A 71237-nucleotide genomic window follows, 5' to 3' on the forward strand; every position below is an offset into this window, starting at 1 on the left:
TATATGTTTAAAGCACACACCCTACTTGGGAACCGTAGTCTGCTCTTCATAAAGCAGCAGCAGCAGCAGCAGCAGCAATTTATTATTTCTACCCTGCCCTTCTGGCTGGGTTTCCCCAGCCACTCTGGGCAGCTCCCAACAGAATTAAAAGTACAATAAAACATCAAACATTAAAAACCTCCCTAAACAGGGCTACCTTCAGACGTCTTCTAAAAGTCAGATAGTTGTTTATTTCCTTGACATACGATGGAAGGGCGTTCCACAGGGCGGGTGCCACTACCGAGAAGGCCCTCTGCCTGGTTCCCTGCAACCTCACTTCTCGCAGCGAGGGAACCGCCAGAAGGCCCTCGGCGCTGGACCTCAGTGTCCGGGCTGGATGATGGGGGTGGAGAGACGCTCCTTCAGGTATACTGAGCCGAGGCCATTTAGGGCTTTAAAGGTCCACACCAACACTTTGATTTGTGCTGAGAAACATACTGGGAGCCAATGTAGGTCTTTCAGGAACGGTGTTATATGGTCTTGGCAGCCACTCCCAGTCACCAATCTAGTTGCCGCATTCTGGATTAGCTACAGTTTCCAAGTCACTTTCAACGGTAGTCCCACGTAGAGCACAATGCAGTAGTCCAAGTGAGGGATAACTAGAGCATGCACCACTCTGGCAAGACAGTCCATGGGCACAATTCCCAGCACCCATATCAAACAACAGTTCCCAGGATTCCTTGTGGGGAGGGGACATATATTTTAAATGTTTGATAGGTACATAGCCCGAGTGTTTGTGGGGAACATTGGAAGCTGCCTGATACTGAGTCAGACCGTTGGTCCATCTAGCTCAGTGATGTCTACACTAACTGGCAGCAGCTTTCTGGGATTTCTGGCAGGAAAACTTTCCCAACTCTACCTGGAGATGGCAGGGATTGAACCTGGGAAGTTATGCATGCAAAGTGGACGCTCTCCCATTGAGCTATAGCCGGGGTTTTTGGATTGTGCTGGCAATGAAGCTCACATTAGCCTTCCATTCTTACTGTCATTTATATTGCTTTCCACAGCATGCTTTTCTTCCCAAAAGCCTTCCCAGAAGGATGGGCATGCAGTTCTTAGGCAGTCCTCCATGCAAACATTGGCAAGTCTGAACTCTACTTAGCTTCAGGGAGGATTTCGTTAAGTGGTTTGTGGGCATTTTCTGCACCTAATCTGCCATGCAGATGGATGGGCAATGGACCAGCAGGAGAGGAGCACCAAGTCCTGAGCACATCTGATCTTGAATGAAAGCCTTGTGCAGACTGCAAAGCCCTGTGAGGATATTCACTGTTTCCATGAAGGGGTGGATGTCACAGACCCTCCAAGTGTCTTTATTTTCCAGGGACAGTCCCAGATTTACAGAAGCCATCACAGTTTCTTATTTGAACCCAAAATGTCCCTTAAGATGTCCCTATTTTCATCGGAGAAATGTTGGAGGGTATGAAGTAATGCAATCCCCGAGTCAAGGAGATAACTAACTATACAGCCTTTAGAAGACATCTGAAGACAGTCCTGTATAAGGAAGTTTTTATGTTCAATGTTTTATTATGTTTTTATATATGATGGAAGCCACCCAGAGTGGCTGGGGCAACCCAATCAGATGGGCGGGGTATTATTATTATTATTAAATCCCTATTTTCATGGGAGAAATGGATAAATGTTGGGGGGGGGGGATGATGTTATGGCCTAAAAGGAAAAGAAGCAAGCAAGGAGGAAGACAAAGGGCTGAAGTCAAAGCTACAATTCCTCGGATTCTTTGGGGGAAGAAGCCACAACTGTTTAAAGTGGTGTAATACTGCTTTAAATGTATAGTGCAGATGGGCGCCTAAGAAGAAGGAAGCTGCTGATTGTACATAGAAGGAAGGAAGGAAGGAAGGAAGGAAGGAAGGAAGGAAGGAAGGAAGGAAGGAGGGAAGGAAGGAAGGAAGGTGAGGACAGACTGAAGCTGGTAGGACAGAGCCCATTTCACTCTCAAGGATCAGCCTTGGCTACTGCCCTGAGCTCTTTCCCTGCAGCCTGGGTGGAAATTACAATAAGGAATTGCATCCTCCTCTGGATGGCTTTTTGCTCAGCCTTGCTCTGTTCATCGGTTGTGGCTTTTTGGCTCTTCATTACTGCTCAGGCTTCTCCCTCCTCCAGATTTCACTCTTTCTCATCTCCTTTCCGCACAAAAAAGGAGACGTAAATCAAAACAAAGGAGTTATGAGCACAATTAGCAGAGCAAATGGAAGTGAGGGAGAAGAAAGCAAGAGAGCTGTGAAGTAGGGGGTGTCTCCCCCTTTCTCTCTCCGCTGGCAAGAGTGTTATTAAGCACTCACAAAGATTCCTTATTAAATGCCTTTTGACATCAAGTAGGAAATTATAGGACGTGTGCATTCATTCACTCACTCAGGTGACAATTGAGCCCCGGCTGCCACACTCGGGGGGGAGGGGAGGATAATAAAGGAGATACTGGAATAAAAGCAAAAGACAGCAGGTTTATAAATCATGTTTCCAAAGCTCCCCCCCCCCAATCGAGCAACAATACCTCTTAGATCCGAACCAAGAGATGGAAATGAGAAAAGCCAATAGTGGCTTAAGCACAACTTGCATCTCTGTATTTATTTAATCCTTTCCAACATAAAGTGCTACCTTATGCATGGGGCTGCCCTTGAAGACTGTTCAGAAATATCAGTTGGTTGGGCCTATTATCTGGGGCTACACCCACCCACACCCACACCATATATTCCAAGCACATGACTTCACGCAATCCTGGGCACTTTTGTTCACCCCATGCAGAGTTACAATTCCCAGCACTCTTCACAAAACAACAGTCCAAGATTCTTTGGGGGAAGTCATGTGCTTTAACTGCATGGGGCATAGGTGCCAACACCCTGGGGCCCTGGGTGCCCGAGCACCCACAAAATTCCCCATTAAGGGACCAGGCACCCACAAATTTTGGTGCCAGGGCCATTCACCTTGGGCACACACAGTTGTGGGGCCAAGTTGGCACCCCTGGTATGGGGTGTGCACAGCAAGAGACTTGCTGGCCCACTTCTATTTGGTCTGTGTCAAAGGAGCTTCACTGGCTTCCAGTGCATCTCTGGGAACTATCTGAGGTGTTTGTTATGATCTTAAAAACCCAAAGCCACAAGAGAGGGGCAACCATTTCCCCTTTCCATTTAAAAAGGTGATCGGGGATAGACACAATGCAAGAGAAAATCTACCTCCACCTGCCACCCAACTCCAGAAATGGAATGTTCTCTCCAGTGAGGCCTGCCTAACATCTTTTCAGCACCAGATTAATATCTTTCTTTTTTCCAAGGCATCTAGTGGATTGTGACAGTTTATCATGGCTCAGATTGTTTGACTGGTGCTACTGCTGTGATTCTGATGCTGTTGTTTGTTAGTATATTGTTAGTGTAGTGTAGGGTATTTCTTCTGCTATTTTCTGTAATGTTATTCTGTTTGTGAGCTGCCTATAGACTATTTTTGTAGTCTATAGTCTATTTTTGTTCCCCTACTGCTCCCAGAGTTAAACCAATTCGGAGAATGGAATCTCTGTGAGGGAGAACAGCAGCCTTAGCAAACTACACTTCCCAGGATTCCTTGGGGAGTGGGGAAGCCCTGACTTTTAAAGTGGTATGACACTGCATTAAATGTACAGTGCAGACGTGACCCGAATTAGTAAATATACCGGTACATGGTGTGTGTGTCTGTGTGTGAAAATTAGTGGGCTCCTGACGACGAAAGCACCGATTATGGGATGGAGGCAGGTAGATCTCCCAACAGCCCTCCCAGCCCCCCCCACTTACGTCACACTTCCCGTCCCTTGGCTCCGCCCACCTCTTGTCCCGTGCCTGAGACATTGAAAAGTGGAAGCTGGCTACTCACTCGCACGTGGGTAGCGGTGGGGCGCCCCGTTGTTGAACTCCGACGCCATGCCTGGTCCTGTACGGATGCCCTCTCCGGAAGAGGCTCTGCTAGGCAGATCTGAGGCAATCGTAGTGTCAGGTACGGGAAGAGGGAGACCCACGCGTGTCCCTGTATTTTCGTGGGATGGGTGCAGCCGAGGTGGGAGGGGGCTTAAGAAATACCCACCCACCATGATCAGTTATGCTTTCTGTCCTTTACCCGCCCAAATCTATCTCACAAGGCACAAGCTCCTCCCGGCAAAGGAAAAAGGGAACGCCAATTAAGGCAGGGAAGCTCCCCGTGGGGTTTGCTCCCGCGTAGACCTGCACAGGACCGGGCTGTTCGTGATCGTTGGCAGAGAAGAGCAAGGAGGAAGGCATCCAACACCGTGTAGCTCAAAAGGATCTTTAGATTCCAGGTCCTGAGTGCGGAGATTGCAGGAGGGATCCTGCGCGCACGCGCGCGCGCACTCCCGTGGCGCTCCGGAGGAAGTTTTGAGCCTCCGGGAGCGCTTGGAATGTGCGTTGTTTTGTGGTTTGCAAACTGGCTCTGACGCATGACGCTCCCGGGGCAGAAAAATCGGGAGTTGGGATTTGCACCCCAAAATAAGTTATGGGTGTGCAAGCTTCCCTTCGTTATCCAAGCTCCTCGCGTGTCTGTGTGGAATAAGGGGCTGGGTGCATGAGCTTAGCAAAGGGAGGGGCAGCTGCCCCACCCAATCAATAAAAATATATGACAAACGGAGGTTCTGCCCCTCCCCCACAACAAGAGTTCTGCCGCCCCCCCCCCCAACAAAAGGCCTGTGCCCCCTAACAAAAAGCTATGCCTGTGGCTGGGTGTTCAGAGTCTATGGTTCTTCCCAAATGGTGGATCTAGGGGAGAGTGTGGGGGACCCTCCTCCTTTTCCAGGAGGAGTTCCCAGTACTTTTAACAACCCAAAGGTTCCTGGGGTTCTTTAGGGGAAACCCAAGGCTATACACTACAGTGATGTGACCTCAGACTATGGCTGCAGAGCACCCAGGTCCAAATCCCCGTGTCCAGCCATGAAAAGCTCACTGGGTGACTTTGGGACAACTTACCTTACAGGGTTGTTGTGTTATTAACATGGAGAACCATGCATCCTGTGTTGACCTCTCTGGTGGAAGCGGGACAGCAATGTAAAGCAGTGTAATAAAGTGATTATTGACAGGAAAAGAGCAAAGGATGAAGTCCAAGGGAGACAGCATGCTTGACCTCATTTCTTCCTGAAGCTCACACAGTCTAAAGTTCTAGTTTGTGCATGCAGTAGATAAGATTGTAAAGCCTCCTTGTCTGTTCCATTTCTAATTAGCGCTAAGGAGCTGCCTGGTTAAATGTTTCCCCATTTGGTAAAGAAGGGATCGTACACATTCAAAACAGTATCAGGGAGAAGGCTAAGCTAGAACTCCTCACCCTGATTTCCAGTCTGGATCCCTCCCCCAGAGAAAAGTAATTCATCTCTGCCCCACCCCCCACTGCCATCTGAAGTGGTAGATTGCATCAAATGTTTATTACATGCTCTACGTGGGGCTACCTTTGAAGGTGACATGGAAACTACAACTAATGCAGAATGTGGCAGCTAGACTGGTGACTGGGAGCGGCCACCGAGACCACATAACACCGGTCTTGAAAGACCTACATTGGCTCCCAGTACGTTTCCGAGCACTATTCAAAGTGTTGGGGCTGACCTTTAATGCCCCAAACGGCTTTGGTCCTGTATACCTGAAGGAGCGTCTCCACCCCATATCGTTCAGCCTGGACACTGAGGTCCAGCGCTGAGGGACTTCTGGCGGTTCCCTCACTGCGAGAAGCGAAGTTACAGGGAACCAGACAGAGGGCCTTCTCAGTAGTGGCGCCCGCCCTGTGGAACGCCCTCCCATCAGATGTCAAGGAAATAAACAACTTTATAACATTTAGAAGACATCTGAAGGCAGCCCTGTTTAGGGAAGTTTTTACTGACTTGTGTTTTAATGTGTTTTTAATCTTTTGTTGGAAGCCACCCAGAGTGGCTGGGGAAACCCAGCCAGATGGGCGGGGTATAAGTAATTATTATTACAGTGGTACCTCGGGTTATAGACACCTCGGGTTACAGACACTTCAGGTTACAAACTCTGCTAACCTGGAAGTAGTACCTCGGGTTGAGAACTTTGCCCCAGGATGAGAACAGAAATCACGCAGCAGCGGCACAGCAGAAGCAGGAGGCCCCATTAGCAAAAGCGAACCTCAGGTTAAGAATGGTTTCAGGTTAAGAACGGACCTCCGGAACGAATTTAGATTGTAACCCGAGGTACCACTGTATTACTATTACTATTTTTAAAATCCCACCTTTTCCCCAAGGAACTGTAGATGGTGTATAGCAGGGATGTCCAACCAGTAGATCACGACCTACTGATAGATCCCTGGCTGGTACTGGTAGATCGTGGAATCCCTATCGTGTACAAAAAGTTACGGGGGGAAAGCCAAAAAACTGTGCAATCCTTCCCCCCAAAAGCTCAACAACTCTGGGCACTTCCCTCCTAAAAAGAACTCAACAACTCCGGGCAATCCACCCACCCCACGCATGCTCCTCCTCCCTCCAATGACAATTGGAGGGTTTTTTTTAATACTGGGAGTAGATCACAGTCTCTTGGGAGTTGGACATGCCTGGTGTATAGGACTGGGCAATACCTGGTTTTCAACATCGCGATATATCACCAGCTAAGCATCACAATATATCAATAGATCAGGATGTCAGAAATAAGGTTGGAGCTATGTAGAGGCATTGGCTGGCTTCACAGTTTCCCCTGCATTGTGATTTCTGCATAACACATACACACACTGTGATTCATGGTATATTGCTAGGTCAAAAATTATGAAACAGATATCAACATATAGACTTCATATGGACTGGTTTTGGACGAAATATTGCCCAGCCCTAATGGTGCACATGCCCCCTTCCCTTCTCATTTGCTCCTCATGGCAACACTGCAAGGTAGGTTAGGCTAAGAGATAGGATGGAAACTACCTCATGCAAAGTGCACATCTAGCTCATTGTTTACACTGGTGGTAGTAAACCTCTGGCCTCAGCTATGCTCACTGGACCTCCCTGTTTGGCCCATGAGGTCATTTTGGACAAGCCACGCCCACCTGCTACACACCTAGTGTTATGTGTGATGTCAGGGGCAGAGCTGGTAGAGCTTTGTAAGCCCAAATGATCCGCTGATTGTTGGGGATTTGAAGCGCTGCACAGGGCAGTATGCAAGCTCCGACCATCACCTGATAGTTGGGCTTAGGCCTGCACAGCTTAGGTGCACATCAGATGAGCGAAAACGGGTTGCTTGATGTTGCTCCGAAGTCAGGTGATTGGCAGGTGGGCAGCCTCGCAAGGGAGAGGGGAGATAAGGGTCTGGTCTGTCAGCTGAATCCAGTTCCTAACCCCTGGCCAAACCCTCTATACCAGGCATCCCCAAACTTCGGCCCTCCAGATGTTTTGGACTACAATTCCCATCATCCCTGACCACTGGCCCTGTTAGCTAGGGATCATGGGAGTTGTAGGCCCAAAACATCTAGAGGGCTGCAGTTTGGGGATGCCTGCTCTATACCAAGGATGGGGAACCTGTGGCCCTCTGGCTCCCACCAGCCCCAGTCAACATGAATGTTGGGGACAACGAAAGAGTCAAGCAACCTTTGAGGGACCAAAGGTTTCCTATCTCTGCTCTTCCTTGGCTGGTAGCTCTAAAACCTTAGAAGTCTTCCCTCGTCCTACTTAAGGGATCCTGGGGCAGTCTGCATACAAAGCATGTGATTTGCCACGCTTACTCTGAGATGGTGTAGCCACTGCACCACACTTCCTCTGTGCTTATAAGAGTTAGAACCAATTAGAAAGCAAAACTGGCCTTTCAGAGCTTGGCGCCCCAGTCTTCTCTTGTTTGTGCCTTTGTTTGGAATTTGGGTCTCTGCTTCCTTTTCGTTGAGGAAAGTGATGAAAAGAGAGTGGCTCCCCCCCCCTTTCTTTCCCACCCTGAAGGCTATCCTAAGAGCCCTGCTGGAGCCAGGCAAAGGTTTATCCAGCATTCTGTTTCTAGAGCGGGCAAACACTGGGTACTTGTGGGAAGCCCCCAGGCAGGACATGAATGTGAAAGCACTCTCCCACTGTTGTTCTCCAGCAACTGGTACTCGAGGGATATACCGCCTATGATATGTGATGAGCACCCACCGACACAGCCTTGTGGTCCATGAATTTGTCTAATCCTCTTTGGAAGCCTTCTAAGTTGGTGGACATCACTACATCTTGAGAGGGCAAATTCCATCATCGAACTACAGCGCTGTGCAAAAAAGTGCTTTCTTTTCTCTGTCCTGAATTTTCAGCTTCGTGGGATGGTCCTGAATTAGGAGAGGGGAGGGGGGAAACCACTCCCTTTCCACTTTCACCATATGCCTCGGCCATGCCCCTCTACATAACTAAACAAACATGCATTCACCCTTTTTCTAAGCTAAAAATCCCAAACCTTGTCACTCTTCCAATATGGTGAGCAGCACGGAGATTGAGGCACAACAGTGAACCCCCCCCCCCAATTCATGGTAATTTTTATCTGTATATTATTTTTGTATTCTAGATTATAATTCTATTAATTAAGTAAGGCAAGGGCCACAGCTCAGTGCTAGAGCACCTTCATCACTTGCAGAAGTCTCCAGGTTCAATCCCCAGCAGGACTGGGACTGCCCCCTGCGTGAAACCCTGGAGTGCTGGTGCCAGTCAGACATGGGCGTAGGCAGGGGGGGCAGGAGGGGGCAGCTGCCCCCCCTAGAAGCAAAAAAATAATGTATTTTACAGACCATAACCAGCACTTTTCCCCTCCAAAAACTGAAGTGGAAAGGGCTTTGCTTTAGCAAGAGCAGCTAAGTCTCCGCTTGCTGGGGGGGGGGGACACAGCAGTAACAAAAACACATCAAATAAATAAAGCAAAGTGGCTACCAGTAAAGGTAAAGGTAAAGGGACCCCTGACCATTAGGTCCAGTCGTGACCGACTCTGGGGTTGCGCGCTCATCTCGCATTATTGGCTGAGGGAGCCAGCGTATAGCTTCCAGGTCATGTGGCCAGCATGACAAAGCCGCTTCTGGCAAACCAGAGCAGCACATGGAAACGCCGTTTACCTTCCCGCTGTAGCGGTTCCTATTTATCTACTTGCATTTTGACGTGCTTTCGAAGTGGCTACCAGTAGTTAAGCAGTTAAGACAATGGAGCATATATCCCCAGGCAAGATTCGATAGCTGACCATTTCACCCTATTGTTCTTAAGTGGGAGTTGTTAATGAGCATTCAGGAGCATTAAGAGTTCTATTGGCGATTTAATGAGGGTGCAGACTCAGAGGATTCAATTTGACTAAGGTGGCTCTGCAAGGCTAAAAAGAAGTGAATAAGAAAGGGGGGAGGCTGTAGCTTTGACAGACACAGTGATGTTTATAAAAAGCATTGGTGTTCCAGTCTGCCCCTCCTCCTGCATCTGTATACTGTAAATCAGGGGTGGCCACCTCCCAAGAGACTCTGATCTACTCAGAGTTTAAAACTGGGGGTGATCTACCCCCTTTTGGGGGGTTCAGGTCAAAGCTGTTGAGTTTTTTTTTAAGGAAGGGAAGCCCTGTTTTTTGGGGTTTAGGTCAAACTTGTTGAGCTTCTTTTAGGAGGGAGGGAGGCCCATTTTTGTTTAGGGCTTCAGGTCATAGTTCAACCTTTTTGAGGGAGGAGGAAAATTTTGGGTGAGCTTTTTTTAGGGGTGCCAGTGACCTACCAGTGATCTACCACAGACATCCAGTGATCTACTGGTAGATCACAATCTACCTGTTGGACGTGCCTGCTGTAAATCAAGCAGAGAGAAAGCTGCTTACAAGGCTCCTGTACATGCAGAGTTCCAGCATCACAGCGTCACCCAGAGGCACCCACAAATATGAGTTATCCCTCTCTCTATTTCTTCCTTCCTTCCCTCCCTCTTCCATCCTTAATAAAATACGGGGGGGGGCAGATAAGCCCCACATAGAAAGCCCATCAACATGGGGGGATGACTCTTTCAAATACGGTATTTACCAGTAAATTGGGGGGGGGGCACCTAGGCCTCTAGGAGTTGGATGCTATGCCTAGGAGTAGGACAATTCAAGAAAGCAGAATGATGCATATGCTATGGTAATATATCAATAGAATCATAGAATTGTAGTCGGAAGGGACCACAAGGGTCATCTAGTCCAACCCCCTGAAATGCAGGATTTTTTTCCTAAGGTGGGGCTTGAACCATGGTTGAAATATTATGCTGATATGCAGCAATGCCTCGGAGCCGTCGTGGCTGCGGCCGTGTCTTGCCTCGCCCTCGCCCGCCACCCCCTCTCGCCTGCCCGACCCTCCCGTCCTCTCCAGCCAAGCAGGGTAGCCGCCAACGCTACCAGCCCCAGAAGCACAAGGTGGCCGCTGCTGCCACCGCCACGATGTCATCAGGCCCGCTGGCCCTTTAGCCCCGCCCACTTCGTGGCCCCTCCCCTTCCGTGCCTTGGCCCCGCCCCTGAACGACCATGGCTCCCCCCCCCTAGTTTTGATCCTGGGTACGCCCCTGCAGTCAGAGCAGACAATATGCAGCTAGATGGAACGGTGATCTGATTCTGTATGAGGCAGCTTCCAGCGCTCTTAATATTTTCATAGTGTTCATTAGCACCGTGACTGAGCAACATGCTCAAGAACTGTGTGTGAAAGTAATGCCATCATGAGCTGGACAGGGTGAGTTGGACATGTGCTCTCAGTAGAGGAAAAGCTCTGAGCTACATTCCTTCCGATCCTGAAGGTCCAACTGAGTTCTTCTTACAAGCAATAAAAGAAAATAATGGCTTGACCATCATTTGATGCACTTTGCATTTCAGATAAGCTTTATTGATCACCTGGATCATGGCGTGAGCATGTCTTATGCTCGCTCCATAACTTGTGTTATCTATTATTATTTGTGCTGGAATGAATGGGTGGATGGTTATATGCATTAGGGTGGGGGGAACTGCTTGCTGATTTCCCAGCTGCTCTTCCCAAGAGAGTGTCATCCTTGTTTACATTCTGAACATGTGCCAAGGGCCTGTGCTATGGAATGATACTGATTGGGGATGGGGTATACTGCACTCTCCATGGCAACAGATAAGTGTTGCTAGGAGACAGCGGAGGAATAAAAGGCTGGGAGGGATGCCCAGCAGCCTTCGTACCCCTCCTCCTCCTCCTCGTCTTCCACTCTCTCCCCAAAGTGTCTTTTGGAACAAGATTATTCCTGAAACGTGGCGACTGCAATTGCAACCATCCCATGGTAGCGCAAGGCGATGGAGGAGTTGGGAGCATTCTTCTTTTTTGCACATCTAACATGCAGTAATGTCAGTCGCCATTAACCCCTGTAGTCTTGCTTGGTACAAAGGCACTTGTATGACCTTCTGCCATGTCTGTAAGAAATGGCAGTGGTGGGGCATCTTGCTTAGGAACACAGGAAGCTACCTTCTGCTGAGTCCCATTGTCTACACAGGCTGGCAGTGACTTTCCAACATTTCAGGCCTAGAGTCTCTTCCATCACTACCCAAAGATGTTGGGGACTGAACTGGGCACCTTCTATAAGCTGAGCAGATGCACATTTAAAGCACTCCCTAAATTTTTTGTTGTTGAAAATTGTAGTTTATCCTTTACAGAGCTATAATTCCCAGCGCTCTTGAAGACTACAGTTCCTATGATTCTTTAAATGTATGTGTACGCAGCCTAAGTATTTGCATGGGAACTTCAGAAGCTGCCTAACCCTGAGTCAGACCATTGGTTCTTTTAGCTTAAAAGGTAAAGGGACCCCTGACCATTAGGTCCAGTCGTGACCGACTCTGGGGTTGCGCGCTCATCTCGCATTATTGGCCGAGGGAGCCGGCGTATAGCTTCCAGGTCATGTGGCCAGCATGACAAAGCCGCTTCTGGCAAACCAGAGCAGCACATGGAAACGCCGTTTACCTTCCCGCTGTAGCGGTTCCTATTTATCTACTTGCATTTTGACGTGCTTTCGAACTGCTAGGTTGGTAGGAGCTGGGACCGAGGAACGGGAGCTCACCCCATCGCAGGGATTCGAACCGCCGACCTTCTGATCAGCAAGCCCTAGGCTCAGTGGTTTAACCACAGCGCCACCTGGGTCCCCCTCTTTTAGCTTAGTAATGTCTAAATTGACTGGTAGTAGCTCTCGAGGGTTTCAGGCAGGGAATTTCTCCCAGTCCTACAGTACATGGAGCAGGCAGGGTTTGAACCTGGGACCTTCTGCATGCAAAATCAGATGCTCTGCCACTGAGCCACAGCCCCTTTGTTTTAGATTATGAATGCAATGCAGAAGAAGATGCTGGGTGTTGCTGTAGTTCCGTTGATCATAAGATGTACCCTACTGAATTGGAATGAAGGTCCACCCAGCCCACCGTGGCAAGTTAGATTATTCTGTGCTTTGCAATGGAGAAGATTCCCAGCTTTAGTTCCTGGCATCTATAGATAGGGCTGGAAAAGACCTTCAGTCTGGACCGCTGATCACTCACAGTGTGGCTTTGCCTCACCCTGGACTGCCCAAGTCAAAAGGGGAAGGTGGAAGATGAGGGTCTGCAGAGTGGATGTTTACCGAGCGCAAGGGTGAAAACAAGAGCCTTGCAGAGGATGTTTGTATTGCCAGATTCAAAACTATGGAGACTGATGGAAGGGGATGCTGGTGAAGGCACAACAAAGCAGGCTCGGGAAGGGTTGTAGCTCAGTGGCAAAGCATGTACCTTGCCTTCTGAAGCTTCCATCCTGGCTCAGCACTTAGTGGAAGCCTAGGCATGTTCACAAAGAAGTAGGACCCAGGGTGGTCACCGAGACTTGTTCCGGGTAAATGTGCCTATGATTGCAACCGCCAGTTTTTTGTTGCAGCTGACTAACACAGTCAACTCTCTGGAACTCATAATCTTGAAACAGCACCAGTGCTCTTTCTACTCAGATGGCCAGTTTGCCACCTTGACAGTGCAAGAAGATCTTGGATCGTGTCTCAGCTGAACTGGTTGCAAATCAACTTTGCTCCTCAGTCAGGTTTTTTCCCTTGCAAACAGACCAGTGTTTGTTTTTTTTTTAAAAAAAACCAATAACAACTTCTCCCTATTCTGGTTACTTCCCTGTTTCTTAAAAAACCAAACCAAACTGCTACTTTACTCTCAAGCAAGTCACAGAGTGTTTTGTTTCATATGCTTATCTGTACTCCTAGACTTCGGAACTCCCTCCCTAGAGAAGCTAGACTGGCTCCATCCTTGCTGTTCTTCTGACGGCAGCTGAAGACTTTTTTGTTTCCACAGGCTTTGAGGAACTGACTGCTTTTAATGACAGGGCTGGTGCTGTAGTGTTCATTGTAATCATCCATATGGTTTTAGATCCTAGGTATTCAGCAGGTGCCCTCTGTGCCAACTTTTAAATGCCTTCCTTCTCTATTCCGTCAGGCCTATGCAGGCAGTTATACATCTCCCACAATACAGTACAGTATTGTTTGTTTGTTTTTTATTTCTTTTTGCTTTTAACTTAAAAAAAACTTTTATGATATTGTTTGGCTTTAAGTTTTTGCATTGTTGCAAACCGCTTTGATATCCCCCCCCCCGATACAGCGGTATATAAATAAATAAATAAATAAGGCTTTAATTCTACCAATGTTTAATTTTTTTAAATAAAAATGATGATTGTTTTTTCCTGTGTTTTGAGTTGTTCTTATTTTTACCTGTAAGCTGCCTCAGGTCCCATCAGGGGGAAAAGGCGGGGTATAAAAACACACACACGAATAAACAAATACTTTATATTTCCTTCTGTTCTCCTGGGGTTCAAAACTTTGCAGCCATGCCAAGCAAAACAGTGTTACTAGTCTGGGAGAGATTCATATCAGGTACTTAGAGCAAGCAAGGTATGAATTTGTTATTGAAGTAGCCCCGGTCAGCATAGCCACCAGGGATCAGGAACGATGGGAGTTGTATTCCACCTGGAGGGCCGCAGGTTCCCGACCTCTGCCTTAGGAAGAACTATTAGCAGCTTGGTATTTCGGCTCCTTGCCTAATCCTGATCTCTTCTTCGGTGTGTGTTGTCTGGACACACAAAACATGCGTGCGCGTCCTGCCGCAGGACTGGCATGTTTAATGTAAATTTGCTCATTGTCTCCCCTTCTCTTCCTGCCTTTACCGAGTTGTTCTTTCTCTCTCCTCCCTTTCTCTCGCTTTCTCTTGGTCCCATGATGCTTTGCACCTCAGCAAGCCGATGCCATATAAAAAGAGTGGCTGTTTTCCTGCCCGTTCTTCTGGTGGCAGAGGGGGGAAGCAACCCTGGCACCGTTTGGAGGTGAAAGTTGCCAGGCTTCCGACAAGGTCCTCCTTGTCTTGTATTCTCTGGCTTTCTTTATACCCCCACCCCCACCCCTTTCCCTGACACCCAGAACCTCTTGTGGATAGAGGGCATGAGGCGGGCACCCAGAGGAGTCCAGGGCGGGTACTGGCCTGAAGGAATTGGGGGACCATGCACCAGAAGGAGGTAAGCTTCTTTGCTTCTGCTGTAATCTTTTCTTTATCTCTGTGGGTGTTTTTAAATAAATAAACTAGTTGCTATGAATGTTTGGATCTGTCTACTTTTTTTTTTTGGCCAGCTTTCTGGGTTCCGCCAGGCAGACGTAGAGCGAAAAGGGGGGGGGAGGAGGGTGGCATAGAACCATTACAGTTGGGAAGAAGGTTGGCAGGGAAGCCGTGAGACAGAGGGAGAGAGAGAATAAAGCTGGCACGGGCTGGAGGTCTGCCAAGGAAGCTTGGCAGAGATGCCATGGAAGACTGGGACAGCCTGGACGCGGCGATGTTGTATGGATGGGAGGTGAGGAAGAAATGGTGAAACGCGGAAAGGCGGAGAATAGGAATTGCAGACTACTGAATTGGACGTTTTCTTGTGTCTACATTTTTATTTTGGAGGGGGGATCCATTTCATATTTGATATTTCTCTCGTGGAGGTTGTTGGATGGCTCGTTCCGTTTTGTAATATATTTTCAGGCGGTGGGGGGGGGGAATGTGGCAGTTCCTATGCTGATTGAATTGAATCTGGGCCAAGGAAATTATGTAGCCTGCTTGTTCTCGCTCGGAAAAGGGAGTGAGAGTGAGAGAGAAAAGCAGAGAGACAAGGGAGGAGTTGGCTGGGAGCTGCCGAGCTGCCTGGCCACTTTGGCAGCCAAAACACCGAGCCGATCCAAGCGGGCCTCCGTGCCTTTTGACTCTTCCTTGGGTTATCTGCTATCTCCCCTTTTGTGGCTCCCCTGCATGGCCCCGGCTTGTTCACGTTGGGCTCCTGAATGGGCAGCGTCCGGAGTCTTTGGCAGGTAGCTCGGGACAGGTAGGAAAATCGAGGACCAACTCACCCATGCTGGGTCGCTAGCATTTCTTTTTGTTCTGCATGCCAGATGGTTGGGTATATGATTGTGGGCTGGGCTGGCTGAGTCCTAGGAACATATGATGCTGCCTTGTACAGAGTCAGAATCTTGGTCCCTTCTAGCTCTATATTGCTTACACTGACAGGCAGCACCACTCTCCAGTGTTTCAGATGGAGTTCTTCCCAGCCCTACTTGGAGATGCCAGGGATCGAACCGGGGACCTTCAGCTTGCAAAGCAGGTTTTCCACAACCCTTCCCAAGCCTGCTTTGTTATTTCTTGACTGGCATCCATTATTCTCCTGATTTCTGTACAGTATTTGGCAATGCATTATCCTCTCCATGGCCCTTTTCCTGGGCAAATTCCACCTTGCAGACCCCTAATTTCCCATATGTTTTGTGCACTCTGAGGTTTAGGGACAGTTGAGGCAGAGCCGCAGACATGGCTGCATCTTTTCGGGTTTTGGATTGCCCATGCAATGCACTGCAAAGCGTATCAGGTGGGTGTGGTCCAGAAAGCCAGAGATAAAACGGGGAAATAGCTCTCTGCTAGAGGGCGGCTTGGGTTGGCTGGAATGATCCCAATGCAGACATGTGTTAAGGAGAATGTTAGAAAGAGAAGAGAACCACAGTCCTTCCCTCAGCTCTTCTTTACATGTCAACACAGTGCTGATTTATTATATATAGCTGCCACCTGGCTTGTATGCTATATCCTGAGGTACAAAGAGGCTGGGACGCTTTGAAATGCTAATTTCTCTTTTACCAAGTAAGGATTTAAGGAAGCTGGGCAGGCTATCTCTTTGGATGCTCGTTCCCTTTCTGTGACAACGCTGATTTCCTGGTGCCTTTCTTGCCTCTGGAAAATCATGCTTCCTAGTTGTCTCTTTAAAATTTCTCCTTTTCAATGAATTCCCGCATGCTGGAGGCCTCGTTTTTTGAGGTTTCAGCCTGCTTGGAAAATTAAATGGGAAGGTAAGGGAGCAAATTCATGTGAACTCTTTAATATTCACGAATGTAACTGCACACGCATTAACTCAAGGCATGGATGGCGAACCAGCTATCTATATGACGATGGACTTCAGCTCTGATCAGCTCCAGCCCCTGTGGCCAAGGGGTCAGGGATAATGGGCTCTGGAGTCCAGCAACATCTGGAGGGCCACAGATTCCATACCTCTGAATGAAGGCATCATAATCCCGCCTTGTACAGCGGACCATTCCACACTCTGCAGCTGGCAAGTTTCCTTTTGAAGTGGGGACGTGCTATGGCTTTGCAATGTACACGTAGCCAAAAGGGAGTGCAGACAGTTCCTTTGTGGTGGTTGTTTTTAAAAAAATGGTATGACTGGACCAGGATGTGGCTAAATTGAAACTCTTAGCTGTCCAAACACACAATGGCAAGGCAGCAATTTTCCTACAGAGGCACACAGTGAATTCTTGTATTGCCCCTCGTTTTGGTACTCGGTTCATTTTGTTTGTTCGTTTCAGCCATTTTTTTCCATGGTTCATGCATAGAAACCACATATTTCCTTGCTTGCATTTCTTTTTGCCATTTCTTTCTTGTGCCTTTGTTTGTTTAACCCCTGCCTGCAGTGGCAGCAGCTAGGCTGATCAGGGAGACAGGAGGGCGCCTGCTTCCTGCAGCCACCACTGTATTTACCCAGAATCCCCTGTGCTATGACATTGGCACAGGGAGGGGGTATTGTGGCAGGTGGCATGGGGGGGAAAGACCACTTTTGATCGACGGGGGGGGGAGACCACTTTATTTACCTACAGTGCCTGGAATGGCACAGTTGATGAGAAGCCTCCCCCTTTGCCGCTGGAGCAGGTGAGCTCTCCTACCTCCAACCGACATGAATGAGTGTAATGAAAAGAGTATCCATTTCTTCCCCAATGTATTTGCTTCGGAACGAATGAAAGATTGAAGCAGATGATCCCTATTCATTGATTTCAAATATGCTTCACCCTCCCCCCCCAGGTTTTCTTTTCATATCCCAGTACATTCAGTTCCATTCTGATATTAAATATACTTTAGAAATTAATAAAGTTTTTAAGCACAGTTTGCTGACACACTGCTTCAGATGCCACTGCAGGTCAGTCTTAACATTGTGTGGTCTTTTCTATAATACATAGTATTTGTTATTAGAATGGTTCTTTGGGAATTTGGGAGGGAAATACTATTTTATTTGTTACAGTTGGCCTACTCTTATTTTATTATTTTTATTATTCCTCCAAGGAGCTCATTGTGGCATGCATAGTTCTCCTCCTCTCATTAAGCCCCACAACAGCCCTGTGAGGTAGGTTGGACTAGGAGATAGTGACTGGCTCAAGTTGACCCAGTGAGCTTCCTGGCTGAGGGCGGATTTGAACCCTGACCTCCCAGGTCCTAGTCTGCCACTCTTAACTGTTATACCACACTGTATCTCTTAATATTTTAATATATAAGCCAGCTTGGATGAATTTTTATTAGAAAAGGAAGCATGCAGGTTTTTAGTTAAGTAGTTCATTTAAATATTAGCTTTCCTCCAGGGACATTAAAGCAGCCACTGTGACCCACTGTGAGATAGGTTAATGATTGGCCTCAATTTCACCCAGTGACCTTCATGGCTGAGTCAAAAAAGCTCAGAATGTGCTGTTGGGCAAAAGGTTCTTAACTTCTTGAGAATCGTGTGTTGTGTGTGTGGGACTAGAAAAGAGTCCCATTTCTAGTGTTCTTCAGCTGTGAAGATTTGCAAAGCTTGGGGGGTGGGCTTCAGTCTCCTCCCGTAGGTCTCAAATAACTTGGGTGTATGAATTCCATGGACTGCTAATTTCATCCAATACAGTGGTACCTCGGATTAAGGACGCAATTGGTTCCGGGGAGCCGTTCGCTCCTTGAACAGTACTTAAATGGAGCGCCTCTTCCGCGCGTGCACGAAGCGCCGATAGAGCACTTCTGTGCATGTGCGCGCCGTGGAACCCAGAAGTAAACACTTCCGGGGCCGCGGAGTACTTAAACCGAAAGTACTCAAACCGCAGTGGACATAAACCGAGGTATGACTGTAGTTGTTTAAAAGTAATGATGTAAGAAGACAGAGTTTTCCGTTCTGTCCTATATTCATCACATGCAGTCCTGTTCCTTTTCCATTTGATCTTCCACCAAAACCTGTGTTGTTCGTCTCACGGTCTGGTGTGGCAACATCATAATTAATTACAGAAATCACACTGCCATTACGTTATTCCACTCTGTTTTAGTGCAAAGGGTTGGGGGGACGTGATCAGTTATGTATCGTTTGTAGACTGAAAGCAACAACAACTGCAACAACAGCGAATGCCAATCACATTCGCCGGATTGATTGCTGTTCTGTAGATGGGGCAGATGAAGAAATGCTGGCAAGTTCCCTTCCCATTTCCCATTTTTTGGGGGATCCCCCAATCTCCCTCTATAAAAAATAAAAGGAAAACATTGGAATGCATGTTTATTTACTGAACAATTATGACTGATCTGTACAATGCAGGTTATGAGACTGCAGAGCTGTGTTCCGGTTTGGGTTGACTAATCAGCTCTTGGCCTCTTACATGCCTGCTGCCAAACATTGTTGATCTTTGCTTTCTTTTTGTGTATCCTCCCCCCCTCCACCTTTACATTCTGCTCCTGCTGCTTGGGTATCCTCTAGTCTAGAGAAAGATTTCCTGCTTCTCCCTATGCAAGTAGCCATTGTGCCCCTTGGCACTGCCCCTTCTCCGCTGATCCATATAATAACCAATGGCGCTTGAGGTCAGAGGAAGAAACGGGGATGCCCTAACTCACAGGGTTGAGTTATGTGCGGCCGCCCACATTGAGAACGTCCAGGCTAATCTTCCAGGAAGGTTTGCGGACTCCCCCTCCCTCCCGCTTCACCTCGGGAGGCCCCGGCAAGCAGCACTAAAGCCAAAGCAGGTCTCGGCTGATCTGTCCCAGGCCGTCTATAAACATAGCCTGCTTCCATCTGTTGAGGTTGGAAGCTGCACATGAAGCAAGCCTTCCTGCCGATTGATCACATGCTGTTGGGTAGAGTATTAAAATAGAGATCTGCAGCAGAAGGAGGGACGGGGGCTGGGGCAGAGTGCAGGTGAGAGAAATCAGTCCTGGGCTTTTGTAGCCTTAATCTATGATAGAGGGAGTGTATAACTTTTGTGTGCATTCCCTAGAGGTACTGATGTGCCTGAATCCTGTGGATTCAGATTAGCAGGAGGCCTAGTTTCTTGGGTTGTGCGGCTGCATGGCACTGTTCTGAAAGCATTGTTCCCCAGTGGGTCAGTATTCCTGGTTGTTAACCAGAATGTTGGTGGTTCAAGCCCACCTAGGGAGACCTATGGGCAGGATTCCTGCATTGCAGGGGATTTGGACTACCGTAGTTGGTCCTTAGTTCCAACTCTCTTATTCTACGATTCTATGGTTCTATTCCATGAGCGGTCTGACCCCAGGCTCTTGGCATTGAGACCTGCACCCTCGTTCAACTTGCTGCCAGTCCCCATCCTGCTAACAACTTCCTTTTAAGGAATGTTTGGGGCTTTTTGGTTTAGAGCAGTGGTTCCCAAAGTGGGTGCTACCACCCTCGGGTGGTGGTGGTGGAGTTGCCTGGGGGGAGCACTAAGAGACAAGTGCGTGGCAGGGGGGAGGGGGAAATGTAAAAGTCTTTCAGACTTGGAAAGGGTGGCATCACGGGGTCAGGTCCACCCATTTTGTTGAATAGTCTTGATTTGATTTTGAATAAACCTGCAATAAATTGCTACTGTTTTGACTCCTGGGACCATAAAGAAGGCTGTTCACCAAAGAATTGATGCTTTTGAATTATGGTGCTGGAGGAGACTCTTGAGAGTCCCATGGACTGCAAGAAGATCAAACCTATCCATTCTGAAGGAAATCAGCCCTGAGTGCTCACTGGAAGGACAGATCGTGAAGCTGAGGCTCCAATACTTTGGCCACCTCATGAGAAGAGAAGACTCCCTGGAAAAGACCCTGATGTTGGGAAAGATTGAGGGCACTAGGAGAAGGGGACGACAGAGGACGAGATGGTTGGACAGTGTTCTCGAAGCTACGAACATGAGTTTGACCAAGCTGTGGGAGGCAGTGGAAGACAGGAATTGCCTGGCGTGCTATGGTCCATGGGGTCACGAAGAGTCGGACACGACTAAACAACAACAAAAGGGGTACCAGGGATGAGTTGATGAAACCAAGGGGGCGGAAAGAGTTTGAGATCCAGTGGATTAGAGAAAAGGCATGTGAAGAGAGGAAATGATACAGGTTTATTAAGCGATGTAGTGTGGAGAAAGTTCATCTGGAGAGGTTGTTCTCCTTTTCTCATTACACATGTAATCCTCGTTTTGTGTAGAAGTTCCATCCTGGAGCCCTGCATGCACTGGCAGAGTGCACATAAGTCTGCTTTGCCCCTTTACATAACGTTTTCGTGATGTTTTGGGGCTACTTCAGGGTTCGCTGCTGTGTGCATGATCGCTCGTCATTCAGATGCCCCTAAACTGGGAGTTGCCTGGACTAGAACTTGGTAACATCCAGTGAAACCAACCGTTGGAAAATTCAGATTATTTAAAGAAATACTGTAGCGAGCAGGATTTGAACTATGAGCAACAGAAGGAATCTGAGATTGTCGTATTGTTGTTACGGTATAAGAGAGAGAAGATAGGGTGCAGCAAGGGGGAGAACCCAATGGAAAACGGGGTGAGAAGTCGACAAAACAAAAGAAAAAAATTATTACGTATTGGACATTTTTGTGCACGTAGTTAGAACTATGGAATTTTTTCGCCAAGAGGTGACAGCCCCCAACTTTTGAAAGCTGATTAGACAAATTCATGAAGGATAAGGCCACCAATGGCTATTAGCCATGACGGCTGTGTTTCACATCCCACATCAGAGGCATTGTACCTCTGAATTGCATCGGGAGAGTTTTAGTTTAGTTTTCTGCATTGCAGGAAGTTGAACTAGGGGTCCCTTCCACCTCCAGTTCTATGATTCTATAAGAAGAGCTCTGCTGGATCTGGCCAAAGGCCAGCCATATACTTTTGGGGGGAGCACAGCAGCAGGGCAAGGGGGGGCAATGCTCCTTTTATGCTGTTATTCCCCAGGGACTGGTATCCAAAGGAATGCTAGGCTGCCTCTGATCCTAGAGGTATTATATAGCCATTGGCAACCTTGTCCTCCCTTAATTTGTCTAATCCCTTTTAAAGTCCCGCTGAGAGTAAGTTGTTGTAAGCCCTTCGATTAGTGGCACCGATCGCTTCTGGGTTCTGTGGAGCGGGGCTGCTTGCCATTTTCTATGGGCTCTCAAGTCACAGGGTGCCCATGGGTCTCCCAATGCTGTGGCACCCTTCCAACACCCCGAGTTTCCATCTGGACTCTTGGCTAAGAGAGCAGAGCAAAAGAAGGCTTCGGCTGCACAGTCACCAGGTTGTCCCTCCATCCAAGGATATAGCCCCAGATACAGTGGTACCTCAGTTTAAGTACACAATTGGTTCCGGAAGTCTGTACTTAACCTGAAGCGTACTTAACCTGAAGTGAACTTTCCCATTGAAAGTAATGGAAAGTGGATTAATCCGTTCCAGACGGGTCCACGGAGTACTTAAAGTACTCAAACCGAAGCGTACTTAAACCGAGGTGTGACTGTATAGGGATGGGTGGGAGGAGAAATTTGATTCAGTTTGCATTTAAAGTCAGACCTACCGCCTTTGCATTTTTCCAAAATAAGGTGTGAACCGAAGCACATGGGGATCCTTCAAAATTCGTGCTTCTCCTAGTTTTGCCATGCAGTTCTCCAGCATAGACTAAGTGTGCATATAAATTCATGTACAAGTGAAAGTAACATACAAAATATTGGAGAAAGCTCTTTTTTGTGTGTGTGTGTGTGTGTGTGTGTGTGTGTGTGTGTGTGTGTGTATTTGGAGAAATTGCAAGAAATGCAAATGAATTGCAGTGAGGCCATTATTCATATTTTAGCCTTTCACAAACTGAAATGGAAAAATGTTGGAAAACTGAATTTACGGCTGGAAAAACAAGGAACTGAAATTGATCTATTTGCTCATCCCAGAAACCTCTGCAGTGATTCCTTGGGCAGTGGGTGTGGGTGTGTGAGTTCCCATTGCCCCGGGAGAGATGCCTGGAGGAGGAAGAGGAGATTGACTCTGGCACCCTTCTTTCTCCTGCTGCTAATGGGAGATGGACTCAGCATCTTGGGACAGCAGTGAGCCCTCTGCTGGCCTCTCAGCCTTAGAAAGCACCTAACTGTGCCAGTTGTTGATGACGGCTGTGTTATAGTACTTAACAATTTCCTTGGCATCCTATCAACCCAATACCAAATTGTTGTAATAGTGTGTGTGTGTGTGTGTGTGTGTGTGTCTGTGTCTGTGTCTGTGTCTGTGTCTGTGTCTTTTCTGGTGGGGAAAAATGCTATTTGGTTGGAATAGGGGGGGAAATGGGCAGGCAAAAAGTTGCAGTTTGTTAAGGGTGCTTAGATGGTCTCTTGCAGAGCTACAATTCCCAGCATCCTTAACAGTTCCCAGGATTATTCTTTTTGGGGGGGAGGGGAGGAATGGGGAGCCATGACTGTTTAAGTGTTATTAGATTGCTTTAAACATTATGGTCTGGAGGTGACTTCCCCCAAAGAATTCTCTCCTGTTTCTTAAAGGTGCTGAGAGTTGTTTGGAGGTCCCTATTCCCTTCATAGAGCTACAGTTCTCAGAGTTCCCTGTGAAAAGAAAGGAACGATGGTTAAACTTTTCTGGGAATTGTAGCTCTGGGGGGGGGGGGAGAAAAGGGGCCTCCTAGCTCGTCTCAGCCCCGTAACAAAGCTCAGCTTCCAGAATTCTTTGGGAAGAGCTTGTGGCTATTTAAAGAGGCTCCCCCACTTTCCAGTGTTCTGACAGACATTTAATAAATATAAATTTCAAAAATTGAAAAGGGTACTGGGGAGATTGCAAGCACTCGATGTAAAGGAAATCTTGCTGATCTGTGAAAAAAAGAAAAATGACAATAGTAAGAGATACATCCATGAAGGATAAGGCTCCGCTGTTGGTGAGCCTTTGGCCTGGCCCAGCAGTCTCTTTTTATGTTCTTCAGTACATCCTGCATGGCAGACCTTGAACTGGCAAAGCGGGTTGGAATAGATGACCCTCAAGATCCCTTCCAAACATATGATTCTATGACAGTAGGTGTATACTACAAGGATAGCTAAGGTGATACCTTCCAGATGTTGTCAGAATTCCGATCAACACTGACCATGGTCCATGCTGTCTGGGACTGTTGTGAGCTGGAGAAGCAGAAAATTAAATAAATACTTATACCCCGCCCATCTGGCTGGGCCTCCCCAGCCACTCTGAGCGGCTCCCAACAGAATATTAAAAACATGATAAAACATCAAACAATAAAACTTCCCTAATCAGGACTGCCTTCAGGTGTCTTCTAAAAGTCAGATAGTTGTTTATTTCCTTAGCATCTGATGGGAGGGTGTTCCACAGGGCGGGAGTCACTACCGAGAAGGCCCTCTGCCTGGTTCCCTGTAACCTCGCAGTGAGAGAACAGCCAGAAGGCCCTCAGAGCTGGACCTCAGTATCTGGGCTGAACGATGTGGGTGGAGATGCTCCTTCAGGTATACTGGGCCAAGGCCATTTAGGGCTTTAAAGGTCAGCACCATTTGCTACCCCTGTGTATAGGATTGCAGCGTGCCATGTCAGTAGTGTAAGCCCCATTGCACTGTTTTCTGATTCTTGTTATGCCCCAGCAGGGGTTACGATCATACGTTCAAGTGGCTAGTTAGGAAATGTCCTATTTGAGCTTCTGGAGACTTAGCGAGGAGATTTTCACATCTCTTTCTCTTTCCCCCCACCAGCCAGCCACGCCGTCAACAAAAATCCAATGTACCCGCCATTCCCGGAAGGAATGCAGATGGCAATATTTGGTACGTGACTGGCTCTTGTTTCATGGCCAGGTTTGAGTACAATTTCTCTCCGCCCCCATTGGGTTTCAGTACTGGCTGTCCTCGAATCTTGCCCAGAACAGAAAGTAATGAAATGAATCCAGAAATCATTTGGCCCACCAATGGACAGCCATGATTTCCCTGCAAAGAGAACTGTAGCTTACCCTCGCAGTTGCAGTTCTTCACACCCATAATCAGTGATACTTGCCCCAGTTTCTTTGGGGGAAAGCCATGACTGTTCAAAGGGGCATAAGAGTGCTTTAAATTTATTGTGTAGGTGTGACCTGAGACAGCCATGGTGTGTTTTCTGAATGGATGAACCATGCTCGCTGGCCCTGCTCCTAGGTGTTGGCGCTAGTTTGAAAGGAGCCTTATGTGGATTGACATTGAATTTTCAGTGGTTGGGGTGGAGCCAAGAGACATGGTCCCACCCCATTCTGCATATTCAGTGAACATGTGGCCTGGGGCAGGGAAACATCACCACAACGCTGTGATCACCCTTCATGGCAGTGATAATACACCGAAACGATTCAAAATCCAAGAATTCTTTCTGTAGCCTATTCATAACGGTTTTTTCTCCTACCTCTTTTTCTACCCAGGCATGGGGTGTTTCTGGGGAGCGGAGAGAATGTTCTGGAAGCTGTCGGGCGTCTTCTCCACCCAGGTGGGCTTCTCAGGAGGGTTTACCCCCAATCCTACCTACAAGGAAGTCCGCAGTGGTGAGTGATTGCTCTCTCCACCTCTTTTAGTCCTTGTGGAAGGTTTTGGTTATGATCTCCTTGCCTAGTTAACCTGTGAGGTAACATCCCAACATGCAGTTGTAATCGAAATCATTCAACCCCCGTTGCAAACCAGGTTTATTATCAAAATTTACAGGCTTCCATCTGTTTGCAATGAGCAAGTCAAACAAAAGCAATTGAAATGAGTAGACCAGGTCTGAGACTCTAAAGCAGAGGACTTTAATCTTGTGGCCTGTCAGACATTGTTGGACTGCAGCTCCCATAATACCCAGCCAGCATGGATGATGGGAGTTATTGTCCAGAAATAGCTGCAGGGCCACAGGTTCCCCACTGCCAGGCAAGCCTTTCTGGGGAAGGCATTGTGTAAGCAAGATGCCAACAAAAAGGCTGTTTGCCTAGCAGCCACGCACCTCTCATTCCATTGGGCAGGGTATCTAAGGAAGATAAAATTAGCATATGTTTGCCTGTTTGACGTACTTAATTCTGGTTCCGGAGCCTACGAGAAGTGGCGGGCTGCCTTTCCTTGGAGGTTTTTAAGCAGAGATTGGATGGCCATCTCTCATGTATGATCTAGTTGATATTCCTGCATTGGCTTAGGTGACCCTCAAGGTCCCTTCCCAACCCTACAATTCCGTGATAATTTGGTACCCAGAAGACTGGAGCCCCATCTCCTGCCTATTGGAAAACCAGTCGCCTGGGACCCTTCTGCATTCCAGAGGTCAACCAGGCAAGAATACCAATCTGCTAAGAACAGGCATAGGGCTCAAAGGTAGAGGTGGGGCCCTCTAGAGTTGTTGGGACTCTCAACTTCCATCAGCTCTAAGGTAGCACTGCCAATGGCCAGGGTTGATGGGAGCTGTAGTTCAATAACATCTGGAAGGCCATGTTTTGCCCCACTGCTCTAAGAAAGAGGTAGCCCTCTGGACATTCTTGGATGACAACTTCTGTCATTCCTGGCCGTTGGTCCTGATGGGAAGCTAGGAACGTCGGGAGTGCACCTCATTGGCTAGCCCTGCTGGAAAGAAGAAGCTGTTGAGGTGCCCCTCTTCCGAAACATTAGCATCAACTCACATGTTTGGCTTGGTAAAGGGAGTTCCCCTTGGCCTTATTTGGGCCTCCCCATCAGAATCTGGAGCAGCTGCGGAAGGGTGTGAGGGGCCCCCGTTGTTAATGAGAGACAGCACTACCCTTTTAGTAATATCAGTTCAGGATGTGGCTGTCCCATTTCCCCCTCTGCACGCCAATGCATTTATTGGCGAAGTTAATCCCCCTCCCCCCCCCGCCTCCCACAACATCCCCAACCTGGATCAATCAGAACAGACGGTTTTGCAGCTTATCTGTGAAAACATTTTGAGTGCTGGTACAGGGGATTATCTGTCTGCAAGAAATATTATCCACGTCTGTTGTCTACATTCTGGGTATTAACACAATGCAGCTGGGAAAAGGAGGGGCTTTTAATTATTTTATTTATGGGAAAGTATTTCTAGGCTGCCATATTATAAACTAGGATAAAAACACGGTTTAAAACAATACAAATAACCATTAAAGGGCCTGGCTAATTAAATGGATGCAAAGCCCCATTGACATAATAATAATAAATAATAATTTTACTAATTTATACCCTGCCCATCTGGCTGGGTTTACCCAGCAAAATATAAAAAATAATAATATGTCAGACATTAAAAACTTCAGATGTTTTCTAAAAGTTGTGTAATTCTTCTATCTCCTTTTTTTTATAAAAAAAAATACTTTTAAAAAATGCCTGAAAGTCCAGAGGGAATATAGGTGCTGAGTCTCTGCTAATGTTGTGTCCCACAGCATAAGATGTACACTAAATGCCCAACTTTCAGCTGAGGCCAATAGGGTTTCTGTAACATGGCATCAGTTTACAGTGCTCCTCCAGATTATCTCAGTGATCAAGCTGGGATATAATGGCTCAGGTTTTCCTTTAAGGATCTCTCTCTCTCTCCCCCCCCCCTCTCCCTCTCTCTCTCCCCCCCTCTCTCTCTCCCTCCATCTCTCTCTCTCTCTCTCTCTCTCTGGAGTAATCTGAAGAGATTACAGTGGGGCATGCAGGACTCGGAGTGAAAGCCTGACTGTAAACCAACGATAAATATTTCTTGGATTTTGGATAGAGTTCTGCCCACAGCTACTGATGTCTGGTTGGCAGCCATTTTTGTACAAATGTAATTTGATTCTTTCTCTCCGGTTCCGGCCATAGACTTGGCCAAACCTGCTTATCATAGATAAACTATGGAGTTTGTTCCCACAAGAGGCAGGGATGCTCACCAATAACATGGACAAATCTATGGAGAACACGTCTTTTGATGGATCACCGGTGTGGAAACCCCTGCCCTGCGCTGCTTTTTTGGGCAGAGCTGGGCCCGGAGGGTGCCCAGGAGGGAGGCAGCGGCTCAGGCACCCTGCAGCCTCAAGTGCTGCCCAGGGGTGCCATGCCCCCTTCCTACGCTGCTGCGTTGGCTACTAGTCCTCATGGATATGTCTGGAGGTCATGTGCGACTGAATACCAGCTGCTGGAAACTGCAGGAGGATTGAGTGCTATGGTGCACAGGTCATTGTGGGCTTCTCAGGGCATCCAGGGAAGCTGAATAGCAGAAGAATGTTGAAAGTACTTCTCCATTGATTTATGGAATTAACTCCCACGAGAGGTTGTGGCGACGACCACCAAATTTGGGCAGCTTAGAACAATCTTTAGAATAATCCACTCCTGCAGCCAGCAAATACAGGACGCCTCGTAGTATAATCTCTTTTTCCTTAGTATCGGTTAACAATTTATATTTTATCCTTGGTTTCTTCCCCTGCCAGATAAATTTTGAAATATCTATCTGCCATTGTTTGAAGTGTCCTGCTCCCCTGATTACTGGAATCGATTGGAATAGAAATAACATTCTTGGGACTACATTCATTTTTATTACTGATATCCTTCCCCACAATGATCATCCTCCCCAATACCTCCAAATTTCTCTTTATTTCCAAGTGGTTACTGGTATATAGTTGTGTTCAAATCTATTTATATTATTTGCTGTCAACCATACCCCTAAGTATCTCAGCTTTTTTTTCTGTTAACTGTTCTGTTTTTTGTTGTAAGTCCTTTTTGTGTTGTGCTGTCATACTTTTTACCAACATTTTTGTTTTATTTTTATTTTACTTAAAGAATTAAAGGATTAGACAAATGGAGGATGAGGCTTTCTGTGGCTCTACACGCAATGGCTGTGTTCTACCTCCCCTGGCAGAGGGATGAATCGGAATTCCAGTCACTAGGTGTCAGAAGTGGGGAGGGGGCTGCTGCCCTCAGGTCCTGCTTGCTGCATCCCCATCGGCACCTGGTTGGTCACTGTGAGAACAGGTCTAGAGGAACCACTGGGCTGATCCAGCAGGGCTGTCCTTATCTCTTGCCCTCCTGATGAAGTGGTAGTCTTGTTTGCAGTTGCTGTGCTTGGCTATTTTGGGGTAGCAGCCCTTTTGCCTGGCCTTACTGAACACACCCTTCCCAGTCGACTCTGCTTTTCTCTCACTGGTTGGCTGGCTGCAGATAAAAGAAGGCAACAGACTCTTATCTCTTCATCCCCCCCATACATGCATACTGTGTTGGGCTGCAAATATAGCAGAGATGCATCTAATTATAACCTGTCTCTGAGCTTAACCCTTCCCTAACTGAGCTGAGATGATGCATCTCCAGAGAGAGAGAGAGAGAGAGAGAGAGAGAGAGAGAGATTGTGTGTGTGTGTGTGTGTGTGCCCTGCTCTTGCTTTTCAAATTTAAGTCTGTATCTGCTCCCTGGGTGCCATCTGGGAGGAAAGGAGACTACCGGTAGGAGATCCTTTGGCATCTCAGAGGAGGAGAAGCGAGGCCGGATCTTAAGTAATACTGGTGCAAATGTTAAAATCTCCAGCTCAGGATTAAATGTCTTATTTTTTGTTAGGACTCGGATATGGGGAAGCTGTGGCTGCCCCCTCCCACCATTCCTGACACTATGCTAGCTGAGGCGGATAACATGAGTTGAGTAACACGACAGAGGGGCACCAGTTTCCTATCCCTGGGCTGGAAGCTGGTAGGGTTGCCATATTTTGAAGAGCAAAAAAGAGGACACATTTGCCGACCTCTACTGTTAACTATAAGGGACACGGGTGGCACTGTGGGTTAAACCACAGAGCCTAGGGCTTGCCGATCAGAAGGTCAGTGGTTCGAATCCCTGCGACGGGGTGAGCTTCTGTTGCTCGGTCCCTGCTTCTGCCAACCTAGCAGTTTGAAAGCACATCAAAATGCAAGTACAGTGGTACTTCTACTTACGAATAACTCTACTTAAGAATGTTTCTACTTACGAAGGGAGCTACGTCCGCCACCTTGGATGCGGTTTAGATAGGATTTTTTCTACTTACAAATTTTTAGATAGGGTTGCTTCGACTTACGAATTTTTTCTCCCAATGCATTCCTATGGGATTCAACTTACAATTTTTTTCGACTTACGAATGTGCATTCGGAACGCATTAAATTCGTAAGTAGAGGTACCACTGTAGATAAATAGGTACTGCTACAGCAGGAAGGTAAACTGTGGTTCGCCAGAAGCAGCTTAGTCATGCTGGCCACATGACCCGGAAGCTGTACGCCAGCTCCCTTGGCCAGTAAAGCAAGATGAGCGCTGCAACCCCAGAGTCGTCCGCAACTGGACCTAACGGTCAGGTGTCCCTTTACCTTTACTGTTAGCTATGGGTCGCTACAATTCCACCCATGAAAAATGGGACGTGTCCTGGAAAAAGAGGACATATGGCAACCGAAAAGGTTTAAATGCCTTATTGTGTTAAGTGAGTAGGGAAGGAGGCTCAGTTGCCTTGCAGGAAACCACTAGGTGTTAGCACCCTATAGAGCAGGGGTGGCCAACTCCCAACAGACTGCGATCTACTCACAAAGTTAAAAACTGGCAGTGACCTACCCTCTTTTTTGGGGTTCAGGTCAAAATTGTTGAGCTTTTTTTAGGAAGGAGGAAGGCCCGATTTTGGGGGGGTTCAGGTCAAAGTTGTTGAGTTTTTTCAGGGAGGAGGTAGAATGTTGAGCTTTTTTTAGGGGAGCCACAGTTGTTCAGCTTCTTTGGGGGGAGCCAATGATCTACCAGTGATCTACCGCAGACATCCAGTGATCTACCTGTTAGACATGCCTGCTATAGAGCTTTCTTATCTAAAGGGATAAGTCGGTATCATTTCCCTTGCCCATATGTACAGGCAAGGCCAGTGTCAAGAGGTGGCTTTGTTGGGCAGCTGCTGAGGCCCACCCACACCCCTACAGGGGTCCTGCTGTTTCCACCCAGGGCCTCACAGACCTGCTCTTCCTCCTTGCTTTTGCTACCTGGCTTCTTACAGAATGCAGCCGATGCACAAACCAGATGATCTCATCGCCCCAAGCAGGGCTGGCATAATGAGTTGGCACCTGGCAAGCCCCTCTCTACTAGCAGGGCTTAGCTTAGCCCCCTATGCCCTGTCTTCATTGCCTCTGCTCCACATTCCTGTTTGACTGCCCTCTCCTGGTACACCAGCAATGGCAAGAGCAGCAAGCAGCCTCTGCTTGCTTTGACCTCCATCTGGATAGACTGGGCCTCAGAGGGCGAATTGGCAGTGATAACAAATGAATGGGCAAGGGGTGACAGGAGCAATAGTTACTGGCTTACTAGAGTAGAGAGGGCCTGTTCCCAGAATCTGGATTTGGCCTGGTTCTTTATTACCACTGCAAAATGGTCAGGGCTATTTTACCCCCTGCGCCCAGTGCAATGTACCGAAGGACCTTCTCCTTCATCCTTTACCTACAGGTAGTTTTTCAGCAAAGCTCAATCAGCACACCCAAGCAGGCAAAGCTGGCTTAACTGTGGCTGTGCTTCAGCAGTGATGTCAACTTCCCCCTGCCCTTCCTGCTTTTGTCTTTCAAGGCTGTTGGGGGGAAAGTTTTGCCAAACAGCACAGGGTCTCTGGCGTGCAGCTATGCAGTGCCTCCTTGGGTGCAGCAGAGGGCAAGAGATGCACGGCCGTGCGCATCGGCACGCTGCAGCAGCAGCTTCGAAATGCGGGCCTATTTTGAGGCTGCAGCTGCAAATCTCTCTCTGCCGCAGGGGAGTGTGATTCTCAACACACACACATTTATATATATATATATATATATATATATATATATATATATATATATATATATATATATATATATATTGGTGAGGGAGGAGTAGGAGAACGCGCCTTGTTTCATGTGCTTGCACACTGTGCTGCTTTGCTAGCGTGGCTGCTCCCCAAGCCACACAACTCCCTGCTCTGCCTTCAGACCTTGGCCTGCCAAGCAGGAGAAGACAGGGAGCAGGAATGGGGTGGGGGGTGGAAAGGCTTTGCCCTTCCTTCTGCTTGTGGTCCCCACCTTAATGCATCCTGGGCGAAAGAGCCCGTGGCTGTTCCCCATCTGCTCCTCCCCATCCGCCTGTATATAGGGCAGTTCTCAGCAGGCGCTAGTGGCTCGCTCGGCTGCCTTGCTCATCACATTGCACGGCAGCCCCTCCTTTTCCCCTTAATTACCGTGTGAGGGGCAGCAGGTTTGCTTGAGCAAAATTAACTGGAAACTGCTCAAGGGAAATGGCCTCCCCGAGAAGCATCTCCAGCCCTGTTGGGGTGGGAGGGGGTGGGGGAGGTGTTGCGGTAGTGAGCACCGCTCTCCCCCATCCCCATCCCCATTTTATATAGGAGACAGTAATACGACTTTCTATAGGAGACAGTAATATGGGGGAGATGCTTCAGCTACTACCAATAGGGAAGGAGGCTCTAGGTTAACCCTTGCAGTGTTGCTTGCTGTGGTTCTATCTTCCCTAATCCACCCGCATGCATAAAATTCTGCTCAGTACTGTTAAGGCAGATGCAGGAATTGTTTTGCTTTGGGGTTTTTTTCAGCCATCGGTTGGCCAACTGTTTGTATCGGAGTTTGGAGATTTGGAGAATACCTGGGTGGCATGCAGAAATGCGACGCAAAACATAATGCAGATTCGGTGAGGCTTATTCCACATATTGCAGATGCAATCCTATACACAGGCATAGCAAATGTGCTGCCCTCCAGGAGAAGGAGGGCCTGCTGGATCAGGCCAGTGGCCCATCTAGTCCAGTATTCTGTTCACACAGTGGCCAATCAGGTGCCTGTGGGAAGCCTGCAAGCTGGACCTGAGCACACTTGCAATATTGCCTTCGCTGGCCTGGATCTGGCGTAGCGCTAAAGCCAAACTATGCTGCTGCCATGCTGTTGAGAGCTAAGCTATGATTTGGCTTAGTGTCACACCCGAACCCAGGCTCGTGGTTTGTCTTGCTCCAAATGCATCACAAGCTGTAACCGAGATTTTCTAAATGTGCATGCTTGCACATTCATGCTTCTTGGTGCTGATCCCAGCGGCCTTGCTGTAAGCACTGGTCAGCCACTAGGGGCAGATACCAGCTGTTTTGGCCCACAGGCCAGGCTTCCCAACTGGGAATTCTGTACCGCAGGTGATCCCTGCCCAAAACAGGCTAGTTGTAAGCACCAATCAGCTGACAGGCACTACAGCAATCCCTCCTGGGAACGGCGCTTACAACAAACCACTGTGCTAATCCAAAGGAGCAAGGGAATTTTCAGGTTTACGGAATAACAATCTATTCCTCCACCACCTTCATTCCCAGGGATGACAGGACATGCGGAAGTGGTCAGAGTTGTGTTTGACCCACAGATCATCGGCTATGAAGACCTTCTCAAGTTTTTCTGGGAGAACCACGATCCAACCCAAGGTAACGTCTCATGTCGGAGGAAAGGGAATGAACGAGAGCTCTAACTGGCCTAGATAGAGCAACGTTCCCAAACTCAATGCCAGAATTGTGTACCATGGCCAACATTGGCTTGCAACCATTTCCAGCAGGAACCTTTCTTAGCCCAACCTAAATGGCCTCGGCCCAGTATACCTGAAGGAGCGTCTCCACCCCCATCGTTCTGCCCGGACACTGAGGTCCAGTGCCGAGGGTCTTCTGGCGGTTCCCTCACTGCGAGAAGCAAAGCTACAGGGAACCAGGCAGAGGGCCTTCTCGGTAGTGGCACCCACCTTGTGGAATGCCCTCCCATCAGAGGTCAGAGAGATAAACAACTACCTGACATTTATAAAACATCTGAAGGCAGCCCTGTTTAGGGAAGTTTTTAATTTGTGGCATTTTATTGCATTTTAATCTTTGCTGGAAGCCGTCCAGAGTGGTTGGGGAGACCCAGCCGGATGGGCGGGGTACAAATAATAAATTACTATTATTTTTATATTATTACTTAAGGAATAGTCGGCTTCATATGGGAGAGGGCAGATCTTCCAGCTATTCCTTGCTGCCAAGGCAAATAGAGCATTGTGCCTAGAATGGCATGGAAAACATTGAAGATGTCCTAACCCCGGCTTAAGGGGGGGGGAGAGACTCTAGTTTAGTAGTAGAGCACACCCATTGTCCCTGGTTCAACCCTTGACATCTCCACTAAGAAGAATCAGGTGATGTGAAAGACCTCTACCTGAGACAAAGGAGGGATGGAGCAATCTGTTTCTGACATATGTCAATCTTGCATGTGTTAAGTCATAAGTCTGTTCTGCTCCACTCATCTGTGATCTCTCCCCCCCCAAAAAAAATAAGACCCAAAAAAAGACCTGCATGGATATTCCCACTTAAATTTTCATTTTAAGTAATATTTACGTATTTTATTATCAAAATCCATCTTTATATGCGTATCTTATGTATTGTGCAGCTTTGTTTCACCCTAAGACCACATTTGAAAATGCATTTTGGTATGTGTGGGCTTTTTTCCTTTTTTGAACAGAGCACTCTCATTCCAGAATTTGGGAGATGTGACGGATAGTTGCGTCGTGGTTTGCTCATTTGTCTGGTCAGGAGCAGAACAGAACTCGTAGATTCTTCAAGCATCCCTACCCTGAGACTCTGGAGAGAAGCTGTCTGTCAAACCAAACACTAGTTGGGTTAGAAGTACAAACGATTTGACCCAGTCTGTGGCAACTCCCTGCGTTCCTTAGCTTTCTTGGCTCTTGCTAGCAGGAGGACACGTGATGTGGCAAACCTTGCAGATACTGTGCGGGTCTGGATCTGGGCAGAGTCTGGTTGGGCACTGCCTGGGAACTCCACCTCCGTCCCCTTGAGTCAGGCTATTGATGCGAAATCCTCGGGAAACGCTGGGCAGAGCCACAGAGCAGCACACAGCCATTTGCCCGGGTAACTTCATGCAGAGGACGTGCAAAGCTCTTCACCCAGGGAGGTTTTGCTAATGCCTCTTCTAAGGGGCGGCTGTGTTTCGTTTTGGTTTTGTTCGCAATCCTATAATGATGCTTGTCAGGCTGCCTCTATTTTCAAACCTCTGCTTTTAAGGTAGCTGTCTCTTTAAGTGCCTTCCATTCTCTCCCCCCCCCCCAACAGGCGTGGGGAGGAGAATGGTGAGGATGTTGAAGGGAGTGGGGCCATGATGGAAGGAGAAGGGAGATCAGTTGCAAAGAAGAGGGCAATGAGGAGTTTTAATGTTCTCCATCTCTCACTCTTTCCCTCCCTCCCTCCCTCCGTGTGGGAGGTGGGGGGGGGAGGCCTGTTTGAAACCCGCCTCACGTCAACACTGAGTGACAGCAAGGGATAGGGGGAAGGGTTAGAGGCTTGGGGAAGGCTGAGCCTTTTTTTCTTCTTGTAATGAAGTGTAATTTTAATGAGGAGATTAGCATTCTCTCTGTGTCACCGGCAGGGCACTCCTCTGGGTTTGTAATTGCGTGTGGGTGCTTTAATGAGTTGTGTCTGCGTCAATGGCTTTATTTATTTATTTAAAACCATTTATATCCCGCTCTTCCTCCCCAAGGAGATCAGTGCGGAGTGTGCTACACAGAAACATAGAATCATAGAGTTGGAAGAGACCACAAGGGCCATCCAGTCCAACCCCCTGCCAAGCAGGAAACACCATCAAAGCATTCTTGACATATGCCTGTCAAGCCTCTGCTTAAAGACCTCCAAAGGAGGAGACTCCACCACACTCCTTGGTAGCAAATTCCACTGCCGAACAGCTCTTACTGTCAGGAAGTTCTTCCTAATGTTTAGGTGGAATCTTCTTTCTTGTAGTTTGAATCCATTGCTCCGTGTCCGCTTCTCTGGAGCAGCAGAAAACAACCTTTCTCCCTCCTCTATATGACATCCTTTGATATATTTGAACATGGCTATCATATCACCCCTTAACCTTCTCTTCTCCAGGCTAAACATACCCAGCTCCCTAAGCCGTTCCTCATAAGGCATCGTTTCCAGGCCTTTGACCATTTTGGTTGGCCTCTTCTGGACATACATGCATTCACACACACACACACACACAGTGCTTTTTTGTTGTTGTTACAGTAAGTGCCACACTTTTAACATTTTTGGGGGTGTGTGTGCTGCTACTACATACCCTTAAGTACCCCCAACGATATGATGATACGAGCAAATGACATGACAAAGCTCACAGCTTATTACGGGGGCAGACAGTGTTCGCGGTGTTGAACTCAGGCAGAGCCACTGTTGGACTTTGCAGGTTTGGAGAAGGTTACTCCCCACCCCGGCATCTCATAATGGTCCCTTGTAACACCTGTCCACCACCTAACCACTAGGCAGTGCTGCCTCCAGCTTTGCTGATTCACCAGGGAACTTAGGAAGCTGCCTTATACAGAGTTTGATCATTGGTCCGTCTAGCTCAGTATTGGCTACACCGGTGTTTTTTCAACCTCGGGGTCCCCATTGTGAGTGGGCTACAGTTTCCACCATCCTTTATTTACCATTGCACTAAGCAGACTGGATGATGAGAATTGTAGTCTACCCACATCTGGGGACCCAAGGTTAGAATTGTAGAATTGTAGAGTTGGAAGGGACCCTGAGGGTCATCTAGTTCAACCCGCTGCAAACATAGGAATCTCAACTTAGGTTGAAAAACACTGCTCTACACCGAGTGGCAGCAGCTCTCCAGGGTTTCGGGTTTCCATGTTTATCTGTGATTCTCACAAAGCCTCCATTTAAATACATATTTTTGAATGTATTTTATGTCAAATGCACATTTTAAAGTCATTTTGCTATGTTTTTTGAGTCAAGAATTGCATTGCAAAATTCAGACCAGTATGAAATTCCCACTTGCCTGAGAAAGCTACATTCTGATCCATATTAGTTTAGGAAGTGCAAATGAGGTCACATTTATTGTACAGTATCAGGATTTGCATACGAATGACTGGTGTGTCTCTTAAGACATGCCTTGATAAATCCTTGGCCGTGAGGCCTAGGACACTGTTGGTACCCATTTAAAACTAAAACAAGAAAAAACATTCAAATACACCTGCAACCCATCATCATAATTCAACAAATAAAATCTCCTTGAAAAACTGCATCAGATTAGCTGACCCAATTAAAATACTGGCTGATTTTTTCAAAAAATGTTGGCAATTAAAACAGAAAAAAAAACTGCATAAAAGTCTGGAAGGAAAGAAATGGCTTTGCTTGGTGCCAAAAAGAATTGCAAAGCGATCCTCTTTAAGGAGAGCATTCCACAAGCATGGGGCTACTACTGAAAAGACCCCTCTGCTTTTGCCACCCTCCAGATCTCAGCATGAAAGGTACCTGGAGGATAGTTTCCATCAGGTGTGCCATTTATGGGGAAGCAGGGGGGGCTGAGCCCCCCAATTTTCATAGGGGTTCGGGTTCCCTCAAGATTCCACAGCCAGGCAGGCTCTGGCGGACCCTCCTATAGCAGCAGCGGGCTCTGGCGGGCCTTTAGGAGGTTGAGACGGGCCCCTTCAGTCCTCCCACCATGTGTCACACACACATGCTGCACGCCCCCCCCCCCAGCATTGGGCGGTACCTGGTGTGCCCGGTTTCCATGGATGACCTTAGGGCCTGGATAGCTTATATGGGGAGAGTCTCTCCATTGGGTATTGGGCCCTTGACGGCACCTTGAATTTCGCCTGGAAATGTAATCGGAACCAGTGGTATCAAAGGCAGGCACAATATGTTCCTGTTGCCTAATCCCTGTGGGTTACCTTGCTTGCCTAGGCAGATTTGTGCAGTAGCAACACTGGTCCATGCAAACTGCCAGCTGATGGCTCCTTCCTCACGGAAGCTGTTTTGTAGGAGCAAACCCAGCTCATTTGTTGTTGTTGTTGTTGTTGTTGTTTAGTCGTGTCCGACTCTTCGTGACCCCATGGACCATAGCACGCCAGGCACTCCTGTCTTCCACTGCCTCCCGCAGTTTGGGCAAACTCATGTTCGTAGCTTCGAGAACACTGTCCAACCATCTCGTCCTCTGTCCTCCCCTTCTCCTGGTGCCCTCCATCTTTCCCAGCATCAGGGTCTTTTTCCAGGGAGTCTTCTCTTCTCATGAGGTGGCCAAAGTATTGGAGCCTCAGCTTCACGATCTGTCCTTCCAGTGAGCACTCAGGGCTGATTTCCTTCAGAATGGATAGGTTTGATCTTCTTGCAGTCCATGGGACTCTCAAGAGTCTCCTCCAGCACCATAATTCAAAAGCATCAATTCTTTGGCGATCAGCCTTCTTTATGGTCCAGCTCTCACTTCCATACATCACTACTGGGAAAACCATAGCTTTAACTATACGGACCTTTGTAGGCAAGGTGATGTCTCTGCTTTTTAAGATGCTGTCTAGGTTTGTCATTGCTTTTCTCCCAAGAAGCAGGCGTCTTTTAATTTCGTGACTGCTGTTACGTACAGCTCATTAGTCCAGAGCTATAAGCACACTCCAGGAATACCATTGTTACATAATAAGAGCTGTCCTGGATCAAGCCAAAGGCCAGTCTTGCTCAGCAACATCTTCTCACAGTGTCCAACCGGATGCCTGTAGCAGCAAACCCCATCCCCCCCAACTTGTGGTATCTGGTGACCGGGGTTCAGACTTGCTCCTCTGCCAGTGGCAGTAGAGCAGAGCCATTGAGGCTAATGGACATCAATAGCCTTGACTTCCATGGATTTGTCTAATCGTCCTTCAAAGCCACTCAAGATTGAGGTCATCACTGCCTCTTGTGAGAGCAAATTCCATAATTTAACTCTGTGCCTTGTGACAAAGTACTTTCTTTTATCTATCCTGGATACCTATCCTGGAGCCTCCCCCCATCATCCTGACCAGCACTTCCACCAGCGGGTCAGGAGGAAGCGGAATGGAGGGCATCCAGCCAACAAGCGATGGAGGGAAGGTTCAGCGACGTAGCAGAGCCCCAGCACTGCTCTAGCCAACAAGTAGAAGAGGGAACACAGCCTCTTCCGGTGCCCAAATTGAGGCACGCGCCCAAACGCAGGGTTAGAGGGCGGCGTTTCGGGGTGCCCAGGCTATTATGCTGGCCCCGAAGCAGAAAGGTGCCATTGGCGGATTCTGTGAGTGACTAGGAGGTCATGTTTTCTGCTATCTCTGCACTGTAAATAGTATGCACAATAAAACCCTTAAAGACAGAACGGACTGGAGCGTCTTTACTCGGGAGTAGCCACAACAATCCCCTGATAGTTGCCCCAGAATTCTGGTGTTATAAGAGAGGGAGAAAAGGTTTCCTCTCTTCACTTCTCTCCATCGTGCATCAATTTATTCATCTTTTGCATGCCCCCTCTTACTTGCCTGTTCTCTCTCAACTAAAAAGACCCCAGTGTTGCAACCTCTCAAGTCACTTCAGTTCTTGGATCATTTTGCTTGCTCTTTCCTGAACCCTTTCTAGCTCTACAATATCCCTTTCTCCCCCCCCCCCCCCAAACTTTTGTTTAGAACTATGTATGGGTAGAAAAGCAAATCCTAATTGTATATATTCTTACTAGAGCAAGAATAGCATTTGCAAAACTTGGAAAATGAATTTGAGCCCCAGCAGCATTGGGATCAAACATGAAATTGTTAAATTGCCTATATGTGTGTGTGTGTGTGAGAGAGAGAGAAATTATAGATTAAATTGGCTCAGCAGGGACTCAGTAAATCAGTTTATAAGGCTAAATTTGGCTTTAAAAGAAGAATTACCGGTATATGATATTGTGATAACGGGAAAGGTTGGGGTGTTAAATTTGGAGTTAGAATGTATGAAAAAGAAGAATGATACTGTGTAAATAGTTGCCAAGTAGTGATTTTTGTCATATGATAATATTTTTTTAAATCTGCTTTTTCCATACCATGAGAAATTTTACAGACCATTGCCATGTCCTTAAGGAGGAGTACCATGAAGAGGAGTTCAGGGGATTAAAAAACAATAATAATTTTACAAGTTGTGTGTCTTTGCTTCTCAACTTGTAATGGGTTATTTTTTGCACTGTGACTTGCTGCTATTTTTATTGCTTATAGTCTAGAAGTCTAGAAGTTATTTATTGTAATTGTGAAGAGTGAATTTCTGCTTAGCTATTTTTTTGGGGGTGGGGGCTGATATTAAATTTTACTCATAAAGTAATATGAGTTGTTTACTAGGGCTCATGGGAGTTGTAGGCCAAAACATCTGGAGGGTCACAGTTTGGGGATGCCTGCTCTAGACAACTGTGAGCAGGGTCCTATTATTATTATTATTATTATTATTATTATTATTATTATTATTATTCACTTTCTGAAGTCCTGCAGAAGAGGCAAGCAAGCTTTTATGCTGCAGAGAAACAGCATTCCAACACATCATAGGCAAACTGCCCTCCAGATGTTTTGGGACTACAACTCCCATCATCCCCGACCACTGGTCCTGTTAGCTAGGGATGATGGGAGTTGTAGTCCCAAAACATCTGGAGCAGGCATCCCCAAACTTTGACCCTCCAGATGTTTTGGCCTACAATTCCCATCTTCCCTGACCACTGGTCCGGACCACTGGTTAGCTAGGGATCATGGGAGTTGTAGGCCAAAACATCTGGAGGGCCGCAGTTTGGGGATGCCTGATCTGGAGGGCTGAGTTTGGCTATGCCTGAGATAGGCAAAGGGCTGTAACTCGGTGTTAGAGAGCATCCACTTTACATGCAGAATGTCGCAGGTTCAATTCCCAGCATCTCCAGGTAGCCCTGGGGATGTCCTCTGCCTGAAATCCTGGAGAGCTGCTGCCACTCCGTGTAGACAGTACTGAGATGGACAGAGCAGCAGCAGCAGCATCCTCATTCCAGCACACCGCAAGCATCCTTCCCTGCCCCTCTGGTAACATCAATGTCTCCAGTGTGGTGCTCCCTCCAGGCACTGCTTGGGCTCCATTCTCTGTGTTCCAGATGAGGGCTTTGTAATATATTCACATTACGCAGACACAGGATCGGCCGGGCTGACAAGTCACACAGCGGGCACAGTGGATTTGTTGTGCCTAGGTGATTAACAGCCTTTCCCATGAGAGGAATAGCAATCGTTTGCTCATGGCTGGGAGGCGGAGGGAGTGGGGGGAAGTGTGTCTGTATGGATACATGGGGGCAGGCCAGTGTTTGGATGGTCAGCCGGGGGAAGAGCACAACTCAATGGGAGAGTATGCCTTTGGTTGGCTGAAGGTCTCAGGTTGAAAAGGAACAGTAGACCAGCCTTCTCTAGCCTGGCATCCTCCAGATGTGGTTGGACTCCAACTCCCATCATTCCTTACCAGTGGTGCTGCTGGCTAGGGCTGATGAGAGCTGGAGTTCCACAACATCTGGAGGTCATCTGGGTAGAGAAGGCTGCTGTAGATGAACCAATAATCTCATCCCACCGTCCCTGACAATTGACCATTCTGACTGTGGCTGATAGGAGGGTGCCACAATGGCTGCCCTGGCTTATACCTGCAGACTCACTAGTTGGCGGAAAGTGCAGAACTCCAGTTTTTACCAGTTGCTGCCGAACAAGGGTGGCCGCCTTGCAAGTCTGCTCCCTTTAACAGCCGCTTTCTTTTCAGGCATGAAGCAATACGAAGACGTCGGCACCCAGTATCGTTCAGCCATCTATCCCATTGGAGCTGAGCAGCTGGAATCTGCCCTGAGATCCAAGGAGATGTATGAGCAGGTATGGGAGATATGGGCATTTGGATGGGGGGAAGGTTGGAGGGTAAGGACACCTTAAATTGCCTTATGTGGTCGGTCCATTTCGCCCCCATGTTAGCACCCTAGGACCTGGGTAGCCCTTGTGCTGGTCTTCTGCAGCTCCCATCAGCCTCAGCCAGCATGGCCACTGGTCCACGGATCATGGAAGCTGTAGTCCAGCTATATCTGGAGGGGCTACTCCTGGGTTAGGTTCTTTTGCAGCCCAGCTGTCTGACATCTTTCAGCTGGAGATACCTGGGACTGAACCCAGGACTTGTGGTATGCAAAACGTGTCCCGCTATTGTCCCGCTGTGCTGTTACTCCTTGAGTCTGGTGCTAATGAAGAAACCTGCTTAACAGTGGTTGTGACCCATAACACTAAAAAAAAGAGCTCAGCACCTAATTCTGCAGCCATAAAGCAAACCTGAGAATGTATCTCATTTATGATCAAGGACTTTGTACTGTACATGCCAGTGCAGAAGCCCATTCAAGTGCAAAGTAAGATCTTGGTTTCAACGCCTATCTTGCTTGCTTGCAATTATAATTGTGAAGGTGGTCTTAAAAGTGTGTGGGAAAGGAAGTTAGTGGAGCCTTCAAAACATTCATCACTGTGAAAAGTTCTCTGTCTTTGGCTACTTCCTAATTCACATCAACACAGCTGCCTCTGTGGCAGATGGGCAGGGTATTAATAATAATAATTCATTATTATAATATCTTCCTGCAAAGGACTGCCATTGCCCCACACTGAACTGCCAATGCAAGCATTCACTGGCTTCCTTTGAGCTTTGAGGCCCTGAGCGAAATGTGCCGACCCACATCCCAATTGGCTCTGCTTATGCTGGCTGGGGCTGCTGGGACCTGGAGTTCAAAATCTCTATGGGGCATCAGGTTGTGTCCTGACTATCCCGGGAAAACTCTTTTCCTATCCAAACTGTCAGGAGACTTAAGATCAGCAAATAAAGCCCTCCTGAGAGAACCATCGGGTGCAGAAGCTAGGCTGGCTGCTGTAAGCAGCAGCATCTTCTCTGCAGGGGTCCTGGACCACTGGTCCTGCTGGCAAGGGACGATGGGAGTTGTAGTCCAAGAACAGCTGGAGAGCCAAGTTTGGGAAGCCCTGCTCTAGAAGCTTCTGAGATTCCATCTCTTGTCTTTTCAGAGGTTTCTCTTTAGCTGTGCCTTTGAGGGGCGGGGAGCAAAGCTCCTTTTAGCAGGATTCTGGTGCTGGGATTCCCCACCCACGCGGCTTGCTTGCTTGTTAATATTGCTTAATATTTTAATCCTCCTTATGTAGGTTGATGTTGCCACCTGTTTTGGAAACGGGTGTTGAAAGGCGGTTTATAAAATCCCCTAAATAAAAGGGTCCCAGGGGAGATATTCGCCCGCTGTTTCGTTGCTGACATTTTCATAGCATAGGACCTGAGATACCAATGGGGCTTTTGGACACACACACACACACACACACACACACACACACACACACACACGCCTTGTTTATTTGCCTGCCAGTGAATAGGACTTGCCCTATAAGCCATGCCCCACAACAAAGGCAGGCGGGAGTGCCTGCAGATAATTGCTCCTCCAAGGCCATATGTGTACTATGGGCTGGAAAAGAGAGGTTGCGCCGGGGTGTGTGTGTGTGTGGAGAGAGAATATGTTGGTTTCCTTGGCAACTTGCCACCGCGGCAATTGCCAGCTAGGGTGCAAAGGTCAGTGGCACAGACAGGTGTAGCCTCTCCACCCACCGCCCCTTTCAATGTGATTCATTGCCGTAAGCCGTTCCCCCCCCCTCCCGGCTGCCATTGCAGAGGCAATTAAGGGCAACCCTGCTTGGAATCGGCACATGCTGGGCAGACGTCGTCGGCGTGTGCCTGAACCGGGGGTGGGGGGAGGTGTGCAAGGATAGATGGGGGTCGCAGGGTGTTGGTGTGTGGGTTGTCGTAGGCAGAGCTGGTTGAACAGCAGCTTCTGGTGAGGAAAGGAGCTCCACATTTGCGGGCTGTTGGGAAGAGGTGAGATCAAGGGCAACCTGGATGACTTTGGGAAGCTTGTCTTCCTAGGTGGAGCCACAGTGAGATGCTTCTGACTACGAATGGACAAATCGGTCAATTTCAGTTTCTCTAATATTTTCAATCTTAAGGCCTGTTCTCCACATTTCCACATCAGCTTGCAAATTTCAGTTTAACGTCCTCTTGGGTAGGCAAACTAAGGCCTGGGGGCTGGACGCGGCCCAATCACCTTCTAAATCCGGCCCGCAGATGGTCCAGGAATCAGTGTGTTTTTACATGAGTAGAATGTGTCCTTTTATTTAAAATGCCTCCCCCCCAAAGTTTAGTCCGCCCCCCCCAACAATGTCTGAGGGACAGTGGACCAGCCCCCTGCTGAAAAAGTTTGCTGACCCCTGTCCTAAATATTCACATTTTTGTGTGCGTTTTTGCCAAACACGTGCATCTTTTCAAACAGGTTTTCCCTAATACGATGCATCTTTGTGTGCTTTTATTTTACAAGTACTTGCACATTTTCCCCTAGCTTGTACCTCTTCGGATGACCTCCAAACCATCCTAAATATCTTTGCAGAAGCTTACAATAAGCTTGGCCTATCACTCAGCATCCAAAAAACCAAAGTGCTGCACCAACAAGTATAAAATAACCCCTCTGCAGTGCCACAAATCCAACTCAGGGGTGTAACGTTGGAAAATGTCAATCACTTCTCCTACCTCGGCAGTTACCTTTCCACAAGGGCCAACATTGATGCCGAATTCCAGCATCGCCTGAGCTCTGCGAGTGTGGCTTTCTCCCGATTGAAGTGCAGAGTGTTTGAGGACCGGGACATTCGCAGGGAAACCAAAGTGCTTCTTTACAAAGCTATTGTACTACCAACCTTACTATATGCTTGTGAAACATGGACCACCTATAAACGCCATCTCCAGCTCCTCGAAAGATTCCATCAACAGTGTCTCTGAAAATTTTTACACATCACTTGGGAAGACAGGCGAACTAATATCAGCCTACTCAAAGAAGCAAAGATCACCAGTGTTGAAGCAATGATTCTTCAACATCAACTTCGTTGGACTGGTCATGTTGTGCGGATGCCTGATGATCGTCTTCCAAAGCAACTACTCTATTCCGAACTTAAAAATGGAAAGTGTATTGCTGGTGGTCAACAAAAGAGGTTTAAAGACTGTCTCAAGGCAAATCTATAAAAATGTAGTATAAACACTGACAACTGGGAAACACTGGCCTGCAAGCGCTCCAGTTGGAGAACAGCCTTTACCAAAGGTGTCATGGGATTTGAAGAAACTCGATCTCAGGATGCAAGGGAGAAACATGCTAAGAGGAAGGCACACTTGGCAAATCCACACCGTGATCAACTCCCACCTGGAAACCCATGTCCCCACTGTGGAAGGACGTGTGGATCCAGAATTGGCCTCCACAGTCACTTAGGGACCCATTGTTAAAATCGTGTTTATGGAGGACAATCTTACTCAGCTACGAGTGATCACCGAAGAAGAAGAAGAAGAAGACATGGCTTGGAGAACTGCATTGCAAAATTCAGAGAAATGTAAATTCTGAAGGAATTTCTGGTGATTCGGTTCATATATTGCTTCAGAAAGCGCAAGCTAGGTAGATTCGCTTTAAAATGTGAACTGACTCACTTTCCACCACGCCCCTATTCAAGAGCTCAGTCTGGTGGACAGAGCATCAGCATTCTGGGAATACACTGGTTTGCGTCCCTTTGCAAATAATTTTAAAACTAGACCCTACTGTGGCATGTAAAGCTTGAAAGATGGGCTGAAGAGGCCCAACCTAATTTGGTCCTGTGTTAGCCAAAGCTAAACCAGAAGCGTAAACCGGAAATGCTACGGCTGTGAACTGGCCCAGAGAATAGCATCCGAGCATCTGCAAACTAGACCAAGCACCTGTATGAGCTTCCAATAGGAACAGCCGTAGCTCAGTGATAAAGCATCTGCTTTGCATGCAAAAGGTCCCAGGTTCGATCCCCCTCATCTCCAGGTAGGGCTGGGAGAGACCCTTGCCTAAAATCCTGGCAAGCCTATGCTCCTAAGTGCCAATGGGCTGCTTAGAGTTAACCCTAGCTATAATAGGCTGGTTACTCTGGAACAACCCTCCAGGATATCTTCTTTTTTCGTGTGTCTGTCTGTCTGTCTGTCTGTCCGTATGTGTCTCTGACTACTCAGCAGTGTAACTTTGAGGCCAGAAACTGTCTCCGTCTTGGTGATCCCAAATACAACATGTCGCTCAGCTCTGCACTGCTGGCAGTTTTGTTTCCAACGGCCCATTAGTCATGCTAAGATATACCCCACCGGGGAGAAAATATTCAATAGCCCCCGTCCCAGAGGGTAGTGGGACAGCATGCTGCCTCTAGGAACAATCTGTTATTTATATATTCTGTTCTCCGCAGAGCCTAAATACTAGGCACTTTGCTCCCTGCTCCCTGGAGGGGTCCCTAGAGCTTTGCTCATCTGAGGCCTGCATGTGGCAGAAGACACATCTTAGCATTTATTAATAGCTCCAAGGGCAGGGAGCCTCCTTGCTGTCCAGAGCCACCTGGGATCCTGTCTCAATAGCACTGCCTTTTCCTACGGGGGCGCCTTCCCACCCCTGCTCTCATTTGCTTACTTGAGACCATCTTTATGCTGCTTAATATACCAATAAAATAAGATAAAATTCTAAAGCAGATTAAAACACACATACGCACACATCTTCCCAAAATTTACAATAAAAGCATCATTACAAGCCACTAAGAATAGCAGTAAAAAGGGGGGGGGGAGTACAGAAAAGCAATAAAGCTTTCCAGCTTTCTGAGAAAATGCTTTTTGAGGTTGGAGCAGGAGATAGAGGACCAAAGCAGGTAACTGATGGCGATGACAGAGGTAGCAACAGGATCTGTGTTTCCCATGGGCAGCTGCTTGGGTGATCACAGATGGAAAAAGACATGGATCTTGAATCTTTAAGTGGTTGGGCATAAACGGGGCACAGAAAACTCTTGCTAATCCTATTTGGCTTTGGGGTAGAGATGCAAGATACACACACGTGCTCATACACCCCCACACATCTAGGGGCCCCCACAGCCACATGGTTGCTTTGGTGTCGGAGCCAGTGGTGGATTATGCTGTTAGAGTGCTTAATTGTACAAGGGCTCGTGACAGTCATTTATATGCTGCTCCTTTACTCTACTATAAAGGGCTGCTCTTCAGCAATCTTTGCTGGTGGTTGGTAAGAGATAGGTGGGTGAAGGGCAGACCAGCAACATTTTTAGCTGCCACCAGGAGCACTCAGGTGGGAATGTGAACTTTGCCTAGGATCAAAGTTGCTCTGGGATGTTCCGGGATAGTGATAGCGATGCACCCCCCCCATTTAGGGTGTGTTCTGTGTAGGGTAAAATATGGATCGTTTGACTGGTGGATTTCAAAGCTTTTAAACTGATTGTGATACATAAATGCAGGCCCTGCATTCATGCCAATGGATAAAGGTAAAGGACCCCTGGATGGTTAAGTCCAGTCGAAGGAGACTCAGGGGTTGCGGCTCATCTTGTTTCAGGCCAAGGGAGCCCACGTTTGTCCACAGACAGCTTTCCGGGTCATGTGGCCAGCATGACTAAACCGCTTCTGGGGCAATGGAACACCGTGACAGAAACCAGAGCGCACGGAAATGCTGTTTACCTTCCCACTGCAGCCGTACTTATTTATCTACTTGCACTGGTGTGCTTTCAAACTGCTAGATTGGCAGGAGCTGGGACAGAGTAATGGGAGATCACCCCGTCGCGGGGATTCGAACTGCCAACCTTCCGATCGGCAAGCCCAAGTGGTTCAGTGGTTTAGACCACAGTGCCACCCATGTCCCTATATCAGTGTATGTGTGTATACACACACACACACACACATAAGGTGGGCATCCTTGAAGTGTCTTATTGGCCACTGTGGGGAATGGAATGCTGACTAGCCGACTCTTTGATGTGGTCTCCACATCTCTTCTTTTGAATCTGACCCTTTATAACAAGGGTAGGGACCCTTGGCCTAATTCCTTTCAGAGGAGGAGTCTGGGGGAAGGGTTGCAAGGGGAGGATAGGAAAAAGGCAAACATGGGTGGAGTTATGGGGTGGGGCTGAAATGCCTCTGCTAGCATCTAGTTGGGGCTTGATGAGACAAGAGCAATTTGTCCTTTCCTTGGTAGGTCACGGGGTGGGGAAGAAGAACAGGCATGGGGGAGAGAGAGCAGGTTGGGTGAGGGGAGAGAGAAGGTGGCAGAGAGAGAAAGTCAGTGACACACAGAGAAAGTGGGTGGCAGAGCGAAAACGAAAAGGGGGGTGACACACACAGGTGGCAGGGAGAGGCGGCGGCAGCAGAGAGGCAGCAAGCGAGCAAGCAGAGTGGCTGTATGCACTTCTGTTCATCTCCACCCGCTATCAGCATCCTGAAATGTGGCCCTCAATAGTTAAAGGTTCCCCATCCTTTGTTTATGCCCTAGTGATGCTTGTATGGGAACGGATGTGTCTCCCAAAGCAATAGCCGTAGTGCTGCAGAGAAAGCAGCGCTGGATGAGGGGAAGTTCCTGGGAGCTGGAGATCAAAGCGGTGAGCTTTTCAATTAGTTCCACCCATGCCTATCCTGCTAATAGAGAGAACTGGGGAGCGGGGGGGGGGGGAGAAAATAAATTCCTTAGGATCTATGACCCCTGTAACATCCACAAGCACCCACATCACCTTGCACATTCTCTCTGTCTCTGCCAGCCTGCTTTCCGCTGCTCTTTTCCCGCTGCAGCTTCTCTGCCAGCACCAGGCCCAGCTGGGTTCCAGTTAATTAACTGTGTTGTCTTATCGGCTCTCTTGCACGCACCATCCGTGCTGCCTGTGAATTAACTCTGCCTGCGATAAGCCTCATTGTTCTGAGCCCTGGAGAGCCATGCGCCTCCCTCCTCGCCTGCCTGCCTCCCTCTCAGCTGTTACGCACTCCCGCCCCCAACCATCACAAAACATGTGCAACCCAGTGTTGTTGGCTGGAAGCCCTCCAGAGCTGGCAGAGCCTTTGAAGTGGGCAGCATCCTTAATTGCATTTAAAGAGATGGCTGGGAAGCTGGGCTGCATCCGCCCTCTCCCCCCCCCATCACGTTTCTCGTGGTGCAGATCCCTCCCACCACTGCTGAAGACATCCATTAGTTTCTCCTCTCCCTCCTTACCATCACCTCCCTATGTGAAGGCCGCCAACTAGGAGGAGAGGGGGAAGCTGTACTTGGCACCAAGGCTTAAGAGGCTCGCTACCTCTATCGCTAAAGGGGAAAGGGTAGGGGAGATGCCGGAGGAAGCAGGCCAATCCCTCCTAAGCCCATCGGACGGAGGTAATTTGTTTTGACAGCATCTGTCTCCTCCTACCTCCTTGCATGAGAATTCGGCTAGAAATTTAAGTGCAGTTGAGCGTCTCCAAGCTTGACAGCGAGGCCCAAGATGGAAGTGGTGGGCAACGGTTTGCCGCCACCGCCACCGGTCTGTGGTCTTGCGGCAGGCAGCGGCTGCGAGCTGCCTGCCATTTTAATGATCCACAATGGCATTTCTGGGAAATTTTAAATGGCGGCCAGCTGTGGTAAGCCCCAAACCCAGGGAGGAAAGGGAGCAATTTCAAAGCAGGCGTCAACGCCAATGGGCCCTGCTGGGGCATCAGAAGCTGCCCGAGGATGCAGAGCGGTAGTGCCAGCCATGGGTTGGAGGCTGACTGGAACCTTCAGCTATTGCTCTGCCCAGGTGAAAGCAGGGGACAGAGAGCACCACCCTAAATTTGGCGCTGAAGAGTGAGTTAGGTAGCAAGGGCTACCAGAACAGTGATGGTGCTCTCCAGGCTGTCAGTGGACCCATCCACCCTGAATTTGTCCAATCACCTTCTAATCTAAAGCAAACGTGGTCGACCTGTGACCCCACTCAGATATTGCTGGAGTCCAGCTCCCATCAGCTTCAGCCTGTCTGGGATGGTGGGATGTTGTTGTCTGGCAATATCTGGAGGGCCACAGGTTCCTCACCCCGTTCAAAAGCGCTTGGAGTTACTGGTCATCACCTCCCTTTGCCAAAGTCCGTCCTTCCCTATGCGTTCAAGGTGGTTTGCATTAAACTGACAAAAATATACAGTACAATGCAAAAATAACAATGTTAGTCTACAGGACCTCGATAGTTAAAACACAAATTTGTAATAAGATGAGACAGACATAAAAAATATATTAGGCAATACCAATCCATTATGCAATTCATCAAAACGTGCAATTTGTAATTACTAGATCATAACATTTCCAAGCAACGTGAAAACATAAGTGACAGGCCGAGAAGTAACTCAATTAATGCAGATTGCAGGAGAATCAATCATGTAACAAACCCACAAGCCCAAAACGCACAGGAGCCACCAAGACTAAAAATGATATTAACTTAAGATTCCATGCACATACCCCAGCTGATTAAATGTGCCAGGACATCCTCTTCTTTCCTCTGTTCTCACCAGAACCCAACCTTGTGGCAGTGAGTTTCACTGATTGAAAATGTGTTTTGTGAACAACTTGTGTCTTGTCTGCCCTCCATCTACTGCAGGGGCGGGAAACCCTCTCCAGACTCATTGCTTTCTGGACAACCTTCCAGGGCCACATGCCAGTGTGTGACCAGAGGCCAACACTGAGCAGACCCTGCTGGATCAGAGCAATGGCCCATCTAGTCCAGCATCCTGTTCTCAAGGTGGCAACCCAGATGCCTGTGGGAAACCCTCAAGCAAGACCTGAGCACAAAAACCCTCTCCCTTCCCATGGTTTCCCGCAGCTGGTGTTCAGAAGCATATATCCTCCAGGCATGGAGGCAGAGCACAGCCATTGTGGCTGGTAGCCATTGGACAGCCTTATCCTCCATGAATTTGCTCAATCCTCTTGAAGCCATGCAAGTCAGTGGCCATCACTGCCTCCTGCAGGAGGATCAGGGATTCAGGTGGTGCTGTGGTCTAAACCACTGAGCCGCTTGGGCTTGCTGATGGGAAGGTTGGTGGTTCAAATCCCCGCGATGGGGTGAGCTCCCGTTGCTCTGTCCGAGCTCCTGCCAACCTAGCAGTTCGAAAGCATGCCAGTGCAAGTAGATAAATAGGTACCCCTGCAATGGGAAGGTAAACTGCGTTTTCATGCGCTCTAGTAGTGTTTTGTTGCGCTAGAAATGGTTTAGACATGCTGGCCACAGGACCCAGAAAGCTGTCTCTGGACAAACGCCGGCTCCCTTGGCCTGAAAGCGAGATGAGCGCCACACCCCAGCCTTTGACTGGACTTAACCATCCAGGGTTTTTTTTACCTTTATCTTTTACCTGCAGGAGGAGCAGTCTCCATAGTTTAATTATGCACTGTGTGGAGTATTTTCTTTGGTCTACCCAACATTCTGCTTCATTTGGTACCCATAAGTTCTAAATTTTATAGACTTCTGTCATGTCACCTTTTCCCTAAAGTCCCAAGCGTGGCAGCCTTTCTTCATAAGGGAGCCACTCCCATCCCCTTGATCATTTTGGCTGCTCTTTCCTCTCTTCTTTTCCAGCTGTCCCATATCCTTTTTGAGCTGAGGCAGCCAGAACTGTGCACAGTATTCCAAGTGCAGCCACCTTCACAGTCATGTGGGCCAGAAACTTGTGTTCTTTTCATGCATGGTGAAAAGCATCTTGATATTTTATACTGTATCTCCAGCACCAAGCTTCCAAAATTTGATGGCTGCTACGAAGGTGGTAGTGGTGTAGACTTGTAACTAAAGATCTTGGAGGCAGGTGGGGGAAGGTAGTAGAAGACATGCTTTGCAAGCAGAAGGTCTCAGGTTCCAGTACCTGGCATAGACTCATAGAGTTGGAAGAAACCATGAGGATCATCTAGTCCAACCCTCTGAGAAGCAGGAATATGCATCTGCCCCATACAGGGATTGGACCTACAACCTGAGTGTCCTCAGTACTACGCTCTAATCCAGGCATCTCCAGGCCTGGCTGAGAAAGATCCCCATCTGAAATCCTAGAGGGTCGCTGTCAGTCAGTGTACTAGGCGACAGTGAGCTATGGCCCTGTGGATAATGGTTGAACTCCAAATCCCATCAGCCTCAGCCAGTATAGTCATTGGTCAGGGATGATGGGAGCTGTAGTCTTGACAACATTTAGAAGGGTGCATGTTACCTATCCGTGGTTTACGTTTTGCTCTAATCATCCTGCTGGAAGTGCTAACTATCTGAATGTCTCTTCTTCCTTACTGTCATCCTTTGGCAGGAGCTGTCTAAGAAGCAGCGAGGACAGATAACGACTGAGATCCAGGAGGCCGGGAAGTTCTACTACGCTGAAGATTACCACCAGCAATACCTGCACAAAAACCCCGAGGGGTTTTGCGGCCTGAAAGGCACTGGGGTCGCCTGCCCCATTGGCAAATGAGAGCCCGCCTCCTCCAAAGGGGAGTGTTCCTGGGAACCATGGTGATCGGAACCCTTCAGCAGTTGCCATGGAAACCGAAGCAGCCTAGCATCCTCCTTAATTCAGCTGTAATTTAGCAACTGGGGCTGTCCTTTCCTTCCTTTGTGTTTGTGGGATGCTGCAAGATTTGGGGAAGCAGGCAGACAACGGCCAGCCTGCCAGGACATTGTCCTGTGCCTTGGATAAGATAGAGCTGCCCACCTATAGAGGCCTCACATAGGAAAGTGGTGCCTTCTTCCTGGTTGCGGCCTCTTCACATGTCCAGTCCTGCCTCGGAGAGGGCCGATGCAGAAAGATGAGACTGCCATTGCTCTGAGGCTGTGTTCCCACTGAAGCATTAACACATGCGTGGGCCGCCATTTCCACATGCCTGTTGTCACACCTTGGTTGTCCGCACACAAATGCCTTCAATTTTCTGTGCAGATATTTCCCATCCACAACAGTTGGACACTTCTAGCTGGGTTGTATTGGGGCTGTGTGTTGTTTTCTATGCCCTTCCATTAGCACTGCCATCACTTTTGGACTCCTGTGGTTTTTGTGTTTTTTTTAAAAAATAAATACATTATTGGGACCAACTGGGCCTGTTACCTATTGAAACCCTTCTGTATGCAGTCAGCAGCATTTGGCTAGTGGAAATTGGGCTAGAGAGCAGACTTTGTACCAGTTGCCATTGCCCACACAGAGCTGCTTGCAGCTAAGAAAGCAACAGAGCTGTTTATTGTAGGAAATCTGTAACTTGGATAGAAAATTTTCTAGTCTAGAGAAGAACGAGGCAGCCATGCTTGGTTCTTTGCTTTCATAGAGGATAATTAAAGGTGACCGCTTATCTTGAGGTTCAAGTAGGAGAAGGAAGAGGAAGTTGTAAGCAGGATGCAACCTGAGAACATCAGTCTAATATCAAAGAGGTTAAAGGTACAGGGATAGTCTGGGGATCTGGAAGTCCATAACATTGTCTGTTTTAACCCACGCAAAAGCTGAGTTGCACCCAGACTCACAACATAGATGTGTGTGTGTATTGTGCATGATTCCACCAACAGCCTGCTAAGGAGCAGCCCTCCAGAGGGGCAGAGAGAGGGAAAGGGTGGATGTCCTTGGCGCAATGCTCACAATCCCATTGGCCCTCACCAGTAAGGAGCCATCTGCAGCTCTTCTGGAGACAACCGAGACAGCCTGCAATGTAAGTAGGTGGTTGTAGGCAGCGGAAAAATCCAGTTCCAGTGCAGTTGCATTTAAAGAAACTCTTCTTGACTCTTACCAAAAGTTGTCGGGAGAACTACTGGAAGACAGACAAGAGCCATAGAGGAAGCAGGGGATGTGGAAGTGGGAAGGGGATTCCCCCCCCAAAAAAGTTCTGACATGCCAACCCACAAAAAAGCCCCACTGCAGTGTGTCCAGCTCGATGATGGCAGTGAGGTAGGCTTATTACCCCTTTTCGGCTTGTCCCAGGGCTAGGGGGCTTCTTAATTGAATGCTCAAAAGGAGGCTGTCATGTGGATGATGGGCCAAAAATTTAGGTTCCAGGAGCTTCAAACGCATGTTAAACGCTACTGTGGTCAAGCCCTGAGTGTTTTGGCACTGGTTTTTGCATCAAATACTATCTCTCCTGTGCTTTCCTTTGTAGCGCTCTCTTTAGGTCACCGTGACTTGGAGAGGCTGCCTGGAACTATGAAATAATATTCAGGATTTTCCACATCTGTGACCTGTGACTAAAGCCAAGACCTTGTTTTCTCCCTCTGCTGTGTCTTATGGGCATACAACAGGCCAGCTGCTATTGAACGCAGCTACGCAGCTCCTTCCCCATTTCACCAATCTGCAGCGAGAGACAGCTGGCCTGTGTCTCTCCTTCCCATTCTTTCTGTCCATCGGCTGTGGCAGGCTATGTCACACCCACAGGGCTCTGATGGGCTCCTCTCTGCTCCTGCCCCTGATTGGCCACGGGACCATTTATAACGCCACTCTGTTTTCAAGGTGCATTTCACAGCCCAGTGGTTAATGGTGATGGGAGTTGTAGTCCACCCACATCTAGGGACCCAAGGTTGAAGAAATGGCACTAGATCACAAATCAACTGCTTAAATGTCCTCAGTGCGTGTAGCGGGATTGAGAGAAGAGTCTCTCTCAGAGATTAGCTACTAGCGTTGTTTGTGGGGGGGGGACTCATAGTATCTCCATCTTTTGGAAGTGCCCTCTGCCCTCTGATGTTCATGTGGTACTGGTGCCAGTGAAGGCTCTTCTCTGTGTTGCATCAAGTCACTGAATTCAAAGTAGATCACAACTGGGGGGAAACAGCACTGCTTCGGCAGCCTCCAAAACATCATACAGCAGGGGTAGGCAACCTAAGGCCCGTGGGCCGGATGTGGCCCGATTACCCGATTACCTTTTCAATCCGGCCCGCGGAAGGTCCAGGAATCAGCATGTTTTTACATGAGTAGAATGTGTACTTTTATTTAAAATGCATCTCTGGGTTTTTTTGTGGGGCATAGGAATTCATTCATTATTATTATTTTTCAAAATATAATCCGGCCCACCACATGGTCTGAGGGATGGTGGACCGGCCCACGGCTGGAAAAGGTTGCTGACCCCTGTCATAGAGTAATGCTTCTAGCAACACGGGCCCTTTTTTCAAGTTGCTACGGCTTCGAGAAGTATTGAGGGGGAAGGGGAGAAGTGGAGCAGTAGCTCATCTGCATATGCTAATTGTACTGTTCCAGTGACTGGCGGTGCTTTAAAAAAACACCACCATGGCCAGGCAGCTGTAAAACAATCCATGTGTCAACATATACAGTGATAAATGCATTTAGTGGGGGAAAGCATGTGTTGTGGGGGGTGGGGAGGGGATATGTCTAAGGCTGCAACCCTACATAAATGTACATGGGAGCCACATTTAATTCCATGCATCCTACATGCAAAGGATTGAGTTACATGGATGCACGCACCCACACCCATTTTAGAACATAGAAAGAATTGAGGTGCACAGGATCCTGCCTTATAACTGAATCAGGTGGTTGGCCTATCTAACTCAGGTCTGTCTGCACTGGCTGGCAGTGGCTCTGCGTTTTCAGACATGATTCTTTCCTAGCCCTACCTGGAGATGCTGGGGATTAAACCTAAATCCTTCTGCATGCAAAACAAACTGGTCTGCCACTGAGTTAAGTAAGGCAGCTGTCCTATGTGCTGTTAACTCAAGCTCCACTGAACGTAGTGGGACTTAAGGGATTGTGTTGCCCATCCCATTGAACTCAGTTTAATCCTCCCCCACCTTAATGAAAAGGAGCCTTAGAAGGCTGTCCTTTTAAAAAAAATAATTAAACAAATAGAAGAAATACAGAACACTCTGGCACATCAGTATTTCAGTGTATTTATTTAGCAAACTTCTTTTTGTCCTGCCTCTCTCTTGGAAAAGGAGCCCAGAGTGTCAAGAATGATAACCCAGCATGAAAGAACAACAGCACAGGCGTGTTTTTTCCCCAATATCCAAAGTTAGAAAACCATACCCCACAACCATACCCAGGGCCCCTCCAGGCTTGGTTTTTATTGTGCATTCATGACTGTGCTCATCATGGTGGTATAAAGGGGAGCTGGTTATAGCCTGTTCTGCTTCCAATACTGTTTCTGCCTTCAAAAGTTTTGGGGCTGCCCTCTTTTTCTGCCTTTGTAGCTGTGTTCCATGAGACTGCCAGCAGGGGGAGCTGTGACATTAATCACAGCATGCTGCATGCACCAAAAGAAAAGAAAAAAGGCATAACCAAATCAACCTCTTCTGGTCAGCATCCATCTGGTGATTGAGAATGAAAGAGAAAGAAGTAATCCATGCAAAGGGGAAAGGGGTTTTTCAGGTGGGACCAGATGCAAAAGTGAAATGGCTGATATGAAACGGGTTGGGGTCATAAACCACAAACACCTGATTTGTGACTGGTGCCCATCAGGATGCAAGAGTTCAGAAGGCTTGGAGCCCAACAGTAGGTGGCTCCAGAGCCAACTAAACTCTAGTTTTGTCCTCATCCTCCCAGCTGAGTTCTACAGGGGCCAGTGGCATAGCAAGGTCAGGTGGTACCCGGCGCAGAAAATTTATTGTCAACCCCCCCCCCTGAAATTATTAAAAGAAGGAAAAATAAGATACAAGGGCAACACTGAGATGGAGGAGGAGGAAGTTGGCCTCCAGGGCACAGTGAGGTTAGTGGGGCAGGACCCCATTTGCCCTAATGGCCTGGATAGCTTGGTTAAAGTGTGGTGATGATAATGCCAAGTTTGCAGGTTTGATCCCCATTTGGCGCAGCTGTGTTTTCCTGCATTGCAGGGGGTTGGACTTGATTATCCTTCCAATTATACAATTCGACGGCTCTTGTTTAAATGTTGCCGTGAACAATGGCAGACCTTGGGGTCTCAAATTTCAGTGGTGCCCTGCACAACACCAAAACCCAGTGCCCCCATACCTCTCACTTTCCATTCTGCATCATACTTGCGGTGCCCCCAAGGCTCCCCAAAATCCATCTCTGCTGTGAATTGTTAACCGACCAGCAAACGACAGTGCCCATAATTATTTGAATAAAATAAGGTGTTGCAAAGGCATAGTGTGTTTATGACGTGAAACCCTTAAGTAATCCAAACAAGAGTCCTGGACAGGTGCTGGCAATTCCAGATGGAGTCGCCACCTGTATTTTAAGTCAGGACCTAACATTAACTTTCTATTATATTTACCTACCAGGATTACCCTGATACAATGACTTTTGGCTCTGAACTGAAAAACAGCTGTATGGAAGTGAGAGCTGGACCATAAAGAAGACTGATCGCCAAAGAATTGATGCTTTTGAATTATGGTCCTGGAGGAGACTCTTGAGCAGGGGACGCCAAACTAAGGTCCGGGGGCCGGATGCGGCCCAATCACCACCTAAATCCGGGCCACGATGGTCTGGGAATCAGCATGTTTTTACATGAGTAGAGTGTGTCCTTTTATTTAAAATGCATCTCTGGGTTATTTGTGGGGCATAGGAATTCGTTCATCCCCCCCCCCAAAAAAAAAATTGTCCGGCCCCCCACAAGGTCTGAGGGACAGTGGACTGGCCCCCTGCTGAAAAGTTTGCTGACCCTTGCTCTTGAGAGTCCCATGGACTGCAAGAAGATCAAACCTATCCATTCTGAAGGAAATCAGCCCTGAGTGCTCACTGGAAGGACAGATCCTGAAGCTGAGACTCCAATACTTTGGCCACCTCATGAGAAGAGAAGACTCCCTGGAAAAGACCCTGATGTTGGGAAGGAGAAGGGGACGACAGAGGTCGGGATGGTTGGACAGTGTTCTCGAAGCTACTAACAAGAGTTTGACCAGGGGCATCTTGCCCATAGAGGCAAGTGTCGCAGGGCGCCAGGGAGCCAAGTTCTGGAGGACACCAGGTAAGAGGCGGAGGCTGGACGCGGCGCCTCCCGACATCAGCTCACCGCCCTCATCCACCTCACTGAAGCATGCACTGGAGGAGCCACCCTCCAGCCGCTGCCCACCCCCTCTAGCCCCGCAAAGCTGCCAGCAACGCCGTAAAAAGGTCAGCAACTCTGCGAAACCGGGGGGGGTTGCTCCAGGGGGATCTTTGCACCGCGGCACTGGATATACTTAAGATGGCCCTGAATTCGACCAAATTGCGGGAGGCAGTGGAAGATAGGAGTCCCTGGCATGCTCTGGTCCATGGGGTCGTGAAGAGTCAGACACAACTAAATGACTGAACAACAACAATTTTTACCTACCAGGGTTACCCTGAAACAATGACTTTTGGCTCTGAACTGGAAAGCAGCTGAATAGCTATCGGAGCTGCATGTTACAAATTCTATTTTTGTCTTTGTATTTTGGGGTACGGACCAACATTTTGGCTTGGGTAGGAATTCTGCAGATATTCACCTCTCCCCCCCCCCCGTCCTATGCAGCAGCATTCTTTCTTTTCCATGTGGTGTGTTTGCGTGTGCACCCCACCCCCCAGCTGCTGCTTTTTTCACTTTATGGCAGTGGTGTGGAAATGTTGCTGGACTCCAGCTCCCATCATCCCTGACCATTGGCCATGCTGACTGGGGCCGATGGGAGATGGAGTTCAACATAACTTCTGAAGGGTCACATATGTTTCCCCGCCTCTGCTGTACCGGTATAGGCAAAGGGGGCCGTTCCAGCCAGTCAGGGATCGCACAACAGCGAACAGGGCAACAATCCATAAGCAATTGGATTTGCGTATGTGACGGGGAGCAAGGCACTGCAAATGAATAAGCTAAGGTAGTGGGTTTTTTTTCAGATAGGGCAACTTAACCACTTTTCTTTCCTCTCGGCCTTTTGAATAATTTTTAAATCTTTCATTTGTTAGCGCTGTTGGTATTGCTTAGACTGGTTGATTAATTTTAGCGGTGGTGGTGATTACATGGTTTGTGTGTCTCTGGGTTGTTATTGTTTGTATTAAGTGGTTAGCGATGTTGTGTTTCCGTTTTTGATTGCTATTTACAGTGCGTTGGAAGGTTTATTGCTTTTTAATTGTATGTTGCCTTGAGGTGCACCCACAGGCTTGTGACAGTGGGTGAACCTGGGTGCACAGCAGAGGGAGAGCAGCGGGTGGGGGGGGCATTTTTATTATTTTTACCTCTAGTAGTAATACATCTAAGGCCGGCCCTGCAAGTTACACCAAAAAAATGAAAATCAAAGTCAGCTAAAACTGTAAAAACCAGAATTCAATTAAGATGCCTGCTGGAATTTCAAAACGTATTCAGTAGGTGCCAGCAGTTCAGCAGGGAGGGGCTCTTTCTGACCTCGACTGGAAAGGACTTCCATAAAATTGGTCCCACTATACTGAATGCACAGCTCCTGAGTAGTACAAACCATCCATCTGAGCCATGGGGGAGCACTAAGAGTGACTCACCCAAAGATCTCAATGAATTGGCAGGGATATAAGTGACTGGCAAGTCCTTGAAGTATCCTGGACCCAATTTGTTAAAGCCTTGTAATTTAACAGAATTAACTTTGAACCTGGCCTGGTAGTGTATGGATAGCCAGTGGTGATTATGATGATGATGACAATATAATAATAATAATAATAATAATAATAATAATAATAATAATAATAGGATTCCCCCCCCTCCCCGCTACTAAGAATATTTGTGAAGAACAAAGGGGTTGTAGCTAACTACAGTAATTTCTCCTCATGAGTAGACCCACTGAATTATTGGACCTAAGTTCATCATGTCCATTAATTCCAACGGTCCTCCTCTGAGTAATTAATAATAATAATAATAATATTAATAATAATAATAATACCCCTCCCATCTGGCTGGGTTTCCCCAGCCACTCTGGGTGGCTCCCAACAGAATATTAAAAACACGATAAAACACCAAACATTAAAAACTTCCCTAAACAGGGCTGCCTTCAGATTTCTTCTAAAAGTCAGATAGCTGTTTATTTCCTCGACATCTGATTGGAGGGCATTCCACAGGGCAGGCATCACAACCGAGAAGGCCCTCTGTCTGGTTCCCTGTCACCTCACTTATCGCAGTGAGGAAACCACCAGAAGGGCTTCAGAGCTGGACCTCAGTGTCCAAGCAGCCTGTCCACATCCTTGGAGATAACAGATTGGAATTGATCCCATGCAACTTGACCACTCTCCCGCCCTGGCCCTGCTCCCATGGTAGACTCTAAAGGTAAAGTCGTGTCCGACTCTGAGGTTGCGGCGCTCATCTCGCTTTACTGGCCGAGGGAGCCGGCGTTTGTCCGCAGACAGCTTCCGCGTCATGTGGCCAGCATGACTAAGCTGCTTCTGGCAAACCAGAGCAGCGCATGGAAACGCCGTTTACCTTCCCACTGGAGCGGTCCCTATTTATCTACTTGCACTTTGATGTGCTTTCAAACTGCTAGGTTGGCAGGAGCAGGGACCGAGCAACAGGAGCTCACCCTGTCTCGGGCATTTGGTTGCAAACCCTAGGTTACTTCTACTCAGAGCCAGTTTTAGAAGACAGTGGACATACTTCTCGGTTGCTGGTGGTGTTGAACCATTTGTTGTGATGAATCATCGCCCCCACCTCTGCTGCAGTGTGTGGAAGGACACATCAGGAGTCTCCAGATCCACAGTCTGCATTCCCAGAGCGCCATGGGCTCCAGCCACCATTTGATAAGATCTCTGGTGAACTCCTCTATTTCAAAGTTCAGTGGAGTGAGCAATCTGCCTGCCTCGAACCTGCAGGTGATTCACTGCGGGAAGTTATTTTAGAAACAGGTGCAAGAGGGTGGCTCAGGGCACACACAGGAACTGCGTGAGTCAGGCAGGGAGGGAGGGAAATGCCTGCTTCCAGCTGTCTCTTAAGGTCCCTCCTTGGTCCAGTGGTACCATCAAAACAGGGCCTGGTGGGCAGAGGTCAAGGGCCCTGCTTTGCAGAATTAAAAAAAGGGGCCTTAAAAACACAGCAGGGCTGGTTTACCACATTGGGAAGTCTTAAGTTGGAGATCCCGAGCCATAAGGTGGCTAGATTGGCCTCTACTAGGGCCAGGGCCTTTTCAGTATTGGCCCCAACTTGGTGGAACGCTCTCTCACAGGAGACCAGGGCCCTGCGGGATTTGTCATCTTTCCGCAGGGCCTGCAAGACAGAGCTGTTCCGCCTGGCCTTTGGGTTGGACTTAGTCTGACCCCTGTGTTTTCCTCCCTCATGGCTTGGATTTATGGACTACTTAAAATGAGGCTGCATTTTAAATTTTAATATTGTACTTTAATCTGTATTTTAATTAATTGCTTTTTATGTTGTATTGTAATTTTATTGGTGTGAGCCGCCCGGAGCCCGGTTTTGACTGGGGAGGGTGGGGTATAAATAAAAATTTATTATTATTATTAGTCAAACTATGGAACTTGCTCCCACAGGAGGCAGCGATGCCCACCCATTTAGATGGCTTTAAAAGAGGATTAGATGAGTTCATGGAGGCTAAGGCAACTGATAGCTTTTAGCCATGATGGCTATGCTCTCGGTTGGAGGCAGAAATGCTTCTGAATACCAGTTACTGGAATCCACAGGAGGGAGAGTGATCCTGTGCTTGAATCCAGCTTGTAACTTTCTCTCAGGCATCTGGTTGGCCACAGTGAGGGCAGGATGCTGGACCAGATGGGCCATCGGCCTGATCCAGCAGGCTCTTCTTATCTTCTTACCTCACTGGAGAGCCAGCACCTGCTGTATTACCCTCCCTGTGTTTTGCTGTTGAATCTACTCTTGCATCGTTTCCTTCCCTTCTGAATGGCTTTATCTCATGTGCTTTTTCTGATGTTTCGTGATTGGGGTTTCCTGGACAAAGGACTACCCGCATTTTAAGAGGGGCAAAGATAAGCTTCGCAAGAGCTGAAGTGCTGAGTCAAAGCAGAGCTCTTTGCAAGCCCACAGATAACGTGACCCTGGGCATGTTTACTCAGAAGGCGGAATGGGGAAGAAATTCCATCTGGTTCTCACTTAAAGGCAAACCTATTTAATCTGCACTTTCTGAAACAATATGTGAACTGAAATGCAGCCATTCATCAAAAGTCGCACTTCTCCTAATGTTGTGATACTTTTCTCCAGCCAAATAATGGGTGCAAAAATGCAAAAACGGGGCGTATGGTCCGCATAGAAATGCACGTTAGTGAAAGTAACATACAAAAATGCATTATACTGGGAGGAAAAGCTTTCCAAAAATGCATTTATTAAGGCAAAATTGCATACAAAAAGGTGTATATGAGGAGAAATCAAAAAGGGTTATATGAGGCTTTGTTTTTAAAAATCACAAACTGATGAGAAAATGTGGAGGACCAAAGACTGGAAAATGAGAAACGGAGTGAAACTGAAATGGACAGATGGACAGTCGGAAGTAAAAATGAACCGTTCTCTGTGTGTGTTACTCCCTTGTATAGGTAGGTAGCCGTGTTGGTCTGGGTCGAAGTAAAATAAAAAAATTCCTTCAGTAGCACCTTAAAGACCAACTAAGTTTTTATTTTGGTATGAGCTTTCGTGTGCATGCACACTTCTTCAGATACAGAGTCACTGTATCTGAAGAAGTGTGCATGCACACGAAAGCTCATACCAAAATAAAAACTTAGTTGGTCTTTAAGGTGCTACTGAAGGAATTTGTTTATTTTACTCCCTTGTATAGTTCATCTTTACATTATGTTACATTGAGGTTATTCATTGCATCTATCTCTAAAGAGGAAGGGTCGCCTAGAAGCATTATTAACAAATACATAATGATTGTACATTTGGGATTACAGCCCTGCAGCAAAGTCCTGTAAATCGGGAACAGGGAACCTGTGCCTCTCCAGAGGACTCCATTTCCCATCAGCCCCAGCCAGCATCGCCCAATGGCCGGGGGGATGGGAGTTGTAGTCCAACAGCATCAGGAGGACCACGGGTTTCCCATCCCTGCTTTACATCACTACTCAGAAGCAAGGACCCTGCTTTTTAGGGGGGGGGGAGGAGAGAAGCATCTGGTAGGAAAGAGGTTTTCTTTTAAACAAGAAATGGAAATTTGCCAGCATTTTTGTGTGGATTTTTCCTAACACACATTTTTGTATGGAAATATACACCTTTTTTTGCAGAGCAGTTTCACTAATATGATGTGCTTCATATGTTATTTTCATACTATATGCACTTCTGTGTGCATTTTGCTGAAGCACGTGCGTTTTTTGCACACATTACTTGACCAAAGAACCTCCCTTGCAAAATTTGGAGAGGTGCGGATTTTGTAGGATGGCTGTGTTTCAGCTCACATATTGCTTCAGAAAGTGCAGATAAGGTAGTTCACCTTCAAGTGCAAACTGAATTACATTTCTCCCCCAGCCTTGATGTGGGCATAGATATGTCTAGCATGTGATAAAATCCACAAGGCCCTTGACTTCCTTTAATCGTTTTAGCTGAAATCCTGCCCTCCAATTAGCCTTCTAAAAACAGTAGCTAAGAGACCCATCCCAAAAGGTAACAGTGCCAGGCCTTCTCAGGCACACACAAGTTTAGAAAAATATATATGTAAGAATAGACCTTCTGAATTGCAAGGAGCCCACAGCACAGGACCACTTTGCCCAGCTGTACATCCCAGCATCTGGTTTTTAGAGGCATAGTATCTCTGACAATGGAAGTAGAGCATAACTTCCACATGGCTAGCAACCACTGATCGCCTTCTCCTCCATGAATTTGTCCGATCCTCTTTGAACCCATCCAAGTTGGTGGCTCTTCCTCTTCTCCTGTGGGAGTGAGTTTCATAGTTTAACTTTGTGCTGTGTGGAGAGGTACTTTTCTTTTATCTGTCCTGAATCTTCCATCAGGACAAGGAGAGGCCTGTCACAGTGGCTACATTCTGCCACCACTGTTGGAGGCCACACACCTCGGAAACCCAGTTGCTGGGAGCCACAAGTGAGGAGAGTTGCTCTCGCACTCAAGCCCTGCTTATGGGCTTCCTCTGGGCATCTGGTTGGGCACCGTAAGAGGAGGAGGCTGGACTAGATGGGCCATTGACACGACTAGGCTCTTCGAATGTTCGCACAGGGTTCTTTGAGCCCTGCCTGGGCCACCTGAGTCAAGAGAAGGAGACAAGCATCTGGTAGGAAAGCTGTTTCCTTCCCCCACCGCCGCAGGTCTCTTGTCGTCTTATCATCATTGGCTTGTGTGCTTTTTGCCCTCCCTGCTGCAACTGGGACATGCTTGGTCAGGTGGGCGGGTGTTAATGAGGAAACAACAGGAAGCATTTCGGGTCTTTTATTAGCTGCTGTGCTGTGCCTCACAGCTGGAGGTGAGTAATCTGATCTCTGCGGTGTCCTGTTTGCCACTCCTGCTGCAAGCCACGTTACCCCATCCTGGTTCACCTGGTGCCGGACCAGCCTGCAGCTCACCCTGATCTCGACACCCACACCCGGACCGCCCTTCCTCTCCTCTCCGCCCACGTTCCCCAGAAGCTTTGTTGCTCGCTGTTAACAAGCCGCCGACCCAGCTCCGGCACCGAGAGCGGCTAGGTATGTTGTCGTCTCTGCCACCTACTCACGTCCTGTCTGAAGCACAAGTCCCCAGCTGCACATCTTAGAGTGAGGATCGTGCTTCTGGGCTGGGTTCAAGTCAGGCTTGTTTTGCTTAAACACCACCATGCCTCTGTGACCTTGCATTCCAGGGGAACAGTTTCTGCTTTCTGGTATCAGAGCTTCCCAAGTAATCGGTGCACCTATTTTTGCATCCCGGTTCCTTGAAGCGACCCGTTTATTGAGAATGCGTCCAGATTTGCTGGTGCAAAAGTCACTCAGAGGTTAGATTATACCCACCCTCTTTTGGCTGCCTAGGCTAAGTTCAAGGTGCTGGTTTTAGGAAACATAGGAAGCTGCCTTGTATTGAGTCATATATGGTCCATATAGCTCATTATCGTTTACACTGACTGGCAGCAGCTCTCCAAAGTTTCAAGCAGCCATATTTCCCAGCCCTACCTGGAGATGCCAGCTTCTCTACCACTGAGCTACAGCCCTTCCAAACCCCTATGCAGCTTGGGACCAGGATACCTGAAAGATTGTGTCACCCTGATATACCCAATCATACACTGCACTTCACTTCCCAGGATTCTTTGAAGGAAGTCATGTGATCTTAATGTGCAATGGATGTGCTATAAATATATGGGGTGGATCTGCTTTGAATCGTTTGACAACCTCTAAATACGAGGCAGAGGAGACCTATTATTAGGATGGATAAAACTGCTGTTTTTCATTCTCTCCATTTCTCATTTTTCCTATCTTAAATTCAGTTCTCTACTTTTCTGAAAAAATGGTGTGCATTAAAAAAAATCCTCATGGAGATTCATTAGCATTTTAGGGCAAATTATTCACATTTTTATACCAGTATACATATTTTTACAAGCAATTTTCCCCAGTAGGATGCCTTATTGTATGTAATTTCACAAGTATTTTATACTAATATTTGTACTACATCATTGGCTGGAGAGCTGCACCACAAAAAGTACAGATTTCAGTTTGTGAGTTGATTTGAGAAGGGCGAATTAAGCACTTTGTCATTAAAATGTAAACAAAACTTTCTCCTCCATCCCTCAACAAACCAAAAAAATCCTTTCCCTCTCACATAATGGTCTCACAACCAAAATTCCCTCTCTGGGGCAGTGTGCAATACATTTTGCCGCCTGAAGCAAAGGAAGAGATGACGCCCTCCCCCATTCTAGGTTCAGAGGTCAACTGGTTTGACATTTTAAACTTTACCATTGTTGACAAGGCAGCCTCCTCCTCTGCACTTTCAGGGCGGGTAAGACATGTCATCCAGCCCAGCCAGCTCTGCCCTCCCACAGAGGGGAATTCCCAATTGCACTTAAGAGGAAAGTTAGTGGGGTGTAATAATTAGAGGGTTGGACCTGGGAGGTCAGGATTCAAATCCCCATGAATGGGCAAGGGAAGAGACTCGTGTTCATCACCTTGAGCTCCTTGGCAGAAAAGTGGGATATAAATAAAAATAAACATAATTTAAAATGGCATCCAGGCTGCCTCTCCTGTCCTCCATGTCACTCAGCACCAGCTTCCCCACTCTGCCTAATGACAGGGCCGGCTCTGATCCTCTCATTGAAGCCGCTATTAGAGAAGGTCCTGCTGGTGCCAATTTGTGCCTTGTTTTCTCAGGGCAGACAGTAGCCTTGGCAGGCCTATGGCGGAAGAGGAAGTGGGCGAACCTCTCCTACCCCACATGTTGTGGTCCTAATCCCGATCCTCCTCCCTACATACCACTGTGTTTAGAGGTTGTTGCTTCTTTTAAAGGAGATTTATGCAGATTTAAGTGATGCGTTTTGCATCATGTGTAGCCAGGGCTTCAGCTATCCTTTCAGCAGGGGGAAACAAGCACAAGCCATTCATCTTTCTCTTGTCAAGTCAGCTATACTGAACATGCATGATCAACATTGTATTCCTGTACATTTCGGAGCGTCTTGTGTGTGTGTTTGTGGGGAAACAAACAGCATCAGTGCCCATTCAACAAGTGGTGGGATCTCTTGGCGAGTATCTCCAGGTTTGCAAATGTATTGTCTTGCATGACAGAGACAAATTGTGCATCCCAGACGCAAAATGGGCTACTAATGCAATTTTTAAAAAGGTATCTTAGATGTCATCTAGCCCACCCCCTTTCAATAAATTATCTGTACTACAGAACACAACTACAGCACCTCTGACCAATGGCCACCAACCCTTTGCTTGCATGCCTCCAGCAAACGAGAGCCCCCTAGCTCCCAAGAAAACCTGTTCTTATTGGAAGGGTTGTCATGTGGGAAATAGGAGCAGGCTTGTTCTCTGTTGCCCTAGAGGGCAAGGTGGGGATCAATAGACTGGCATCGCAGGGTGGAAGATTTTGGCAGAGTATGAGGAGACCCTAGCGATACAAGCTGCTCTTTCACTGGAGCAACTGAAGGGGAACAAATGGCCGCCTGCCAGGGATGGTGAAGTTGCCCCCTAAACTACAACTCTGACAGTCAGCAGTAGTTTGGACTTGACGACCTCTGACACTTTCATATTCCGTGATTCTGTGAATAGTTTTCTCCAGCGCAGCTGCTTTTTAACAAAAAAAAAACCATCATGTCCTGGTCTGACTCCGGATCCCAAGGAGAAAGCAGCAAGGCTGGAGGCAGGTCAAAGGCTGCTAGACCATGGATAGCTCCCGGTGAGCTACTTGCTCCAAAGAAAGTCGGGAGCAGACTGGGCCTTTTAAGTGTCAGTCTACCTTCTCCACACACACACACACACACACCCTTTCTAGAGAACTGCAGAGCCTTAAAGGGCCAGCCCCCTGGCCTGAAGTCAGACACACTTCCTTCGTTCCACAGCCTCCCTCCTGGTGCTCTCCTTGCAACAACAATCTGATAATGTGCAGTAGGAGGAATCTAGCTCCTCAGGGGAAGGGGCAGGTGCCCGTGAGAGTCAAGGCTCTGGTCCCATGGGCCCTGGTGGTCTAGGAGGTTCCTCTGGGTGCTCCTGTCTAACAGACTCAGGCGCAATGGTTTCCATCTTTTCTACATTTAGCTCTGAGCCATGAGCCTGACCTGGCTCCCCACCTGGTGACCCTGCAGTCTACAACTCCATGCCTGGATCACTGCTAGTTTCAGGGATCATGACAACAGCAGACTGGAGATCATAGGTCTCTGTCATATCATCTAGTCTGGCCATGAGCAATGCCCTTGTTGTGAATATCTTATGCTATATATCGCCCTGTGCATTGCCTACCGAATCAGCAGCGTCAAAAATTACCTCCAGGCCAGTCTGCGCAGGGTTTTGTTTTGTTTATATTTTTAATTGCTGTTCTAGAGGGATCTTGATTTACAACGTTCCAGTTCCTTTGACCCATGGTAATTAAGAGTGCTAAAACTGCAGGTGTATAATTGAATTAGCATATGCAAATGAGGAATGGCTGGTGGGGAGGCTTCTGTTCTGGGGCAAGGTCAGGCCCAGTCAAAGAGGCGTTGCATTGGCAGGTGTGCTGACTCACAGGAAGTGGCCCATCTTGATGACTCATTGGCCCCAGAGGGTTTCTATCTTGCTCTCCGAGCTTTTCCCTGCCGCCTTCAATTTGCATGCGAAACATCGCAAAAGTTCATGGCAGGCCCTGCCTGCAGCATGAGGATTGGTCCTGGGGCATGTTCTGAAGTCACGTGAAGCCACAAACTTGCTGCAGCGAAGCTGATCTGGTCTGGATCTGGTTGGTGCTTGGTGGGAGTCTGCCTTGGGCCATTACAGTTTTTGGAAGATAGGAAGCTGCCTTATATTGAGTCAGAGTGTTGGGCCATCTAACACAGTATTGTCTAGGGTGATGGGCAATGGCTCTCCAGGGCATTCCCAGCCGTACCTGGAGATGCTGAGGAATGAACCCAGGGGCCTCTGTATCCAAACCAGATGCTCTGTCCCAGTGCTAAGGGGTCTCCCCCTTCACAGTGCAAGACCTATACCAATCATCCAATTAATTTAATATTTATTTAATGTTCATTTCCAGCGTTTCTTACCCAAAAAATCCCAGGGCGGGATTTCCGAAACAAAAATGCTATGCAAAATAATACAATCATTTGCAGCACCCAAGTGACCTCCCCGGGGCGCAAGCCTGGGCAGTGTATATGGAGGTCCTGGGCTGCCCAGATGGCAAGGCCCCTCTCTCAGCTTCACTGATGTGGGCCAAAGGACATCAGAGCAATACATTTGGCACCAGCTTGGCTGCAGGAATTGCCAGGAGGAGGCGACAAGGTGCCATCCAACTGTTTTAGGGACTCCACTCTGGATTTGTGTAGGGCTTATTCCTTAGCATTTTCTTCTCCCAAAAATGTGAAACAACAACGATGAAAGTATAATAACTTCATTGTGTCTGTTTTATACTTTCATCATTGGTTTATTCTTTGTAAATCACTTTGAGACTTTTTTGTGGGGGGGTTGCAATCAAGCAGTATATATCGATCAATAAAATGAAAATAAATTAGGCCGTTTATAACACTACATATTCAAAACACATCCTTTCCCTCAAAGAATTATGGGCAGTGTAGTTCACCAATCACAGAGTTAACAATTCCTAGTAACCCTTAACAGTCCTTTTGGTAATCAAGAGGGGGGATGTTCCCCCACCCCCACCCATTGCATTGCCATTCCCAGAAAAACTGCACCATTCTGGATTCCTGCTTGTTAGGCAACTGCTGAAGGCACAGAAGCCCCATCCTTTGGGGGGGGGGGCGAGGCAAAAGCATAAATGCCTAATGGCAAGCTTCGCTCCTTGGCTGTACAAAAGGAACAGCTTGCCCCCCCCCGCCCGCCCCCAGGCAACAACCGCAACATAGATCCTCCCTTCTGATTCCCGCCTGCTTTGTGCGGCAGGCCTGCTGCCTTGGGCTGCTGGACCTGAAGGAGGACTTGGGGCTTGCTGGGGATTGGTGGTGAAATCGAATACAAAGAACTGAAACTAGCAAATTGGCAACTCAGCGCTTTCCCAAGGGAGAAGCAGCCAGCCCACATTCCCTTCCTCTGCCTGCACTTTCCCTTTCAAGGTTCTCAGGGTAATTAGCACTTTGCTAATGACACACCTTTCAAGCACTTGCCCAGGTGCGAGGAAATGATTGCTCACTCCGCTGCCTGGGCCGTGTCCCCACAAGCCGAGGGGGAAGCAGGTTCCTTGCCTTTCAGGGCAGGGGTTGACAGGCTGTCATGCAAGCTGCTTTCTGGCGATTCCAGCGCCATGCACAAAGGCACACTGAGAGCTATTTTCTTTGTGTACTGAACATCCATGTGTGATCAAGGCTAAAAGTGCTTTTTTTCTCTGTGCAGGGAGGCCTCAGGTACACTGTCTGCCATGGGGAAAAGAGGGGATGAAAGGGGGGGTCACATGAGTCGAGTGCATGCAGGTAAACTCATCCATGACTGTCCACACATGACGTTCAACTAAGGTCGGGCAAACTCCCACAGTGTCCCCTTCAATCTGTGGTGGGCAGCACTCATTGGAACTACTAGGGTAAAAGCCAGATGGCCAATAGGAGGTGGAAGCAGAGCCTATGACAGGCAAAGTGACCCCCTAACCAGTTGTGTGCGCTAGATATTTAGAATGCAATTAGACACAAAGTGTGAAGTTGGAAGAAAATTGTGCTACTGGAAAGTTGATAATGTGCAGTTTGAAAAATGGGGTGGGGAAATTAGACATGTTAAGTTATGTGCTTATTAAGCACTTAAATGACAGGTGGTGTCTGGGACAGGATCTACACAAATTAATATGCGACCCCCAAGCTCAGGAAGTTTTTAATGTTTGATGTTTTACTATGTTTTTTTATAGACGCTGTAAGCTGCCCAGAGTGGCTGGGGAAACCCAGCCAGATAGGTGGGGTATAAATAATAAAATTTGTTGTTGTTTTTGTTGTTGTTGGGCAAAACACACTCAGTTCTCATATTTAAAACATACCACTCAAATCATATTAAAACACCTTTTTTCTTTTTTCTTTTTGGTGAGAACTTCCTCTTCTTCACTTTCACCCCCAGGCAAGTAACACTTCATCATAGCCTAATAAAAACCCTTAAACTATTTCTTTTCTCTCTGTGTGTTTCTGTTAGTTGCTGAACTAAGGCAAATGCAGAAACGAATCATTGCTGGATAGCAGGTTTCCTGCGATTAAACCTCCATTGATGCAGGGGGCAGACCAACTACATAGATTGAAAAGACACAAGACACACATTTTAAATATATGACCCCCCCCCCAAAAATAATCCTGGGAATTGTAGCTTCCCCATAACAGTGCCACAGTTCCCAGTACCCTTTACAAACTACAGTTCGCAGGATTCTTGGGGTAGGGGAAATCATGTGGTTTTAATATGCGCTGGATGTGCTTTAACTGTATGGTGTGGATCTGACCCATACAGTCAAAACAGTGGGTCCCAATTGAGAAACAGTGTTGTAAACGATTGGTTTATTTCTCTTCTCTTTTGCAGGAAACAGACAGGTCCTCCCTGGCCACTTCCAGTTATCTAGTTTGTCCAAATGTCTGATTGCACTGGACTGTATCGTCGACTTTCCACTAGAGGCCTCCCTAATAACAGCATTTGGAATTTGGGAACCTTTGCTCCACAGGGAGCTGGAAAGAACACAGTATGGGTAATCGGCTTCCCTTGACATGCAGAGGATCTGGGGCAATGTAGTGAAATCTAAAGAAGATCCATGGGAAGGTTATCCAGACCACCTGCCTGATTTTAACCGATCTGGAGAAGTTTTACACATGCAATTGCAGCATTTTGTACAAGGTTTCCTGGGACTGCTGTCAGTGAAGTGTTATGTTTACGAATGTGCTTCAGAGGTCACATTCATACCCTACATTTAAAGCACTGTGATACCACTTTAAATAATCATGGCTTCCCCCAAAGAATTCTGGGAGCTGTAGTTTGTTCAGGGGGATGTGAGTTGTTAGGATGCCCCTATTTCCCTCACAGAGCTACAATTCTCAAGAGTGGTTTATCCATCAACCCTTCTGAGAAGGAACCTGGGACCTCCTCACAGTCGAACGTTTTGGCTCCCGAACGCCGCAAACCCGGAAGTGGGTGTTCCGGTTTGCGAACGTTCTTTGGAGCCTGAACATCTGATGCAACTTCCGTGGTTTCCGATTGGCTGCAGCAAGCCACACCTTGGTTTCTGAATGTTTTGGAAGTCGAACGGACTTCCGGAATGGATTCCGTTCGACTTCTGAGGTACCACTGTACTGCCTTTATACAGATAGTATAAATCAGATAATATAATTTCATAGCTAAGCTGTAAGAAAGGTGACTGTATAATGATTATCCATAACTGCTCACTTATACCACTGATTTAGGTGTGGATACCTGACTTGCCCAGTGACCTATGCCTAGGCAAGCTCAAACAGCTGTGTGATTCAGTGTGACATTGGCTTTCATTACAGTTCCAATTAAAGTTTAAACTTTAATGCCAAACAGTTATATGTATATCCTTTTGACGGACATCCCCTTCTTTGCTCTGAAATCTCTTGTCTTGCCAAGAAAGAAAGAAAGTGTCTTTAAAAAGTCTCCAGTTGAGGCTTGCTCTTTCTCCATCCATCCGCCCAGTGCTTTGGAATGGGGCAGGAGATTGTTTGCAGACTGAACAGGGCACAGCCCCCTTTCGAAGGGTGACATTCCAGCGGGAGCCTTTGGCTGTCTTTGATATGGGTTCCAGATGGCAGAACAGACTTGCTGGAGTCAGGCGGATGCCAAAGTGTTACAGTCAGTTGAGCTGCTCCTTTCCAGGTGGAAGTTCTCAAACTCCCCTTGCCCTTAAATAAAC

At 47.7% G+C, this 71237-nt stretch overlaps 1 protein-coding gene and 1 non-coding gene across 4 annotated transcripts; one reads left to right on the plus strand and one right to left on the minus strand.

Annotated features, from left to right (window-relative positions):
- Positions 1-3862: 3862 nt before the first annotated feature.
- Positions 3863-54253, plus strand: LOC118087368 (mitochondrial peptide methionine sulfoxide reductase). 3 transcript variants are annotated; one of them, XM_035119942.2, is made up of 6 exons: positions 3863-4011; positions 24193-24261; positions 24879-24998; positions 32705-32809; positions 40898-41004; positions 51281-54252. In XM_035119942.2, the coding sequence occupies exons 1-6, from the start codon at positions 3939-3941 to the stop codon at positions 51437-51439; spliced, it is 633 nt and encodes a 210-aa protein (XP_034975833.1). In that variant the 5' UTR covers positions 3863-3938; the 3' UTR covers positions 51440-54252. The 3 variants fall into 3 exon arrangements, with proteins under 3 accessions (XP_034975833.1, XP_034975834.1, XP_034975835.1); XM_035119944.2 differs by lacking the exon at positions 3863-4011 and adding an exon at positions 15000-15303 and having other exon boundaries at positions 51281-54253; XM_035119943.2 differs by lacking the exon at positions 24193-24261 and having other exon boundaries at positions 51281-54253.
- TRNAQ-UUG (transfer RNA glutamine (anticodon UUG)) lies at positions 12174-12246 on the minus strand. The gene has a single exon. It is a non-coding gene; the product is annotated as a tRNA-Gln (tRNA).
- Positions 54254-71237: the final 16984 nt, after the last annotated feature.

The sequence above is a fragment of the Zootoca vivipara genome, chromosome 6 (genome assembly GCF_963506605.1).
Source record: "Zootoca vivipara chromosome 6, rZooViv1.1, whole genome shotgun sequence".
In the NCBI taxonomy this organism is placed as follows: domain Eukaryota; kingdom Metazoa; phylum Chordata; class Lepidosauria; order Squamata; family Lacertidae; genus Zootoca; species Zootoca vivipara.

Bases quoted from the DNA above. Each gene is read 5' to 3' on its own strand.
- LOC118087368 (XM_035119942.2), top strand. From the start codon at position 3,939: ATGCCTGGTCCTGTACGGATGCCCTCTCCGGAAGAGGCTCTGCTAGGC. The intron at 4,012-24,192 runs GTACGGGAAGAG...TCCCCCCACCAG, and splicing joins TGAGGCAATCGTAGTGTCAG to CCAGCCACGCCGTCAACAAA. The intron at 24,262-24,878 runs GTACGTGACTGG...TTTTCTACCCAG, and splicing joins AATGCAGATGGCAATATTTG to GCATGGGGTGTTTCTGGGGA.